Genomic DNA, 72,089 nt, shown 5'->3' on the forward strand with positions numbered 1-72,089 from the left:
TAAATGAAAAATGCCTACCAATCGAAAGCAAATTAAGCGGACCCTATATAAAACTCTACGTCAATGAAGAGGAAGAACATAGGAAATTAACGAAATTCTTAAAAAATAATAGTCTAGACTACTTTGTAATCACCCCAAGAGTAAACCGTCCTATCAAAGTAGTGATTAGGGGCCTACCCAACAATATGCCAACTGAAACTATCAAGGAAGCTCTTGAGACGGACTGTAATTTCAAAATAGAGAAAGTTGCTCAATTAACCAGATTCAGGACTAAAGATCCCCTCCCCCTATTTCAAGTAACTCTCCCCAACATAGAAGTTAACAAGCAAATATGGAACTTGACATCACTACTCTTCCTTAAAATTAAAGTCGAAAAATTCATCAGAAAAACCGGACCAATCCAGTGTTTTAATTGCAATTACTGGCACCACAGCGCTGCCTCCTGTCATATGAAACCGCGATGCTTAAAATGTGGCAAAGAACATAATAAGGCCCAGTGCGAGTCACCCCCTGAGATAACTACCTGCATAAATTGCGGCAAGGGTCACTCCGCATCATATAGAGGATGCGAAAAATTTCCAAAATCCCCTCGCAATAACATATCAAATAGATACAAAACTGTCAACCCCAACCTCACCTACGCAAGCATGGTAAATAAAGAACCTTATCAAGTGGAATTACCCCCCCCCCCGGAAAAAATGTCAACAGTGGATCTTGAAAATAACGTGCAAGCTGAAGTACACTTCCCCGTGCACAACATAACTGAACTGGAAGGAATTAAATACATCTTAAACGAATTCAGAAGGCTGTTTGGCGGACATGATATCATGAGACTCAGCACGCAACTCCAAAATGCACACAGCGATGTGGACAAGGTGGCCCTATTCTTCAACACGATGACCGTATTCAACAACACCCAGACACCCTAATGTATACTGCACCTGGCCTTTCTATCATTTTCTGGAACGCCAATGGGCTGAAAAGTAAAATGCTTGATCTTCGCACCTTCGCCGATGAGAGAAAACCAGACATCATCCTCCTTCAAGAAACCAAGCTGAAAAATGACCACTCGCCATATCTACCTGAGTACTTCTTCTACAGACAGGATGGCCCCCAAAATCCGTTATGCGGCGGAACAGGCATTTTTATCAAAAAGAATATCAAACACGAGGAAATATTTATACCTAACCTTAAAAATATCGAAAACACAATAATCAAAATCCAACTTAAAAATAGACCCCCAATAGTCATTGCGTCTATCTACATTCCCTGCAAACCCGACAAAAACTTCACGCTGGACCTGGAAAAAATTCTGAACCTGAACATTAGTGCTATTCTTTGCGGAGACATGAATGCTCACCACATTAATTGGAACTGCAGATCATCTAATAGTACGGGGAAAGCCCTTGCTGACTTAGCAAACAGTAAAAATCTTGAAATCTTAGCGCCTCAAACCCCAACTAGATTCGGTCCCAACTCTGCATCAACTATAGATTTAGCAATCACCAAAAATTTCTCCTACAAACACCAAATAACATCCATCCCCGATCTGCCCTCCGACCACAACCCAATAGAACTCAAATATGACTTCAATATCACCCCAATAATCATTAATAGACAAAAAGTCACTACTGACTGGGAGAACTATAAAAAATTCCTAAACACAAACGTAGAACTGAGAATTCCTGATATTCGTACCCATAAACAACTTGAAACTGAAATCCAAAAACTTATGTCCGACATTACTGACGCGTATAATAATAGTTCAAGACCCCTAAAGCTCCATGAGCAATTATATCTACCCCCCAACATCAGGGAACTTAAAAAACTACGAAATAGAGCTAAAAAGAACTGGCAAAATAATAGAGATCCAGCCTCTAAAAATAGATACAATAGGGCCCAAGAAAAATTTAGAACTGCCATAACCTTATACAATAATAATATCTACCTGAAACAAAACGAAACCCTAAACGCTCAGGACAATTCACTCTGGAGAGCAACGAAGAGGCTCAAACAAAAGCGGTCCCCAATCCCCCAGTTAATTGACCCAATCTCTAAACTTCCCGCACATACTGACATCCAGAAGGCCGAAATAATAGCAGACCATTTTGAAGATCAATTCAAACCAAACAACCTTCCCAACAAACAAATGGAGAATATGGTTCAAAATACAATATAAAACTATCTTAAACAGAAACCTAATTACAACTACGATCAAGTAAAACCATCTGAAATAGTCGAATACATCAAGAAAACTAAAATAAACAAAACTCCTGGAATTGATGCTATAACTAACAAAATGATTAAAAAACTCCCATTCAAAGTATTAATCAAAACTGCAAATCTCATGAACAAAATTTTCGAACACAGGCACTTCCCTGACTGCTGGAAAATAGCAAGAATCATACCCATCCTCAAACCAGGTAAAGATCCCTCCCTTCCTGTGAGCTACAGGCCCATATCCCTTCTCCCTACACTCAGCAAAATCTGTGAAAAATTAATCCTTAATAGATACCTCAACTACAGTAAAAGCACAGGCATTTCAATACCCCAACAATTTGGGTTTACCGAAAAATTATCAACAACCCACCAGCTGCTCAGAATGATTGAGTACATTCACGAGGGCAGAAAAGCTCAGAAACAAACGGTAGCAGTCTTCCTGGACATAGCTAAAGCCTTCGACAAGGTATGGATCCCTGGACTAATCTACAAACTAATAGCCTATAAATTCCCAAGAACAATAGTTGAACTTATAATATCATACCTATCCAATAGATACTTCACAGTCCTAGTCAAACAGCAAGACTCCTCCAAAAGACAACTAAAAGCTGGTGTCCCACAAGGCGGCATCCTCGCCCCAGTAATATTCCTTCTCTATTTAAATGATATCCCCCAACAAAAAGACATCATGATTAGCCTTTACGCGGATGGCACTGCCATTCTTTCACAAGGGAGGAAACCAGCCGAAGCAATAGTACCTCTACAGAACTATTTAAACAATCTAGAAAAATGGTTAATCAATTGGAAAATTAAATTAAACATTGAAAAAACTGAAGCAATAATCTTCTTCAAAAATACAATGAACTGGACCAAAATTAAACTCTACAACAAGGAAATAAACTGGATGAAGGAAGTAAAGTACTTAGGCATCACCCTTGACAGATTTTTAAACTATAGAACTCATATCGAAAAAACCAGGGAGAAATTTAATAAAGCCCTAAGAGCTCAATATCCCCTAATATGTAGAAACTCTGGCCTCACTCTTAATAGTAAAATACTAATTTATCTTGCTTACCTCAGACCTATCCTAACATATGCATGCCCGGTTTGGGCTGCCACCGCTAAAACAAACCTCAACAAAATCTTAGTACTCGAAAATAAAACCATCAGAATGATAACTGCAGCCAGATGGTTCCACAGAAATGCTGACATCTCTCACGCAATTGGAATTCCCCCAATCAAGGAATTTATAGTGAAACTCGCTAAAAAATTCTACGATAAAATTCCTGAAATTGAAAACCTGACCCTACAAGAACTCCCAATATACAACACAGAGGACAAACAAAACAAGAAAAGGCCCCGCTGCTCTCTTAAAATCCTACAATAGCTACTGCTACCTTAGCAAGTTCCTCATCCTGCTATTTTACTTTATTTTCTTTTAATTACTGTATTTCTCTTTTTTTTTTTCCCCACAAAACAATGATACATTTACAAATCCCCCAAAAATTAATTAAATGGTGCACACTTTAACATAACAAGTTAGTTCCATTTGCGCTAAGTCTTAACATTACCAGATTTGCAGATGGTGGGGCCTGCGGCCCCAATGAGCTGCAATACCCATACAACAATCCGAGCCTCTTTCAAGACCCTTCCTCACTCATGTTCAAACCATCTTTCGTCCTGCAGAAAGTATTTGTCGATCGGAGATAGCGCCCTACGGGCGCCGGCGCTCCAAATTTTTTCCTTGTGTCCTTGTGTAATACATTGTGAGTAAAATCTTTTTAAGTAAGAGTCATCGAAAATTCATATTAAGTTTAACTAGATTTATTTGTTTATAACTTATTAGAACAATCTACTTCAGATAGTTTTTCAAACTAAGTTGAGAGTTACTGATTGAAGAATCTACTAACCATATTTTGGTGATCTTTCAGAATATTTCCCAAAAGTAGTTTTTCTTTTTAGTTAACTATTGATATGAATAGTTACATAGAAAAATTTATGAGTTGTTAGATTTCGAAAACAAGTCTTCAGTGGTGATATCATAAAAAAAAGAAAGAAACCTGCATGGCCTTTGTCTTTTCTTGTTAAAATATCTGGGGGAGACGAAAATCGATGGTTCAGGGAAAGAAACGATTTTGACATTAGAAAATATTACTATAAGCAGGTTTATTTCCAATTTCTCCCCTATTGAATAAGGAAATGGGATATTATCATGATTTTTACTGTTGGTCATTTTCAAAAATGTTTTATTTCATTTTAACAAGTATTTTTATATATATAAATAGACGTTTGATTTCTCTTAACTGAATTCCTGTATGATATAACATTAAACGAGCAATTCTTGTATATATAAAAATTTATTTCTTGTATCTCGGAAAACGACTTGAACGATTTGGATCAAATTTTATATTTAGATAAGGTTTTACTTTTTAAGTTTATCTATATAGGTTTCCTATATAGTAAAAAAAATCTTGAAAATCTTTTTTAAAAAATGCGATTTTTCACACAATTTTTTTTATAACTGAATGTTAGAGCCTTTTTTTTTTAATGCTCTTATTCTGACAATGTCATATAGCGCCATCTCGTATATTTTTCTGGTACTTGCATACTTGCAATAGGCTGATAACCTGCTGGCACATCAAAATTTTGTGAGATGGCGCTGTATGACATTTTCCGAAAACAAAACATCCGATAGCAACAATGCAATTATTGTATTAACCAATTGGAATAACATGTCAAATTAAGTGCAATATTGATTTTCTTTATTGAAATGATTTGTTCATATGTAGATAAGATTAAAAAATATCCGTATGTACTCAGTATGTGATTTGTTCCTAAATATTTTCTCCGAAAAAAACATAAATTTACAAAAAAATAAATAAAAAAAAGGAAACACGTTCTTCCTTGTACATTTTTAATATGACGAGTGTCATTATTATTCTATCAAATTTTCTAAACCTGGCTGCTTATTTCCCTAACAGATAAATAATCTAATTTTTTCCTTTTCCTCCATTCCAATATTGTAATCAAGCACCACTTGTCGATCGATGTATCTATGTTCCTTCTTTTCTTTCTTGAAACCAAATAGCCCATTCCTTCCGTACACTGCATTCATGCGTCAGACGTTCTTCATAGAGAAAAAGGAAACAAGTAGTCGTAACAAATGCCATCACTTATCGGCAACCTGTCAGCGCCAGGAAATTCCGTCAGATAGAATGGCAATGTTGCACTGGATAAGAATCACTTCTTTGTAAACGGTGATGGTTGTACTTAATAAGGGTTTTGAGTATCAATAACCGTTGGTTGTTGGATAAAACTATAATGCATATTGACTTTATTGATCTACTGGAATGCGGGCAAGCTTTTTGAATGTAGATATTGGACAATAAATTAAGCTGCATAAGTTTCGGTTGAAAAATATTGAAGATTTCAAAGGATTTAGTCTCATGCTTCACAGAAAATTGATTTTAAATCGATTGAAGATATATGGTTAAATACAGGGTTAGCAAGAAATAAGTCACCCACTTTAGAGGGCTCTAAAATGCGTTCTATTGATACAAATGAACTACAGATCATTGAGATGACGCGCTTTACGTTTATTAAATAAAAAAGTACAAAAATTTACCACTAGGTGGCGTGGTAATACACATAAAACGTTTAAATATGGTTTATAATTGTTAAATAAAGCAAAATTAAAATTGCTCACTATGTCCTCTTTCATTTTCAACAATATGCTCTAATCAGAGAGCCATATTTTCTGTATATGACTTAAAGATGACCGGAATCTTAAGAATATGGCGCCGAATGTTGTCCTTCAGATCTGGTACAGATGATGGCCTCTGACGGTAGATATTGTCCTTCCCCCACAACCAAAAGTCGCAAGGAGTGGTGTCTGGTAAGCGAGGAAACCATGCTATTGGGAAATGATGGCTGATAACTCTTGGTTCTGCTGCATCAACAACCGCTTTACACGATGATCAACATGATATGGTGCACCATCTTGCAAGAAAGTGATATCTTGAAGACATCCACGCTGTAGAAGAGCTCGGATTAGAATATCCCTCAGCATATCATGGTACCGTTGTCCTGTAACGGAACAGATTTCGATTCCATTTGAAGTTATCTCTTCAAAGAAATACGGCCCAATCATAAAGGTAGCTGTAAAACCACATTATACTGTCACTTTTTCATGATGCAAGGGTTGTTCCTGGATATCGTGAGGGTTTTCCTGTACTAAGATTCGACAGTTATGGATGTTTATTTGCCCATTGAGGCAAAAGTGGGCCTCATCAATCCAGAGAATGTTGAGTTGGCCAAGTTGTGTCAACCACCATTCGAACAAGGAACTGAAGTGCAAAACATTTATGGATTCCCCCCCCCCCATTTACGGAGCTCTAAGTTACGGTCTGTGCCCCGTGCAACAGGGGTACAGATCTGAATTTGTATGGATAAAAATTCAAAATCTTTCGTACGATTTTTCATACAGTTGAAACCGGCATATCCAGAACATGGGAAACAACTGGCAAACTCATACTATTATGCGGCGACTGACTGCTGGCTTCAACGAGCACGGTCGCAACATTTTGGACGCTGGAAGACGGGATTTTTTTTCGTTCTCTACCTGGAAAAATGCCTAGTTGCCCAGTCTTTTCAAATTTCTGCATCATCTTTCGTAGGCACCTGGAGACATATGACCTCTTCGTATCTGCTTCATACGACGAAATTCCTTTAGAGCTGCTACGGAGTTTTGCTGGTTCTGGTAGAACAATTTCACCAGTAGTGCTTTTTCTTGCAACGTCGGCATGACGAGCAGAGAAAAAACTATTGTTCGTGCAGAATCCGCCTTCTTTTTATTCAAAGAAAAATGGTGATAGATATGCGCTGAAAAGTAAATTATGTTTCAAATTTTCAATATCTGCAAATAAATGCCATTTGTGTTGCAGTGCCATCTGTTGGTGAATTTTTATACTGCATTTTAGTAATTAATTAATGTAAAGCGCATCATTTGAATAATTTGTAGTTCAAATGTTATCTTATATGGACCAATGGAAGGCATTTTAGAGCCCTCTAAAGTAGGTAACACATTTCTTACTAACACTGTACATAGAAGATTTAGTATTCAGCAATTACTTGTGAAATAAATTGATTTTGTCAATATTTACAAACGGAATAAGGAGAAACTAAAACTGACATGTCTATATATCCATCCAAATATATTCAAACATGAACAGGGGAAAAAAAAAATCTAAATTCAACATTGTATATCACAATTTCTCGGCTAACATTCTATAGATTATTTACAATAAATTTTAACGTAAATATTTACCATTCACCACTATTTTAATTATTTAATTACTGTAAGGTATATATATACTGAATATATGCCAAGGTTTATTGGTTAGCTAGTGGCATGAAGATTCATTGACCACTTCAAAACGGCAATTCTTGACCGCGTATTGCGGCTACGTTAATCTATGATCTCGAGATAGAATTAATCGTAGCCCTCGAGGGTTGTTTAATGGTACCTATATCAAACCTCAACTGCCGCTAGCTGACCTTTTGCTTCCTACAAACGATTTAATGTTATGCAGTTGAATGATGATGCTCTTCGAAAAAAGATAGTTTCGTGTAATGATGGAAATAATTATTTGGGTGTTGCAAGGAAATTCACTCCTGCTTTTGCTGCACTTTTAAAAAATTAGTAATTAAAATTTCATTAGGTCACAGCGTTTACTTAATATGCAAAAATATGTTATGTATATATATAATGATATCTCTTAATCTAAATTAAAGCTTAATTAATTGCCTTATTTTGATCTTAATTTTGTACATGTTAACTTCATTCTAAAATAATCTCTTCTGATAATGTTCCACTTTTTTATTTGATTACTTCTAGAAGCATTTTATATAATTGTTGACTTCAATATTTTCTCACACTCCGAGGGATGCATACAACATTCTTTTAATAGGTCTTAAGTTTCTCTTTCCTAAGGCGCCATGTGTCGAAGAAATCCTTATCAAAATCTCATAATAAAATCAATGAAGGAAAAAATTTCGAACTCTTTTTCTTTTTTCTCTATGCACACTGACGTATATTTTATCATCCTTTTGGTTTCCGGGATGAAATAAATCAAAGTTCAAATTACATTGATATTCCGACCTCTTGGGTGGCTTTTGTTTTATTTTGTGAATAATTTATTCGCAAAAATCGCTATTCCAAATTAGTCCAGGGAAATCCTTGGGTGCTGTAAAACACGCATGCTAATGCCTCCTATTACTTTCTCGAAAATATTTTACCAACGAGATTTTGACAACAATATAATTTCAATAAGACGTTGCATATCATTAGAAAATCATTAAAAACTAATTAAACCTGCTTTGCGGTCTTATTCCTCTAAATAAATAATCTGGAATATTTGGACTTGCTATTTCACTAGCAGTGTTCGTGAAATATAATATTTACGATTTTTTTTCTTATGATTACTTTCATGTACTACTTGGTTTAAGATATTTTATAATATCTAAATTCGAAAGGTTTTCATATACCATTTTAGATTGTCAAATATTTCTTTCAACAGGATAAAGAAAAGAACGAAATCTGAAACATTTAATTGAAATTTAATTAATTTCTATAAAATATATATGATAAGATTAAAACATGGCAGTTCAATCTTATCATATATGAAGTGTGATAAGATTAAAGTTTGAACACAAAAGAATTTGGAAGAGGAATTAATCATTGAAATTTTTTCTAAAACTTAGAAAACAATTAATTATCTGATATAAATATTGTCTCAATTCTTATTCCTATATATCTTTTCTGAATGATTAAGTTTTTGAAATATGCAAATAAACTATCTGACGGTATATTTTCTTACTTCAATAACTCTAAAAAATATTCTAAAACTGAAACCAAATGAAATATATAAGACGAAAAAAAGATGCAATCATAAAGTGTAATTGAGAAAGTAATGTGCGAAGATTCTTATAGCCACTCGTCTCTTTTTAGTCGGTCATATTAGCATCAATATAATCTAAAATTCTTGATTTCTCTCACTTGAAACAATAAAGCCTCAAAAACCCACTTAATGTTTATTAACACTCGTGAGATACAGGTAATTATCAAAATAATGGAAAAGCCTGTGTATAAAAGTGACATTTTTGAATGCGCTTCGTAAGCTTTAAAATGTAATAATAGTACTGAGTTACTTTTCATAAAGAGCAATGCATATATTCTGGTAGTGTGTTTTAGCTTTATTGAAATTCTTCCATTATGCCCTTCCCACCACCTCTCCTGCTAGTACTATATAAGAAAATTTATGGACTTTCAAAGAAGATCATACCAACTATTGAAATCTAGGCCTCTTGCAAATTTTTCATCTATCGGAGATTAAACCCCCTACTGGAGCTAGGAGTTCCGTGAACCATGTAATTTTATTGAAGCTCTGTAATTCTTGGATTTTTTTCAAAATCATGAAATGCCGGATCTCTCAGATTTTCAAAGAGGCCAAATTGTAGGAACCCGTATAGCTGAAGCAAGTGTGATCGAAAGTCCCAACTTTTAGCGGTCACACTGGAGCTTTTAACAATTTCCTTTTTATTTAGCTTTCACAAACTTATATTGATGATTATGGTAATGGTTTCTGCATTATTATATTTTGGTAGAATAAATTTATATGGTTGCCTGAAAAAAAAACATGACATCATTTTTACAATGGATTGGAAACTTTGTCATTCTTAATCAGGATATTTTTGAAGTTTAAGAAAGTGGGTAAATTTCTAGATTGCTAGTCATTTTCCTCACAAGTTTGACGTTTCTTGAAGGTTGATGATTTTCTTATTCGAGCATAGGCATTAGTGCTTGAATCTTAAAATGTCGGTTTGTACTTCATGAACGGTAAAGCAACATAAATTTTCCAGCCTTCCTGTAAAGTTGAACATATTTCTATGTCTGACTGATATTTAATAAACATAACTATGTGAATAAGTTTGAAAACAGTGATCGGAATATAATCACTAGAATACTCAAAACAATCTATGGAAATGCGGAATAATCAGAAATGTATTGCATAACATTTTTATATCTGATAAATCCTGCTATTTTTAATTTGTACAGCAGGAATATTTTAATTGGTGATGCTTGAGAGATTTCTGTAATAAAGGGAGTTTTGAAGGGCATATAATTCTTAAGTTGTATGTATCCATGCTCCAAACAAAATGTCTATTAATCCGATACTATCTAACAATTAATTACGAAATAAATTGATTTTGTTAATATTGACAAACAGAATAATGGGAAACAATCTCGAATGTATATATTTCCTTCTAAACAAAAACGCGCTTAGGAAAAAATCTAGATTCGAGATTTTATATCACAACTTTTCAGCTAGCAGTGAATCTATAGTTTACTCACATCAAATTCAAAGAGAATAATTCATTTTTACCACTATTTAAATTATTTGATACTAAATCATATATAATCTTACACTGATAATATATTTGATTAGCTAGTGGCATGCAAGTTCATTGACCGCTTCAAAACGGCAATTCTTCTTGACCGCCTTCTGTGGCAACGTTACTGTACGATCTCGAGATAGAATTAATCGAGCTAATAAGTGTATAAATTATACCATAACAAACCTCAATTGCTGCTAGCTGACCTTTTGCTATCGACAAACGATTTAATGATATGCATTTGGATGATGGTGCTCTTCTAAAAAAGAGTTTTTTTGTAAGAAAGGCTATAAGAGATTTTATAAGAATATCTAAAATCGAAAAGTTTTCATATACCATCTTAATTTCTAGAATATTTCTTTCAACAGGATAAAGACGAGAGCGCAATCTGAAACATTTAATTGAAATTAAATAATTTCTATAAAATATATACAAGATTAAAAGATGGAAGTTTAATTTTATCATATATAAATTATGATAAGATTAATGTTTGAACACAAAAGAGTTTTTAAAAGGGAGTCCTTGAAATTGCAGGCAGTAGTCAAAAATTTTCTTAAACTTGGCAAACAATTATGCGATAAAAAAAAATTTCTCCGTAGTTTTAAATCGGAAAAATCTTTTCTGAATGAATACGTTTTTGCAATATGCAAACGAAATATCTGATGGTAAATTTTCCTATTACAATAGCAATAAAGAATTTTCTGAAACTGAAATCAGGTGATGTAAAAGATGAAGGAAGATGTCATCACGGAACGTAATTGAGAATATAATGTGACAAGATTCTTACAGCATCTCAAGTCCCTGTTGTTCCACAAACTCATCATTAAAAGGAATTGTTAATTAAGAAATATATTTAAACCAGATGAAGACTCCGATGCAATTAAGGGTAGCCGTAAAATTCTTGAATACTTGAAAAAAATTACTGGCAAAAGACACTTTAATATGTCATGATTGCTTGAAGATGTTAGGAAAAATAAAAGCAGATAATTAAAGTATCATTTTTATCGATTTTCTCTTTCCAAAAATAAATAAACAAATAAAATAAAAGTAAGAGAAGCCCTTGAGTAAGTGTCATTGACAATTTAGATTAAGTTTTGTTAGTTAGATTTATTTGTTAATCCGATACCTAGCGCTGTCACTTAAAACGCATTTTTCCTAGTTAATTCGCGTTTTGACTGATTTCGGATTTTCACTGTAACATATACATTTATTTCCTATATCTCGGAAAAACGACAAACAATTTGGATCAAATTTTATATTTAGATAAGGTTTTAGATAAGGACAATGTCATATAGTGATAAATATCACTATATGACATTAGTGTCATATAGTGCTATAGAATGATAAATTACTGGTATTATTTATAATTACTGGAATGATAAATTACTGGTATTATTTATAATTACTGGAATGATAAATTACTGGTATTATTTATAATTACTGGAATGATAAATTACTGGTATTATTTATAATTACTGGAATTATAAATAACTGGTATTAGCAAACTGGATATTATCATCATTTTTAATGTTTAACATTTAAAAAAAAATATTTCATCTTAACAAATATTTGTATATTTAAATGGACGTTTGATTTCTGTTAACTGAATTCTTGTGTCATGCAAATTTAAACGAGCAATACTTGTATGTACATAAATTCATTTCGTATATCTCGGAGACGGGTCAAACAATTTGGATCAAGTTTTATATTTAAATAAGGTTTTGCTTTTCAAGTTTAACTTTATAGACGTCTGCCGTGAAAAAATGCGATTTTAAACACAACAAACATATATTTTATAACTAACTATTAGAGGTTTCTTTTCCTATCTGTTATCATGCTGACAATGTCATATAGCGCCATCTCGTAAATTTTTGTTTTAATTGCATTCTTGCCGTTGGATGATAATCTAATGTTATCTCAAAACTTTGTGAGATGGCGCTGTTTGACATTTTCCGAAAACGGATACGTTCAGTTCACATTCAGTAGCTACAATGCAATTATTGTGTTAACCAATTCGAACAACATGTTAAACTAAGTACATTCATGGTTTATTTTATTTAAATGACCCTTTCATATAAGGGTATGATTATTCATAGGTACTCAGAAAGTGATTTGTATCTTAATATTTTCTCCGAATAAACACGATTCAAAAAAATAAAAATCGAATCTTGATCTTCCTGGTACTTTTTAAATATAATAACGCATCAATATTGCCATCAAATTTTCAAAATCTGACAGTTTATTTCCCTAGTCGGTAAATGATCTAATTTCATTGTAGTGTCTACCGTTCCAATACTATGACCAGGTACCACTTGTCGATCGATAAACCTATTCCCCCCCTTTTTTTTTCCTTTCTTGAAACCAAATATCCCATTCCTTCCTTTACGCTTCATTCATGCGCCACAAGTTGTGCATAAGAAAGAAGTGGACGTAACAGATGCCATCACTTATCGGTAACCTGTCAACGGCAGGAAATTCCATCAGATAGGATGGCAATGTTGCATTGAATAAGAACCCTTCTTTGGAAGCGGTTATGTTTGTACTTTTTGAGTATCAATAACCGTTGGTTGTTGGATAAAGCTATAATGCAGATAGACCATATTGATCTGCTAGAAATCGGACAAGCATTTTGAAGGCAGATATTGGACAGTAAATTAAGCTGCATAAGTTTTGGTCGAAAAGTATTGAAGATTCAACGAGTTTTATGCTCCACAGAAAATTGATTTTAAATCGATTGAAGATATGTGCTTAAATATAAGGTTGTTAGATAAATAAAAACCTTTTTAACTAAAAAATATTTAAATTAAAAGCAATAGCTTGTTTTCAATCATGTACAAGTTTTGAAGGAAATTCGTGGGATTTTTTCCCATAATTTAAGAAAAACGTCTTTTAGGTAGAATTGAGAAATACATCGAAAATCAGTAATCAATGTACAAAGTGAAAGAAAATAAATAGAAAAAGCAATAACATGGTTTCCATGGCAACGCAATAAATAATCCATTAAAACTTTAACTAATTTCCCCACCTAATTTCGGAAAAAATATCATAATTCAATCTGTTTATTTTTAGTTCTAACTAAGTTTATGTGGAGCGATTAACACAAGATATATTTAAAAAAAGAAAAAAGCAGGGAGGAAAGAAACAACGTGACTGACGATAACTTCTTTTCTAATTTGAAGAATAAACTTGTTTCTAAACATAAAATGCACGAGTTTTGTCTACTTCAATCCGGTGACTATTCAGTTAAAAAATTTACTTGATAGTGAATGTGTTTTGATTTCTAAAAAACTGCCGGCTTTAAATATACTATTTTTAATCTACACAAACACAGTTACTCTACTAAATTCTCAATCAATTACTACAACAGACAACCATAGAAAATTAAGTTAAAGAACATTATGGTGGAGGGATTCCACCGTTTCCAGCCGAAAGCATACGGCGTTAGCGCAAGGGTTGCGCACAGGGAAAAAGTCGATCTCAGGATGCAGGTCTGCCGTTCAATTGCCACCTAATTAGGTAATGCATGTAGTGGTTACAGCCAGCCGTATTACCGCCAATAGGATCTAAAGCTGTTTATTTCTCTTATTTAGAACAACAAGGCCTTAAACAGATTTCATTCACATACTGCCTATTAACACATGCGGAATTTAATACATTTCTATTTGTTACACATTTGTAAGTTCGATTTATTTTAAAATTCCGGACATCACTTTTTGACAATCCTCTAGATGTCAAAACTTTATTTCGCCAAAGATTTGAGTCTATATTTCATCTGGTATGATTCTTTGCATAAATGTTTGTATAAGAACAGGTCACTGAAACAATGTTCAGTGTGAACGAATTGCCAGTGGTAAGATGTATCAGAGGTTTATAAAAATAAATTTTGAGAAATAAGCGCAACTTTCTTTTAAAATTCTTAATAGAAAAAATGTTTTTAACAGTTCATATTTTTAATTTTACATACATTTATTACACAATTGGATAACTTCAAATGAAGTATAAATGGTTATCTTTCTTAAGTACCACTTTATTATATACAAATAATTTTTGAGTTATAAATTACATAAGAGAGCATTCGAGGTCAAAAGTCTCATGATCGTGACCGTATAATCATAAGTCATTCCTAAATTTCAATTTTAATAAACATATACATTACTCTCTTCGTTAGCAAAAGGAATTCTCTGATATTTCCCATCGAAATCTGAAATGTACAACATGAAGTAAATGATACGACAGAGAAAACTACTTTTTATCCCTGCATATATTTGCTTTACATGAATTTGTGATGGTAGTGAGTGTTAAAGTACATAGGAAAAAAGGTCTGTGTTTCGCAATAATTATAAGTATTCGGGACACATAGAAATAAATATGATAGGTTTAATATGTTTCAAAGTCTTAATCAAATATGATTGAACTGAATGAAGAATGTTTAACATTTAAAAAAGTTATATTCATTTTATAAACAAAGCAATAAACTTTTCTTTTTATGCGTGTCAAAATTATAACATTGTAAATATTTGTATTTAATTATCAAATCATTAAAATATTGCTTTTCAACACAATAAGAATTTATTACTCCTTACAAATTTTTGTGGTTCAGTATTTTAATATTGGTATTTGCTAATTATATGACTAGGTATTTAAAATATTTTGAACGATATACTAGTAGTTATCAAAATAATGTGAACACCTGTGAATTAAAGTGACATTTTTGAATGCGCTTCGTAAGCATTAAAATATAATAATAGCCACTAGTTTTTTTTTAATAAATAGCAATTTATATATTCGGGTAGTATGTATTTAAACTTCTATATTGCCTGGAATTTTTCGAAAGCATAAAATGTTGGACCTCTCAGATTTTCAAGGAGGCCAAATTATAGTAGCCCGTCTGGCTGGAGTAAGCGTGACCGAAACATTCCAACTTTTAGGCGTTTCTAGAAGTACGGTGTCTAAAGTCAAAACAGCGTACACATAGCGCGGCAAAACAATCTCGGCAAAGCAAAATAGTGGGATGAAAGAGAAGCTCAATGAAAGAGACCGAAGGGTATTAAAACGGATTATAATGTCAAAAAGCCACACTACAGCAAAAATGACCGCAGAGCTCAGTATCCATCTGGATCCTCTAGTGTTAGTGATTACAGTCACCTTCAGACACCTTCATAAACAGAACATTTATTGTAGAGCAGCAATTCCCAAGCCACTTCTCACAGATGTTAAGGGTAAACATGTAAATGGTACAGACACAAAACCTGGTCGATTGATAAGTAGAAGAAAGTAATATGGTTTGAAGAATCGTGTTTCACACTTTTCCCTACAACAGACGGGTGCACGTTTGGAGGATACCTGCACAAGCATATGACCATGATTGTATCCTTCCAACTGTCGAGCATGGAGATGGGTCTGCCATGATCTGGGCAGCCATGTCATGGGTTTCTGCTGGACCAATCGTAACCCTGAAAGGAAGGATCATTGGAGAGAAGTATAGAGAAATTTTAGCTGCCCAGGTCCATCCTATGATGCAAACTTTGTTTCCTGCAAGAGATAGAATTTTCCAGGATGATGATGATGCACCTATTCATGCAGCGAGGCATGTCCAATCATCTGCCTAGGCCTTCACAGTCACCCGACATCAATATAATTGAACCGTTATGATATATTTTATAGCGTTCAATACGGAAGTGATATCCTCCACTAGCATCTCTCCAAAGAATGTTCACAATATTTCCAGGAATGGCACAATATTTCTCTAAACACTATTCAAAACTTATATGAATCGATTCCTAGGCGAATGCAAGCTGTATTACATGCCAAAGGCGGTCTTGCACTATACTAATAAAGGATTCTTTATAAATCTTAAGGTGTTTCTATTATTTTGATAACCACCTGTATATATATTTGTAAATGCCAAACTTTATTTTTATCATAACATGTTGTCAACTATTATCAAATTGAGATTTACAAAAGAAATACCTTTAAAATTATAAGTAATTCACGAAATTATAATAATTTTTCAAAGGAGCAGCAAAAGGCATGATTTTACTCTAATTTTTTTTAACATAAATGATATAAATTTTTTTACATGCATCTTTGTATATTTATATAAGTTTACGAAATATCTGAAGTTGACGAAAATAATAAAAAAATCCTTTCTTATCCATTCGACATTGTCAGAAATCTTTTTAAAAGTCCAGATGCCGATCAATTTAAAATCGAAAATAAGAATTCACCATGGATTGAAATGTATTTAAAGAAATTATGTAATTCAACCTTTTTTCTTTCTTTTTAATTGGGATTATCTCAGCAAGACAGGCTCTTATAATTAGCAGTTCAGAAGGATTATTGATCTTTCCCCTCGAAAATGTTAGTGTAATGATGTGATGAATGATGGACTTGGACGCCACATTTCCAGATAAAATAATGTTTATACTAGGTTCCTTTAAACGGGATTCTGATCCATTTTAGGGAGCTTTGAACCTTGCTGGTCTTCTTAACTAAAATAAGATGAGAAATGTTTGATGATTCATTTCATTTATACACTGTATCATGCAAAACATTTTGAAGTTTGTATCTACAAGAGCCATCTTCCTCTGCCTAAGATGATTCATAACCAGACAAGATAGATGCAAAATTAAGTATAGCAACAATGGTTAAAACATTGTTGATGCTGAAAATATCCTCAGGAATCCTGATTGGAACTGTATAGAACAAAAAACTTTCATCCAAAGAAATGTGCGGAAATTTATTGATCCAAAGTCATGTATAGTAACAATGGTATAAACTTTGTTAATACTGAGAATCTCCACAGGAATCTTGATTTGAGCATAATCCAACAAGAAATTTTGCAATGATTTTGCAATTTTTCAAACCATTTGCAATGATTTATGTTTCATACACAATACATTTTCATGTATTTATTTTTACAAATTGGAAACAGTTTTGGTATAAATTAATAAACCAGAATTATAATAATGATTTTAATTAAAATTATTGAGGGTAGTCGCGGCTCCACCGCGCTGATTACCTCCAATCTTTTTGTTTTTATAATAAAATTCCTTTTTATAAAATAAACGTTTTAGTTAGTTTAATTGCCTAAATTCCTCTGACGTCTCTTTTTCCGCCTTATAAAAATATGTTTAATCTTTAAATTTAATAGTTGTTATATGGTATTTGATATTAAGAAAAAAATCCCTTTTGTAATAGTTATTAGAAATCGCAAATAAAATTAATATTTCTGATTAGTGATTTAACTAAAATTGCTTTGTATGTAATTGAAAAAAAAATTCAATGTAACGTATTTGCCTTACTTCAAAATATTATCATTTATTTAACACGTTTCTGTCTATAAAACCTGCTTTGTTCGATTTTATTTCAAATTTCGTACATCATTTTCTGATAGTTCTCCAGAAGTCAAAACATTATATCACCAAAGCTTTGATCCTAAATATCATCATCTGATATACGATTGTTTGCATCTGTGTTTCTACGAAAAGCAACCTTTGCAACAATGGACTATATGAAAGAATTGCCAGTTGTAAATTGTATCAGAGGTTTATAAAAAATAACGTGGAAAAATGGATATAAGTTTTCCTAAAAATTATTAATAGCACAAAGTTTTTGACTTGCATCAGTGACTCGTTTAGCAGTTCATATTTTGAATTTCACATCCGTTTACTACACAATTGGATTGCCCCAAATAAAATATCAATGGTTGTTTTTTTATATAACACTATACAAGTAATTTTAGGATTACATAAGAGAGCATTTACAACGCAAGATCATAAGTTATTCCTATTCAGGAAATTTCAAACTTTAGTTATGCCAAACAATTGCAATTCTCTCTTCATTCGTCAAAGTAATTGAACATTGAGTACAAAAAGTGGTAGAACTGTTAAAGCACCTGTGAGATTTATGAATACTTCAATAAATGGAACTGTTTTATCCTGTTTCTGTAAATTGCTGGAAATCTCAAATGCACTTTAAATTAAACCTTTTTTTACATCGATGTTTACTTTAAATATTGTTTTATCGTTATGTATGATGGAAGGTGGAAGTGTGTGTTAAACCAAATTGTAGTAAGGTCATAAGGACATTAGCGGTCATACTGGAGCTTTTAACAATTTCTGTTTCATTTAGCTTTCAGAAATTTATCTTGACGTTTATAGCAATGGGTTCTGAAATGTTGTATTTTTGTAGAATAAATCTATACAATTGCGTGAAACAAAAAACCAAAGCTCATCATTTTTTTAATTATTGATTTGAAATGCTTAAGTTTAATAATTGTTCTCTGTTTGTCCTTCAGGAATGGCGAAGAAACATAAATCTTCTAACTTTCTTGGTAAGTTGAATGTATTTCTACGTCTGATTGTGATTTAACAGACATAACCATTTTCATAAGTTTGAAAATAGTAATCTGAATGAAATCATTAGAATCCTTTTAAAACAATCATTGAAAATGCGGAATACTCAAAAAACATATTATATAACATTTTTATATTTGATAAATACTGATATTTTTGAAGTTTTACTGCAAAGAAACTCTTAAATAGTATTCTTTATGAGATTTCAGCAGTAAACGTATTTTTCAAGAGCACGAAATTAAAGAAAATTAAAAATTTGGAAGCATCTCTGCTCCAAATTATTAACCAACCAGAAGATATCACCAAAAATCCATTTTTGAACTTTTAATCCTTTATAAGCTTTTTGAAATAAGCGTTTCAAATTGTTTTTATCACAAAAGTTCATGTCTAATTAAATGTTCACGACTTTTACAATCAAACAATGAGTAAGGTAAATTCGATTCATAAATTGGGACATAAAATGCCTCCAATAACTGCTATTCCCTCTAAAATGCACTTGACTAATTTGTGCGGAAAAAATCTTATGCCATTTTTGTAAGTGAATTTTGCTAGTAATTACTTTTAAGAACGAAGTAAAAGCTTTTAAGTAGCCTTTCATAAATTCTCTGCATTCTATTATTTTAATTCATCACTAAATGTGATCATATTGAAATTCAGCCAGATCTGCTATCGCAAGTATAAGGAAAAAGAACCTTTAATATTATACTAAGTAACTAGGACTAAAGGGCTAAGAAAATAAAAGGAATTGCTTTTAGATTAATTTCCTATTGTGGTTGAAAGTAAATAAAAGGATTAAAACTGATTTTACGAAATACACTGGATGATAATAAAAGACAACTTAGTAACACTTGAAATGTAAAAGATTAAGAAATTCATGCATTGTACGTTTAAACTTTAATGGTAATAAAATGCATTCCAAACAATCATTATCATATGAACTACTCGAGTAAGAAATTTATTTTTGAAGTGTTGCTATATGTATTGAGTTTATATAAATATTAACACATAATTGAGATTAGGAATTGTTTGTGGGTAAAAATATTTTGGTTTTCAAATAAAAATGAGTCACGACTTGCTTGCATGGTGTTGATAAACATTTTGATCTGCATTCAAATCTATGATTTATCATTCTTTTTCTTTCAATAATTCTTGTGCCTCTTAAGATTTTAACAACTAGTGTTGGGTTTAACCTGGTAGGGTTTCATCCCCGGGTCTTCAAACTGGATTAAAGGGCTTCAGTTTCAAGACCAGATTCCACCTAAGAGCCGTCGTGTAAGCGGAAATGATGCACATTAAATTCATTAGCAATGTAAGAGAACGAAGAAAGCTAAATAAATAAAATTTGGTACACATATTTAACGCCAATAGAATAGACAAACAGACCTGTCAAGTTTCGAATTAAATCCAATGAAGTGTTCGGCTGTTCTGATCTTTTAGAAACATGTAAAGGCAATAAATCAAAAACGCAGTGACTCAAATACATTAAATTTGATATGGGATTTTCTGATTATAAATGTAGTTTTGTGTCACATTTTTTTATTTCAATCGATTAGGGAAAAGATGTCTAAAACTCAAAATTGATTTCCGAATGCCGCATTCCAGGGATTAATCGTCAAAACACTCACCACAGATGACACGATGGATTGGGTAAAAAAGGCTAAATTCACACGGAAGGTTAATATTTCGTAACTACTATAACCTAATTCAATGCAAGAGTAAGTGAGAAAACGTTTTTGGAGACTCCTTCCACTAGTTGCCCTTTAATTTACAGAAAATTATGTCCAACTCTCACAAAGAATATTTATTTTATTTATCCAAATGCCTTTGGGTGGTTTCGAGTGCCATTTCTTGGTTATATTTACATTTATATCAGAGAAAAGGGTAGTACAGTTTGAATAGACATGAAATAATATTCTTTAATTGATTAAAATATCTCCAAAATGGAAATTCGGACCCTCCAAAGTATATATAAAATGTTTGGTCGCTGTAGGTCAAAGGTTCTGGCATATGGAGAGCTATCACAGAATTCCTTCACATTTAGTAATAATAGAGATTAGTAGTAATAGGTGACTACTGATTATATTTGATTTCCGATATATCCGAATGTACACAATTCCTTCAAATTATCTGGTAATAACATCGTTTTATTTTGTCTTACTTAAGTTATGCTTATTGTGTACATGAACCTTTCTGATAGAGAACAGTTCCATGATATCAAAACGCTATTAACAATATAAATTCATCTATTCTATAAATTTTGCGGTGTAATATAAACTTCACTTTCTTATCCGTCTCGTAAACTACAGAGATATTAAACAAAATTTTTCTTTAATTTTCAACAATGTGGAAAAATCACACGATCAGATAGCTGATGAAATAATGAAAGCGGTTTGGACATCGGGGTGACAATGTAATTTGTTACTGAAAATTGGCCAACATGTAGCAAAATTTCTCACGATTATTTTGTAATATTATTAAAAATACATCTTTTTAAATTTTGAAACAGTGCAATAATTGTGTTTTTATTTTATATATTTAATATTAAAACTAATATATTTAATATTTAATTAATATTTAATAATAATAAAATTTAATATTTAATATTAAAATATTTTTGGAAGTTATCTCGGAAAAATGGCAGGATTCAGATTAATTTTTAATTAAAATTCTAATTAAAAATTCCAAAAAAAAAATCGCTACGAAATGAACATTTCCGATTTTCCGGATACGCATGAGCAAAATTTCGTAGTCCAGGGCCAAACAGTCATGCTTACATAGCGCAAATTAATTTACATATTTTCACCATATGACCTGTCAAGCAATAACACACACACACACACACGAGCGCGCACGCACACGTTACGCTTTTATTACTTTTAGAGGTCGTTCCGTTGAAATACCCATCACGTCATCACGATAATAGATTTTGTATAAATATATAAAGTAAAATATTATAAAAATGTTAGGAATTTACTTAATTTCCAGGTGTAAGAGAAATATTAATATATTTTAAATCAAAGCTTAATAGAAGTTGTTACAGCTTCACGCCGATAGATGGCGTATCTGTCGAGTACAAAGTTCTTGTTAATTCTTTTTGTATCAGAACGTAGTGTGTGTAAGAACGATTCTGAGAGAGAGATGAGGCATCCAACTGTGAGAGGTGTCCTAATCTGTAACAGTCTACATGAAGTGCCACAAAAAATGTGTCCGAAAATAAAATGGTGTTCACCAGAAAGAAATGAGTAATTATTTGTAGAGAATTACATTAAGTGGTCCGTCGACTACGCAGTATTGAGCCATCGCGAGTTTTGTGAAGTCGGCAAGTGTTTCTGTTTTGCCGCGTGTGTTTATTTGATATTGTTCTCAGTGAATTCTGAATCCTTAGAGTGATCTTCAATGGATATAAAGTGTAAATTCCTATGATTGGACTATCCGATGATTGGATTATTATGTCCGTTTTGGTTTCAGGGTAACTGTGAGTATACTTTTGTTTTCCAAATTTGTGTATTAGTTTCGTTTTTATGAGTTGCATATATTCAGAGTTCTCTTTTCAAAACTTAAAAAGAGTGAATTAATTGAAGTTGCCGAGGAGCTAGAAATTGATATTCCTTCGGGTGCCAAAGTAGTTACTATTAAAGATTTAATTGAAAAGAGCGAGATCTATATAGATAATTATGAATTCGTAAAAACTGTAGTTGAGTCAATAATTGATAGGAAAAAAGATTACGAGAAAAATGAAGCACAGAAACTAGAATTGGAAAAAATTAAACTCTACGAGAAAAATGAAGCACAGAAACTAGAATTGGAAAAACTTAAACTCTACGAGAAAAATGAAGCACAGAAAGTAGAATTGGAAAAACTTAAACTCGCGCAATTAGAAAAACAACTTGAGCTTGCGAATTTACAAAAAGATGTAACACAAAAGGTTAATGTAACAAATAGCGATTCTGATTCTAATTTTAGCTTAGAAAGTTTGATAAAAAGTGTCAAAACTTTAACTATTCCTGTTCCTACACGAGCAGAGTCGTATAATTTATTTTTCCAATCGCTTGAAAGAGCTTTCAAAACCAAACATGTCCCAGAACAATTCAAATCAGAGATCCTATTAAATATTTTAGGCGAAAAAGTTACCAATTTAATGATATATTTAAATGAAGATGAATTGTGTATGTATGACAAATTAAAAGAATTAGTGTTAAAAGAATTTCAGTCCACCCCACAAGAAGTTTTAAATAATTTCCGTAAAGCGAAAAAACGTCCAAACGAAAGCTATATCCAGTTTGCATCGCGACTTAGTGCAGCTTTTGATTATTATTGTCAATTAAGAAAGGTAAATGATTTTAAGGGAGTTTGTGAACTCATGGTTTCCGAAAAAATATTTGATTCATTAGATCGTGAACTACAAATTCATATTGGCGTGAAACAAGGAGAATCTTGGTATGTGCCATCAGATTTGGCCAGGCATTGCGATATTTATGTATCGTCAAAATTCAAAAATGATAGTAATGTGTTTTCACGACCGCAAATTGTAAACCATTCTCAAAAATATCGTAAAGAATACAGTCCACAAAAAGCATTTGTATCGGAAGTTAAAACTCCGAAATGTGTAATTTGTAAATCTAATGAAAATCATTCCCTGAATGTATGTCCTGTGTTCAAAAATGCTTGTTAATGAGAGAATAGAAGTCGTTAAAAATAAGCAATTATGTTTTAATTGTTTAAATCACCATAAAATTGCTAACTGTTATTCAAAATCCAGTTGCTCCATTTGCAAAAAACGACATAACACTCTTTTGCACTTGGGAAATACTCAAAGCGAAACTGAAACTCGCTCGCAAAATGCTAACGCGGGATTAAATCCAAGGTCAAATGTATTCGTTCCCCGAATTGAAAATCCCAGTCATAACTCTTCGCAACTGTTGAATGAGTCACCTTCGAACACTACGCATTCATTCACTGCTACCAACTTAAATCTAAACAAAATGGTTTTATTAAGTACTGCAAATGTAATGATTCAAAATAATGTAGGAATGTTTATGAGTGCACGTGCGTTACTGGATGTTGGTAGTATGAGTCATTTCATTTCAAAACGTTTAGCCGATAAACTGAATTTGAAAAAAGAAAGACGAAACATTGTGGTTTCTGGACTAAATCCATCTTCTGTTATTAACTGGATCGTAAAAACAAAAATTTCGAACGTTAGCGGAAGCTTTGAAAAGGGAATTGAGTTATTGGTAGTGCCGCATATAACAGATTGTATCCCCTCGAAACAATTTGACATTGATACGCTAGAATTAGATAGTTTTAATTTAGCGGATGTGAGTTTCAATGAACCTGGAGAGGTGGATATTTTATTAGGTGCCCAAATATTCTATGAACTTTTAAGATCGGGTCAAATTAGGTTTCCGGGAACAGACATTGTTTTTCAAAATACTGTGTTTGGGTTTGTTGCTACCGGAAGTGTTCCAATAGAAAACGAAACTACTGTTCATTGTGGGTTGGTAATAGAAGATTTGGATGCAAATTTAAGGAAATTTTGGGAAATTGAAGATGTTGAGGGGGATAAATTACAAAATGATGAGAGTTTAATATGTGAAGATCATTTCATGAAAACACATTTCAGAAATGACGATGGAAGCTATGTTGTTAAAATGCCGTTTAAAATAGACCCCCCATGTTTAGGCGAATCAAAACACATTGCTACTAAAAGATTTAATTCACTTTGGCAACGTTTGAAGAGAGAACCAGAGTATAGGCAACTATACAGCGAATTTTTAACTGAGTATGAGAATTTGGGGCATATGCAGGCAACTTGCGAAACTACAAGGTACATTATGCCTCATCATGGCGTTTTTAGGCCAGAAAGTAGTACTACAAAATTACGCGTTGTTTTTAACGCATCAGAGGCAACGTCATCTGGACAATCGCTTAATGATAATTTGTATTCAGGATCCGTTGTCCAAGATGATTTGTTCGCTATTTTGTTGAGATTTCGAAAACATTCTATAGTTTTCACCGCTGATATCGTCAAATTTGGATACATCCAGATCAGTGTGATTTACAATGTATTTTATGGAAGGATTTAGAGGATGAGAAATTACGTGTATTTAAGTTGCTCACTGTTACCTACGGAACCAAATGCGCTCCTTACTTGGCGACCAGAGTACTAAAACAAATATGCTGTGATGAGCAGAACAACTATCCTTTAGCCGCTGCTGCTGGCAAAGATTTTTACGTCGACGATATACTCAGTGGTACCGAGGATTTATCTTCTGCCATTGAACTACAAAACCAGTTAATACAATTGTTAAAATCAGCTGGTATGGAGCTTCACAAATGGAGCTCAAATAATCCTGTTTTGTTACAAAATGTCCCAACGTCGGACCGAGAATACAATTTCGATAACCCCAACTCAGCTACTTTAAAAACTTTGGGATTACAATTGAATCCTGAAAAGGATACATTTAGTTTTAGTGTTCAAAAAATTGTGAGACCTGCAACAAAAAGAACAATGCTATCGGACATATCCAGATTGTTTGATCCTTTAGGCCTCTTAGGACCTTTGATAATCACAGCGAAAATGTTCTTGCAGAAGTTGTGGATTTTAAGAATTGATTGGGACGATGAAGTTCCCTTACACTTAAATAGAGAGTGGGAAAAATTTAGTTCTGAATTGAGTCAATTGAAAAATGTAAACATAGATCGTCATGTGTTATGTTCTAAAGTTCTGAAAGTAGACCTGATAGGCTTCGGAGATGCTTCGAAAAATGCATATGGTTGTGCTATCTACACCAGGTCTTTGTCAAGGTCTGGTGAGATAAAGGTGTCACTCTTATGCAGCAAATCTCGAGTGGCTCCCATCAAAGAAATTAGTATCCCACGTTTGGAGCTGTGTGCAGCGGATTTGCTTTCCACGCTTACCGTTAAGGTTCTGTCATCCTTGCAACTAGACATTGATGGAGTACATTTGTACTCGGACTCCACTGTGGTGCTTGCTTGGATCAAAACTCCACCTACATCGTTGAAAACTTTTGTGGCTAATCGAGTCGCTAGGATTCAAGAGTATACTAAGAACTTCCAATGGCATTATGTAAATACTGCTGAGAATCCTGCGGACTTGATATCACGAAGAGTTTTCCCTTCAAAGATCCAACAGTTGGACATTTGGTGGCATGGACCGTCTTTTCTTTCATCTAGTAGCTGTCCAAACTTCAATGACGATCCTGGTGTCTCAGATGATGAATATCTTTTTGAGGTGAAAAGAACTGCAAAGAACTCTGAACTGAATAATGATCCTATGATTAATCTTTCCATTTGTAATATTCCTAGTTTTTTACAGTGCATATTAGATATAAGTAATAATTATAGTAAAATTGTTCGTATTTTAAGTTATGTTTTCAGGTTTGTCAAGAATCTAAAAGAAGCAGTGAAGACAACCGGTCCACTGAATGCTGAGGAATTGAACTATGCAGAGACATTTTTAATTAAAAATATCCAAATCCAAGAGTTTGCCAAAGACGTCAGTAGTCTCCAAAAACACCACTGTGTGCCTCCTGGTAGTAAATTAAAAACTTTGAATCCTTTCTTGGATTCTAAAGGATTGTTAAGAGTCGGAGGACGGTTGGGTAATAGTAATTTTAATTTTAATAAAAAGCATCAAATAATTTTGCCAAAAAGCCATAGATTAACTTTAATTATAATAGAACATTTTCACAATAAATATTTACATGTTGGTGCTTCTTCCTTGCTATATCTGGTTAGAGAGAAATTTTGGCCTCTAAATGGACGTAATAGCTGCAGAAAAATCGTTCATCAATGTATCATTTGTTTCAAAGCCCAACCAATTGCACCTTCTCAAATCATGGGCAATTTGCCCAAGGAAAGAGTGTCTCCAGATTTTGCTTTTAATTGTGCTGGTGCCGATTTCTGTGGGCCGTTTTATATTAAGAATAAAGCTCAGCGTAAAGGTGCTTTACAAAAAATTTATATTTGTGTTTTTGTATGTTTTTGTTTTAAAGCTGTTCATATAGAAATTGTTTCAGATTTGACTTCTGATTCCTTTATAGCGACTTTAAAACGATTCATGGCTCGAAGAGGTAAATGTGCGAAACTATTTTCAGATAATGCTAAGAATTTTGTAGGAGCTAATAGAGAAATTAAAAAACTTCATGAAATGGTTAGCAAACCAGATGAAAAGCTGGCAGGCTATTTAGCTGCAGAAGGCATTGAGTGGAAATTTATTCCACCTAGATCCCCACACTTTGGCGGTCTTTGGGAGGCAGCTATAAAGTCATTTAAATACCATTTAAAAAGAGTTGTTAAGGGAATAAACTTAACTTATGAAGAGTTCTTAACGGTAATTGTGCAAATTGAGGGAATTTTGAATTCTCGACCACTTTGCCCCTTGTCAGCTAACGAGAACGATTTTGAGGTTCTTACTCCTGCACATTTTTTAATAAATAGGTCTTTAACCTCTTTGAATGAGCCTGATTTGACAAATTTAAAAGAAAGTCATCTCAAGAAATGGCAAAAGGTAACTAGACTTGTACAATATATGTGGAAATTTTGGCATCGTAATTATTTAAGTCAATTACGGCATCGTAATTATTTAAGTCAATTACAACAGAGATCTAAATGGATGTTTGACAAAAATAATGTAAAATTAGGAGATTTAGTGTTATTAATTGAAGATAATTTGCCTTGTTATAAATGGGCTATGGGTAGGATAATTAAAATTTATTATGGTGATGATAAGAAAATTCGTGTTGTTAAGATTAAAACACAGTCTAGTATTTGTAAAAGAGCCATTTCTAAAATCTGTGTATTGCCTATGGAACATAATTAATTTGTAATATTTAATGTTGAAATTTGTAAGTTTTGATTGTTATTTCTTAAAGATGTTGATTATTATGTATATTGTGTGTTTTTTACTAGCTTTGTGTAAAAGTTGTAATATTGTTTATGTTATTGAACATTGTAATCTCTTGAAACCTTGGGGTTTCAAGGTGGGGAGTATGTTACAGCTTCACGCCGATAGATGGCGTATCTGTCGAGTACAAAGTTCTTGTTAATTCTTTTTGTATCAGAACGTAGTGTGTGTAAGAACGATTCTGAGAGAGAGATGAGGCATCCAACTGTGAGAGGTGTCCTAATCTGTAACAGTCTACATGAAGTGCCACAAAAAATGTGTCCGAAAATAAAATGGTGTTCACCAGAAAGAAATGAGTAATTATTTGTAGAGAATTACAGAAGTGTTCATTTAATTTTTGGCATGCATTTTAAGATGTTTTTCATTTATATGCATACTAGAAAATGAAGAAAAAATTAAATTACTATATTTTTGGATTCTAAATAGCCTTGGACAATTTTAAGGACACATTTCCTATTTCTCTTTGCCTGTCAGCTATGAATTCTATTTAACTCGTCATACATATTAATGTCTTTTAAATGGACACGTCTTTTAAATGGATGTAGAAACAAAACACAAAATCGACATTCTATGCTATTTCTTACATGTATCGATTTCAATTATTTTGAGGAAAACCGTATGCTTTTATTTAACATATATTAAGATAAGTGATCCGATTTTATAAAAGAAAAGATGCTTTTTCATACTATTTGATTAGAACGTTAAAACGCAAATGTATTTAATACCGTCATATCATAATGCATAATTAATACGGTTATCTTTATTAAAAACGACTAGCGACATCTAGTGAGGAAAAACAACTTTAACACATCAGATGTTAAAGCGAAGTGGCAAACTCTACTATTTAAGAAATACGACTTCGATTTATATATATCAGCTAAATTTAAAAAGTGATAATGTTGTTTAAAAAAATAGAAGGAAAGGTAAAATGTGTAAATAATGCTCAATAAAGAAGCATATATTGTGCATCAAGTAATTCGATAAGTAATCTGCATGTTGGAGATACTATCAAACTATATATTGTGAAATAAGTTGATTTTATTATAGCCAAACAGAATAAGGCGTAACTGAACCTGGCTTGTCTGTATTTCCTACGAAATATGCTCAAACATGCTTAGGGAAAAAACAAACAAACTAGATTTCTGAAAACTTCTCAGCAAGGAATCAATCTATAGTTTATATACAACAATTTTAAGGATAATAAATTTTTACCACTAATTAAATTATTTAATTAATATTTGGTATATAAATTGAAATTCTGGTAAAATCTTCGGTTAGCTAGTGGCATAGAGGTTCACTGACCGCTTATAAACGGCAATACTGCTTGACCGCGTAAGGCGGCAACTTTACTGTATGATCGTGAGAATAGCCCTCGAGTGCTTTCATGACGTCTCAATCACACCTCAAATGCCGTTAGCTGACCTTTTGCATTCGACAAATGATATAATGTTATGATATTGGATGATGATGCTCTTCGAAAAAAAAAGACAGTTTCCTGTGAAGATGGAAATAATTGTTTAGAATGTTGCAAGGAAATTCACTCCTACTTTTGTTTCATTTTTACGAAATTAGTAATTAAAATTTCATCAGAACAAAGCCTTATCCTTAATATGCAAAAAATTATATATATAAGAAATGATATCTCTTAATCTAATTTAAATTAGAGTTAATTTCCTTATTTTTATCTTAATTTAGCGCATGTTAAATTCATTCTAAAATGGTCTCTTATATCCTGATCCTGTACCACTTTTTTCTTATTTAATCCTTTAAGGACTCATATAATTGACTTCTAATTATTAACATATTTCAAATTTCTCTCTCGGACACTCTGTCTTACAATTTCATTTACAGGTTTTGTGAAACGTAATTACGATTATTTTCCTAGAATATATTGTCTAGCTATTAACGTGTAAGTTTTGTAGAATTTAATTAATATTACGATTATTTTCCTTGCATATGTTGTCTTGGTGCCTCACTTGCAGTTTTTGTAGAATGTAATTAACATGTCGGATTATTTTTCTTGCGATTACTTTCAAGTACTGCTTGGTACAAAAGTTTCTAAAAGAATGGATCTGTAATCTTGAAAGTTTTTCATGTTCTACCATAGATTGTCAAAATTTTCTTTTAACAGAATAAAGTAGAGAAAGAGATCTATGACATTTACTTGAAATTAAGCAAATTCTCTGAAATAAGTATGATAAATTTAAAATAGGACAATTGTGCACAAAAGATTTGAAAAAGGAATGACTCATCGAAATGCAGACAGTAGTCAAAAGTTTTCTTAAACTAAATAAACAAGGAATTATCTGAGAAACCTAAAAATCAAACAAAAAGAGTCGCAGTAGTTTCAAATCAAAAATGAATTTCCGATTGAATAAAGTTTTAAATATGCAAACGAGCTCTCTGGCGGAATATTTTCCTACTTCAATAACAAAGCAATTTCTGAAAATAAATCAAATGAGATATATAAGACGAAACTAGATGCAATCATAAAGTGTATTTGAGAAAGCAATGTGATAACTCTTACAGCATCGTAAGTCCCTTTCTTTCCCAAAAACTCATCATTAAAAGGAATGATTAATTTAGAAATACATTTAAACTATAAGACGATTCCGATATAATTAAGGGTAGTCATAAATTTTCTTAATACTCGAAAATTTTACTGTCAAAGACACTTTAATTTGTTATGATTGCTTTAAAATGGGAGGAAAAGGAAAACAAACGATAAAAATAACTATCATTTTTCTCAATTTCCTTTTTCACAAAAAAGAAAAGAAAAGCGTTTGAGTAAGAGTCACCGACAATTTAGATTTAGTTTCATTAGTTTGATTTATTAGTTAATAACTTATTAGATTTATCAACTTGAGAAGAGTTTTTTTGCTAACTAAGAGAATTACTGATTGAAGAATTTATGCACTACATTTTAAACTTCCAAACTTCCAGTATAGTTTCAAAAAATCGCTTTATATATCTCTATAACGTTTTAGTCATTTTAAATTAAATGTTCAATGTAAGAATAATTATGTAGTAAAAGAGAGATTTCGGAAACAAGTCACCAGAGCTGAAAATTATACAAAAAAAAAAAAAAAAAAAAAAAAAAAGGAAAGGAAGAAAAGAAAACGGTATGGTATTAGTGTTTTCTTGTTTGTCACAATATGTCTGGTAATAATAATATAAGAACTCTACGACCGTTTGGAAATTCCAAAAATTAAATACGGTATATAGTTCAGAATTACTTACAAAGGAATTCCCTTATATATGTCCCCAAAATGCCCATTCAATCCCATTTGGATCAGTATCTAGGGTACTGATTAAGAAAAGAAGTAATGTCTAAAGAAAAGCAGTTAATTTATTTAGAGTAAACAAAATTAACAGGACATTAACAATTAAGACAGGAAAGGTTAATTACATTAAAGTTAGAAGTTAAAATACTTAGATGTCACCAAAGGACGAAGCCTAACAGCATGTCTGCGCATAGCAAAACTAACTGCCGCCGTAGAGTAAGATTATTAAACACTCATCGCTACCGGAGACGAAGAATCCACTCTCTTTTTTTACGAGCGAATGCCAACAGCTCGCTTTTTACACAAACTTATGGTCATGTGACTTAGCACTTTGGATTAGTAGAACCCATTGTGCCATCTATTACAATACAATAAAACTAAATTGAAATCTGGAAGCGTTTGGTATAACAGTGGAATGGTAATGGCCACAAATAAAATTTCTTTAAACATCTATTTCATTTTCAACAGAAAAATCGAATTAGGCAGGTTTTCATTCAGTTTTCAAACTGAATAAGGAATCGAAATGTTATTGGCATTTTTTTTTTATCTTATCTGTTTTATTTTTAAAATATTTTAATTCATTATATATCACGTATTAGTGTGTATATATAAAGAGGAAATTGGTTTGATTTTTCTTTGTATATTTAAGAAATATTGGAATTCAGCAATGTTTAGTTATTACTATCAAATTTTCTAAATCTGAGAGCTGATTTCCCCTATGGCACAATGATCTAATTTTTTTCACAGTGTTATCAGTTCCAGTATAGTGACAAAGTACTATTTTTTGATCGATACTCTTATTCTTGAAATCTAATACCCCATTCCTTTCATATCGGGCATTCCTGCGTCAGAAGTTCAACAGAGAAACAAGAGGGGAGGGGACGGAACTACGTAACAAATACCATCACTTATCGGTAACATGTCAGAGTCAAAAAATTCCATCAGATAGAATGGTAATGTTGGATTAGAAAGAAAAATCACTTATTTGGAAGCGGTTACGTTGCTATTTACGGAAGGGCTTTGAGTATGAATAGCCATTCGTTGCATAAGGATATGATGCAAATAGGCTTTATTGATCTACATTTCGGGAAGGAATTTGAATGTAGATATCGAACAAGAAATGAAGCTGCATAAGTTTTTGATTGAAGTGGATTGTTGAAAATTCGATGTGAATCTAGTTCCTTGCTTCACAGAAAAATTATTTTAATTCGATCGGAGATATGTGCTTTAATATAAGGTTATCAGATAAATAAAAAATATCTTAATCAAAAGCACTTCAGATTTTAATCAAATATTGTTTCAGATTTTAATCAAATATTGGTTTTTTGTCTTGGGGTTCCCCCCATAATTTGAGGAAAGCCGTGTTTGCATAGAAATCAGGGATACATCAAAGATCAGAAATAATTAAAAAAAATATCCCAGCAGAGTCAATAACATGTTTGCCTTGGTAACACAGTAAATAAGACAATAAAGTTTGACTACTTTTCAAAAGAAATATATTTTAGAAATATTCCGAGAAAAATATCATATTTCAAACTATTTATTCTCAATTTCAAGTAAGGCTATGCGCGAATTAATTGGTTCAAGAGTTTTTGGAAATAAAGGGAAGGAAAGAAGTTGATAATACATTTCAGCTTATCTAGTTTTAATTAAAAATGTATAAAAAATTTCATCTGTTTTAGTCAGTAACTTTTTATTTAAAATCTTTGTAGTTCTATGAAAATAATAAATTTTGTTAATTTTTAAAATTTCAAAACAAATCAATTCTTTTTCGACATTTTAGATTGCCATTATTTCATGCAACATTTTTCAACATAATGCATAGTTACGTTAAGTAAACAGTACACATTATACACAGATTCAAAATCCGAATACGACCTAAAAATTAAATAATGATCTCAGATTCGTTCCAGGAAATTTCAGTTACATTTTTTTTCTCTCTTTGTGAATGTTTGTATATGCGGAATGGCTTTGATTATAATTCTTAAAATGTGATCATACTGAGGGAGAATTTATATTGGGTGTGTCCTGCTTTTAATAACTGATATTTCTAATTTATTCTATGATGCATGCAATATGCAATATTAGGAACACGCGAAATACAAATTTAAAATGTGACCTCGTTAAATAAAATGCCTGTTGAAACGGATTCGAATGAAACAGATCTGTGATGATGAGCTTCAATGTTCTGAAGACATTTTGTAAATGGTATATGTGAAAGGGAATAAACTTATCGTGTAATATAGTTAATTGATTTTATTCATATATCAGTGCTCTATGTATTACAATCACATTTGTTGTAGCAATTGCATGTATAGCTTTCAGGAGTTTGTAATTCGACAGTTGAATCTGGAACGTAATTGTTTCACTCCAGTATTCGAAAGCGATTGCAGTGCCCTCTTAATTTTGCAAAGCAAAAAAATCATTAATGTTTCCTATTTCTTTCGAATGAAATTGAAATGGACAGTTGTAGGAGAAACAAGTAAGACACACAAATAAATTTTTATATCCCTATTTTTTTTTTATTTTAATCGATTTGTGATAGTATAAAATGTTCAAGTGCATAGGAAAAATGAATTAAGCTTTACAATAATGCTGAGGTTGTCAAATGGAATGATGTATGGCTAGTTTAATACTATGTTTCGAAACCTTCATGGAAATATGAATTAAATGGAAAATGTGTAACATTTTAAAAAGATATTCTCAGTTTGTACATAAAGCAATAAACTTTCGATTTTATGTATGTCAACGTTTATACCAATGTAAATATTTTATTTATTAAAGATAAAACATTGCTGTCAGGCACAATACGAATTTACTAATGTTTAATGCTATAGGTGTTTAATATTTTCATGTTATGTGATTCGGGAATAGAAATAAAGTGATAGAAATAAAATAGCTCAATCTATAATTTTCTGTTAAGTATTAAATATTTTAAATATTTAGTGGAAAATGTTATATTTTAGAAAAAGTTTAGTGATTTTTTTTTTGATGTTTTATATCTAAATCCTTTTTCAAAATATTTGTACAGAGTGAACATTGGAAACGAAAATATGGCCACTGAGCTTTTTACACATTATTCTGAATTTATTTTTACTGAATCAGTTTTTAGATGGTGCAAATAGATTTACCAAACAATTTTAATTGCTTAGAATCCAGTTATAAAAAAAACACGATTTTATTAAAAATATTTTGAACAGCACATGATAATTTTATTAACGCAAACGATTTAATAATTTTCAACATATCACTTGTCGTGTGCTAACGCATACGCGCACACAGGCGCGCGCTATGCATTTATTACTTTTAGAGGTCGTTGGCATAGCTTCGAAAAAAAATATTTCAAGTTGTAAGATTTTGTGCAAAAGTTTCTAGTGAAATTTCATGAAATTAATAGGAATTTACTAGAATTATTGGGCACGTGTAAGAGAAATATTATTAATATTTTTAAATCAAAGCTTAATAGAAGCTTCGTTTAATTTTGATTGTCCTGCATTTTAAGACTTCTTTAAAACATAAATGTTGGAGAAAGTAATAAAAAAAAAATCAATTATTACTGAATTTTTTGATTTTAAATAGCCTTGGACATTTTTAAGGAGGTATTTTATATTTTTCCTCGCTTGTCAGCCATAAGTTAAATATAACTCACCATAAATGTTAAAGTTTTTGATGCAGAAACGCAATATTCAATTATTTTGAAGAAAACATTGTTTTTATTTATTGTTTACTAAGATAAGTAATTGAATATTAAAATTATAAAAGAAAAAAAAGATTTTTTAAACTTATTTTTTTCATAAGAATGTTAAAGGAAAAGTTTATTTCATACAGTCCTACTATAATTAATGAGATAACCTTCACCAGATATGGTTAGCGACATCTAGTGAGGGAAGACAAATTTAGCACGTTTTAATGTTAAAGCGAAGTTGGCAAACTGTACCATTAAACAAATGCCTCTTCGATTTATATATATATATATATATATATATATAAACTAACTTAAAAAAGTAATAATTGTGTTAAAAAAAATAGAAGAAAAGATAAAAAGTTTAAACAATGTTCAATCAATTTAGAAAGATGCCTATACTAAGCATCAAGTAATTCGATAATTGATCTAAATGGACATTACTATTGACAAACATAATAAGAGGAAAGAAACCTCGCATGTCTCTATTTCCTTCCAAATATACTCAAACATGCATTGGAAAAAAAAATCTAGATTTGAAATTCTACATCACAACCATACAACTGGCAATCAATCTATAGTTTATACACAGTAAATTCAAAGGGAGTAATAAAGCTTCTACCACTACTAAAATTAATCAGTTAATGTATGGTATATAAAATGAACGTCTGGTTAACTTGGTGGTTAGCTAGTGGCATGTAGGTTCATTGACCGCTTGAAAACGGCAATTCTTCTTGCCCGCGTACGCCGGCAATATTACTGGGCGATCCGTAAACGTGACTGAAACTACTCTTAGTACTGTTATGATATCAATATTAAACCTGAACTGCCGCTAGCTGACCTTTTGCAAACGTTTTAATATTATGCATTTACCTGATGATGCTCTACGAAATGTAGTTTCCTGTTATGATGGGAATAATAATTTAGAATGTTTCAAGGAAATTCGGTCCTACTATTATTTCATTTTTTACAAAATTAGTAATTAAAATTTCACCAGAACACAACTTTTATCAAGGCTTTTTCTTAATATGCCAAAATATGTAATATAAATAACTTTTGTATTTAATTATTTCTAAAACACTATAAAATTACTGACTACAATATTTTCTCACCCTCCGAGAGATAAAAGTCAAAAATGCTTATAACATTAAGATACCTAAGATTCCCTTTCCAAAATCGACACGTGTCAAAGAAATTCCTATCAAAATCTCACAGTAAAATCACTAAATAGGAAAAATATCGGTCTCTTTTGATCGTATCTCTCGATTTAGACTGACTCATTTTGTATCATCGTTTGTTTCTTGAATAAATCAGGCCTCCAGATATGAAATAAATTGAAGTTAAAATTTCTTCTATAAGGCCTTGAATTGCTAAATTATGTTTACGTACAATACCTATAGATAAAATATTTATTGGCTATTTTATATATTGATTATTATTTATAGATAAAATATTTGTTATTAATATTTAGCTGATTATATACTTTACTTGTACTTTTCACTAACATCTGGAAAATTTGCAAAGATGTTTAACAAATTCACCAAATTCATTGAATTAAATTTTTATTTAAATATAATTAGGAAAAATAATTTTTTGGGTATTAAAAATATTCTTTAAACGTGACTTTTTCAAATTTGTATATGTTGAAGTGTTTTGATTCCATGGCTAGCTGAAAAATATATTTTGATAAATGAATTTGACTAATTCCATTGTTATACCATTCAGAATAAAAGTGCACAAGGTATTTGTGGTTTACATTCCATGAGGACACATTTAAATTTTGAATTGCGATATGTTATCACAGATCTGCAATGGAAAGTTCCATGTACAGAATGAAAAGGTCGTATGAAAGACAATCTAAATGGCACGACTTTAATATCTGACAATTTTGTTGGATACGCGAGAATGAAGTTATATGCAAACGATTTAAATGAAATTAAGTATAATAAATAATCCTGAACCAACTAGATGCTGATGGCGAGTAGTTCTTTATAGATACTATATAATTGTACATTCAGATGTATTTAGATGTACATAAAGATATATGAATATTCCATTCATTTTTGTATATATATATATATAAACGGTGGAAATTTGTTTGATTTTTGTTTGCATATTTAAAATATATAGAAATACAACTATGTATAGTTATTATGATTAGATGTTCTAAATTTTAAAGCTGATTTCCCCTAATTGATCTAATTTTTTTCTAACTTCCAATGTTCTCAGTTCCAGTACAGCCAAATAGTACAAAATGCTATTTGTTGATCGATACTCTTATTCTTGAAACCGAATACCCCATTTCTTTCATATCGTGCATTCATGCGTCAGAAACCCTTCACAGAAAGAAGAAGAAAAACCGAAATCACATAACAAATGCCATATTTTATCGGTAATATGTCAGAGCCAGGAAATTCCATCAGATATATTGGTAATGTTGCATTGGAAGGAAAATCACTTTTTTGCAAGCAGTTTACGTTGCTACTTACTGAAGGGCTTTGAGTATCAACAACCATTCGTGCTGTATAAGGATATAATGCAAATAGGCTTTATTGATCTACTAGAATTACGAAAGGACCTTGAATGTAGATATTGGACACTAGACTCAGCTGCATAAACTTTTGGTTGAAGTGTATTGTTGAAAATTCGATGTGGATCTAGTTCGTTGCTTCATAGAAAACTGATTGTAAGTCGATCTAAGGTAGTAATTTAAGATAAAGTTATCACATAAAGAAAAATTTTAAATGAGGAATTTCTTAAATATCTTATCTTTCGTTTTCACTTATCAGTCAAGTACAAATTTTAGCGCTATGCATTGGGATTTCCCTCATCATTTGAGGAAAAACGTTTTAGCACAAAACTCAGAGATACATCAAAGATAAGTAATTACTTATAAAAAAAAAAGAAGAAATAAACCTTGGAAAGTCAGTAACATGATTCTCTTGGTAACATAGTAAATGGGCCATTAAAGCTTTAATTAATTTTCCCAAGAAATATGTTTTAGAAGTATTCCGAGAAAAATATAACATTTCAGACTTTTTATGCTCAATTACAATAATTGGAACAGTTGGTTTAAAAGTTTTTGAAAAAAAAAGTAGGGAAGGAACTTGATAAAATATGTTTCAACTCTTCTAGATTTAATTTTAAATATACAGTAGACTCCCGATTATCCGCGCCTGCCGCACAAAGGTTTTTTTTTTTTTGACTGATTTCTTCAAAAAGGTGCAATTTTACAGTTATGCCTTTGTAATTACATAATACATTACAGTATTAAAACAGTACATATGTATTAATTTTTCTGTATATCCTTGACGCCTCTCGTAAGTAGACAGCACTTTTCTGTTTTCATTAATAAAATGCATTTTAGGTTAGTTTTGAGTGATATACTAAAATATTAAGCGTTAGTTAAACATTTCCTACTGTTTATTTTACGTTTTATTGTACATAAAATGATTTCTCAAAGTTGGAATGACTGTTTTCTCTTTTGCTATACCCGTTTTTAGCTTTTTTCGGATTATCCGCGATTTTTGTTATCCGCGGCGGCCGCGCCACCCAATTCCGCGGATAATCGGGAGTGTACTGTATTTCTAAGCGTAGAAGCATTTTGAGAATCTTTAAAATTTCAAATGGACAAACCATTTCTTTTTCGTCTTTTTAGGTTGTCATTGTTTCATCCAACATTTTATAACATAGTGTATAGTTTAGTTTACCAAGTAAGTATTCATTGCACCCAAATTCAAAATCAGTCTAATGTCAAAATTCAAACTATGTCCATAAAAATTAAATAATGGCCTTATGATTTGTTCCAGGGAATTTCAGTTCTGTATTTTTTTTGTCTTTTTGTAAGTATGCGTATATGGGCTTAATTATAATTCCTAAAATGAGAGATATTGAGAGAAAATTTGCATGAAGTGTATCTTGCTATTGTATCTTATATTTCTGTTTTATTTCATTATGCATACAATAATTAGGATGTGAAATACAACTTTAAAATATGACGTTTTAAATAATACTGCTATTGAAATGTATTCTAATGAAATAGATCCGTGATGGTGATTTCCATTGTTCTGAAGACTGTTTCGGCAAAGCTGTTAGTAGTAACTATGTTTCATTGAAAAATCTTAAGAAATTAGTAAAATTTGGCAAATGGTAATTTAAAAAGGAATTAACTTATCATTTAATATGTTTATTAATTTTATTATATGCATCTAATTTTATGTTTATTAAAGGCATCTGTATGTTTATTGTTTGTATTTAATTAATTTGTAATTTAATGGTTTAGTGCTCTATGTAATCCCATATTACTTAAGTAATTACGTGTACACCTTTTAGGAAATTGCGAATAGAAAGCTGAATCCGAAATGTATTTGTTTCACTCCGTTTTTCAAAAACGATAGCAGTGTTTTCTTCCTCCTGCAAAATAAAGCTGTAATGCTTCCTGCCTCTTTCGAATCGAACTGATATGTACAGTACAAGGAGAAATAAGTAAGACTATAGAAACAAATATTTTTATGCCTGTTTTATTTTCAATCGAATTGTCTAGTACATAAGAAAAAGTGGACTAAGCTTTACAATATTTTGAAATTTCAGATGGAAATAAGTTTAATATGTTTCAAAGCTTTAATGAAATATGACTTAATGAAAAGTGTTTAACGCCTTAAAAAGATGTTATAATTTTGTATATAAAGGAATAAACTTTCCATCTTACGTGTGTAAAAGTTTATAACATTGTAAATATTTTATTTATCAAAGGAAATAATACTGCAATCCAACAAAACATGAACTTATTATTCCGAAAATTTTCAGATTATGTGTTGTTTAATAAAAAATATTTTGGTGGAAACAAAGATAGGGACAGCTATAATTTTTCGATATGTATTAAATTTTACTATATAATAAATCTTTTAGGAAGTTAAATATCGAGCAAAAAAGAAGTTATTTTTAGTAAAAGTTTAAAATATAAAAAATTAAAAAATTACTAATCGTTTTTTTTTTAAATATTTGTACATAGTGAAATTTAGAAACAAAAATAGAGCCAATAATTTTTAACATTATTCTGAATTTATTTTAATTCTGAATCAGTTACTAGAAGTTACAAATAGATTTTCCAAACGATTTTAGTTTATTAGAATTCAATTACAAAAGCAAACGATTTCATTAAAAAATTTTGAATTGCGAATGTTAATTTTACTATCGCAAACTATATTGTTTACTTTAACTATATGTTTTTCGTTATTATATAGTGTAATTTTATTTCTCTTATTTTCATAACGCATAGTATTTATTAGCGTTGTTTTTGTTTGTTTCCGAGTTCTGTTGGTGAAATCATAATATTTATTATGTTTGAGAAGAGGAAAAATGTTGTGTGAAATAAAGTAAGATTCTTATTTTAAAAAAATGTGGCTTCTGTTCTAGAAAAATTGCAAAAAATTAAGATGCTCAAAAAGTGTTGTAATTTCTTGAAAGATTTTGACCGCTATGCTGTATATAAATGATCTGGTAGAAAATCGTCTCTATCTAAACGATCAAAGAGAGTCCTTTCTCAGCACCAATTTTCTACTCAAATTAAAGAAAGAATTACAATTGTTTTGTTTGAGTAGACTTTGATGAACTTTTAAAATCTTCCCATGTAAAAATATATCAAAATGAGAAAAAAAAGCATCTACTAAAAAAAAAATTAATCGTGTAGAATGGGCAATGCAGCATACTGTCCTTGGGAATAAATGGAGACAAAATTTTCTCAGATGGAAAAAAAAAATCGACGAATCTGACGACATCTGATATTATTAGCTTAATTTACGTCGTGAACGAACAGTGTTTTGTAAATACTAATTTGGCGACGGAAGTGTTATGGTTTGGGGAGGATAATTGGTAATAGAATAACTCCGATGGCCTTTTTGAAACCAAACACTCTGAAGGATATCAAGACATGCTTGCTGAAAAATTATTATAGAAACGCCTCTCATTACGTATGGGCATAATATTTTTCAACAAGATAATGTCTTTATCCAAGTATCATCATCTACAGAGTCGTGGCTAAAAGCAAATGAAGTAGAATTACTGGACTAGCGTCGAAAAGCCCTGATTATGGGAAAATTTGTTGGGCGTAATGACTCGTGATATTTATGCAAACGGACGTTGTTTTGCCAATAAATATAAGTTACAGTACGCGATCGAAATAAAGTGCGAAAAAATATCGAAACAACTTTTAGAAAAGACTTGTGTACTTTATGATATCTCGTTTTGTAAATATACAAAAGAAGAGCAAATTTTTGAATAATTAACTTTTTTCTGAGTCTAATTTGTTACTTGCCCTATTTTATTTTCTATTTTCCTTTCATAATTTTAATGTAAAAATTAAAAATGTGTAAAATTGTAATAAATTGAAATATTATTCGAAATAATTTCAAATATTGCAATTATTTATTGTTTTAAAAATTATAATGCATCAAATAGTTTAAAATTTACATTTTTTTTTTTTGCTGGTTTTATTATTTTTTTCCACTACTGTTGTCGAAACGATATACTAACTGCTATAAATGTCACATTTTAATTTTTATTGTTACTTATTGTCAACCATTATCAGATTGAGATTCTGTGTTATAGTAGAAGTACTGTCCACTTTGCTAATTATTAACAATTCATATCTTTTGATGCAAAATCAAATTTTTCGTAGTATCAGAAAAGTCATGATTCTTTTCTCTCGTTTCATTTTTCATAAACGGTATGTAACTTATTTGATAGACAAAATTGTCAATTCATTAGTAGACTCAAAATTTAGATGAAAAAATATCTATGACTATGATTCAGAAAAGAATAAATGAAAGTTTCAAGTTAAATATTATTGTTATATCAATGTTTTCTATTGATTGCGATTTTTTATGCATATAGTGTATTTAAATTTTTTCTCATTGTCCTGTCTCAGTTTACAGGCAATAATACATTAGTACTGCCTGTAAAAAAAAGTACAAACTGTCTTGATTAAAATTCTTTATAAACATAGTAATATTTTCTACATATCTACTTTAGCTTCTATACATAGAATTTAGATAATTAATTGCATTCTCTAGTTGGGTTTTTTCTCACTTTATTTTTATTACGATGCAACAATAGATAATTTAAATGATATTTTAAAAATGAAAAACATTGCAATAATAGGCCAAATTACTAATGAATGACTGCTATATAAATTTCCCTAGAAATATTCTAACAATTAATTCAACTTTTTTGTAAAGTTCATTTTTTTAATCATGGTAAAATAAAATATGTATCTGAACTTAGAAAATATCAGTTGATTTATAAAAATTGGAAGATTAACTTCTTGGCATCTCATTGGAATTGCTGAATGTATATTTAATTTGTGGTCCATAACAAATTTCTGCTATTTTATTACGAATCTTTGTTATGTATTTGTGTATTTCTGACGCATATTCAGTGTGTAACGAGTCAGTCTGGTCTTAAAATATGAAAAGTTGTAATTTAGTGGTTTTTCATTAATGAAATCATATGACGTTACTTTGTATCCAAAATGTATCATAATCACATCGTATCGCATCGCATCTTCTTATAACTTTTTAAAAAATTATTACAATTGAATAAAGTTAGGTAAACAGATAATTGATTCTGCTCTTTAGATCAAAATCAAATCAATCTAGAATCTTTTTAACTTAAAAATTAATTGAATCGATATAATTTGGACGTTATCGATATATCGATAATGTAAATTATTAATTCATTTTTGAGTTTTTAAAACATTCTAAAGAGAAAGTGTAATTAGAATCTTACTAAAAAAATACTTTTCTGTGGAATAAAAGAAGGAATAATAGAATTTGGCAGAATTCTACATAAAAAAATTAATGTAATGAAGAAATTTAATAAATAATTTAAAACATGCATTGGGTTATTTAAAATTACTGACGCATTAGAAATAGGTGATTGATTTTTTTTTTGTATTTTAATGTCTTTAATTGAATGTTACCGTTTAGAAAAAAATAATTTAGAGAAGTGGTGCTTTTATAAATTATTTGGTTTGGGCAGTGTAATTCGTCGGTTATTTTGGAAGATTTTCTATTTTCAATTGAATATAATATTTAAAAAAAATATCTAGAAAATGGGCTGAATTTCTGTTTAATCTTTTTGATATTGTTACCTGGCAATAGGGATTACAGACTCGTAAATGTGATATTATATGCAGACTCAGCATTATGACTTGTCAGTTCAGATTATATCAATGTAATTGAGAAATGTATTGCAAATCCATTTGCTATTATTATCTCTGAAAGTAAAATTTCCATATCTTTTTCTCTGAAAAAAATCACTATGCACTAAATAAAGAACAGTTATTAAAAATCAATTACTTTTATTTAAAAAAAATTCAAAATATTTGATGCAGAAATTGGACTTTTATAGAGAATTCCAATTAATATCTCTTTACTTTCAATAATTGATAATTTATATCAGATTTCATTCAATTATAAAAGTTTTTTAAATGAAGAAAAAGTATTAAAAAGTATCCTTTAGTGTAATACTAGTTATTCTAACGTAGAGCTTCTAACTTTAATAACTTTAAAATAAATCATATTAATACAGACTTTAAAGAAAATATTGCAGGAAATATCTGAAGAGGAATTGGTAATTAAATTATCGAATTTTAAAAAGGCAACTTAACTTTTCTTAAAATGTAAAAATTCACAACCATTTGATTAATATCTGTATTATGTAATGCAGTTAAAAAGGGTTAGTAAACCCTTGCAAAACTTTCGTAGCTACAAGGGAAAAAAATATCTTTTGTTGTCAAATTCAAATTAAATACTCACTAAAATGAATATGCAAAATATCAAAGACAATTTATAGACAGAAAAATAGTATATCTTTATCTAAATAAGGGCACATATATGCATTTCTACTCAGATTGAGTATTAAAACAAATAGGAGTTTTAAAGCATCGCAGGAATTACCATTAAGCTAACACAGACGAATTCGTTTTAATGGTGAGGTTGTAGAAAGTACTTCGATTCATTTATGTATTTCATTTAAGCTGCTTCATTGGTAAAGAACATTTGATACTTGAGTATCGATGTGTATATTTGCCATTTTTATCTATTTTACCATCTATGAGAGGGGTTGTCTATGCTCCATTAGAAATTTAAAGAATTGGCTATGTGTTATCTTGATGTGTCTTTCAATTTCATTAATTATCCATGAATAACATCGTTTCTTACTTGAGTTTATTTTAGCTTCATCATCTTAGTTAACATTGTTAGCTTATCTTAGTTAATATCGTTTTTTTAGTGTCAAGTTGCATTGACTAGAATCCAATATATTGTTACGAAATTTCCGGGTTCGTTTGGATAGTGGGAGTTATATGGTGTGGAGAACGCTCAATCAGCAGTAGAAAATAAAATACAACGACTTTTATTTACACGAAGACACACAGGAAAGCACAAAGACGACAACTATATACAGCACAAAAGACGATTATCTTCAGCCGAGACGTGCAGCATACAACCAGACTCTAATGCAGACAGTAGCGCACAGCTTAGTTCAGCACAAGCGGAGCAGCGACGGAGTGAAGCTAATCTCTGGAAGGCCAGTTCTTTATCGTCGATTCTGACTACTCTCCCCGATCTGGTTCACGACCACTCTTCTCTGTCGCTTCCGACTACTCAATTCACCACCACTCCCCGGCAGCTGCGGCTGCTTCCTTTTATATGTCTCAGGAGGCGGGGCTAGAAGCCTCTCAACCAATCAGGAACGTTCGAGGCGTAACTCGGTTCCTACTGGACGGCCCGGGAAAGTTCTTGATGTTTCGGGTATAATCTATTTTGGCGCCAAAGTCGACAAATTCGTCGCCAAGTCGCCAAATGGTCGCCAAGCTCTGGGACCTCCTATGGAACCAACTATGCTGGGAAGCCGCATCACAGATTCGTAATAATATTTTATTTTGCATGATCTGAATTTTCTTTTTATGAGTTTTTGCAATGATGCCACAAATCTGTGTTTCATATATTAAGATGGAACTCAGCACCTATTTAAAGAGCATTAGTTTGAGGATTGTGTTCCTATAAATAAAAAAATAATAATAAACATTTTATTTTAATACTATTCATTGTTATATTCAGCATTTTGCCAAAATGCAAGTTTATAATCAATACGAAGTTATTTGAAGTTTATTAGTCCTTCAGCTAGCTCTGCGTAGAAAAAAAGTAGGAGGTTTTAGATTCTTATTGGAATATATTTTGCAAAAGAGATGTGTATTAGCTTTTATTGGTGTGTTTATTGTTAGTTTTCCTTGTATACTCGTATTTGAACATTTATTAATTGAGTTTGCAGTGTATGGATGATAAGTGTCATTTTGATGAATTTGGTGAAAAGAATGACAGAATTATTGGTGAATTATCTTCTTGTGGTATGAAACCTTTTATGTTTCTAGAATTGAAGAGGACTAGGTTTACTCTGTCTTCGAATGATTTGTTTTTGCAGAATTTAAAGATAACATAAATAAGTACTGAAGAACGTAATTACTTTGATGACAAAACCGTAATGTCTCATTTTGTCAAATGTCTTCTGCACATAAGAAAAAAAACATTTTACTGCACATTTTAAAAAACGAAAACTATTCTTGCTGTCATTAAAACTGCCAAATATGCTACAAAAATTTTAATTTAAAACCATTGGGAATCTTTATAAAACATACTTGCACTCTTACATTTGTCATGTTACTTTGATGTTTCTGAAATTGTTTTTTTTTGTCAGCTTCATCAAAAGCATGTTAGTCACTAGACAAAAAGTCAAATTAAGATTCAAATTACCCAATTTCAACCTTTTAGAGTATTGTGACGGTTTGAATTGAACGGGGATAGAACCTGGGACCTTGTGGTTCGCAGCCCAGTAACATGACTACAATACAAAAGCAATTGCTTGTGCAGTGTAACTGTTAACTAGCTTATAAGCTTTCACCACAGTATAATAAACTTAAATGATCAATAAAATCTAATTATGTTTTAGGAAGACGTAGCATATTAAAATCAAACACTTTATCAAATATTTTTTTCTGTTAATACTCTATTTCTCATATTTCATTTAAGACACCAATGCCTTATTCTTTATTATCATCCTTACATGTTTAATCCGTTAAGAAATTTAAAACCTCTTTATTTTGATACAGTTCAGATCAAAAGGAAATTATTCTAAGCCAAGAGTATTAGATTTTATTTTCTCTCTTCTAGAATCTCTAATAACCCTTAAGCTTTTGTTAGCGAACATAATTCCCCCTTCCAGTGTTTTCCGCTTGTGGAAGCAGCACCGTTTTCTGCTGTGCTGAATCTTTGAGGTGAATTAGTATGGCAGAAAGCGAAGAATTGAAGAATTATTTGATCCTTGAAGGAAAGACCGAGTCTTCTTTGTTCCGTGAAGTAATCGGAAAATAAAATTCGCTCGAAAAAACTCGATAACAAGCTGTTCTGGCGTGGATGATCAAGGCTAGTGATCCTAGCTCAGTTGAAGCTATTCGAAAGACATTATTTAATGATTTTGTGAAATACGGTTGAAGAATTGAAAAAACTTCAGGTTATTTGAAGCTTTAAATCTTAATTTTTATTCCGATAATATTTAACAAAACAAAAAAAAAAAAAAAACATTAGAAAAAATATTGATGTGATTGCAGTAAATAGCCCAAAGTATAATACATTCAGACTATTACTATAGTTTTAATTAATACATAAATTCACAATATGCATTTGTTATCTCATGTGGAAGATGTACAAATACCTTTGTTTTACAACTTAAGTATCTTAAACTTTGAAGAGTGAGCAAAAATAATATATCAATTTATTTAATTTGTCGATTTGTGTGATATTTAGCAGAATGAATGAATTCAAAACTCTTCACCTCTGGGCATAACAATATTGAAATTAAAAAATTCCAAGCAGATGCGGTTACATAAAAATATTGATTGCAGAAAAATTGCGTAACAGAAAAAGAAAGAATTTCAAAGAATGATGACCATTACTGTGTTTTTTCTTTCTTTAGACTGCTATATAATTCGTAGCTAATACGACATATGATAAAATTGTCAATTATAATTTTATTTACATTACTTAATTCTGTAATGTCTTGATCTATACTGATCAAATATCGAAGCAGAATTTCCAAACAATTCTTTATTTTACAGCCCTATATATACAAAAGAACAACTTGTTCTAATCTTGGTTAAATAAATAGTTATTTACACCTGTAGTAGGAGATGCAACAGTCAAAGTCGAAGGTTTTCTTGAAACTCAGTTGGTTCTCGGACTCCGAACTCCTGGGCGTAGTCCAACAGTCTGCCTGCAATTCGTTTCTTCTTTCTCCTAAAAAAAATCTCCGCACTTTATTTTGGAGACAATCTCCACCTCTTAATTTACATTGGTCATTTGAGTTCTCTTTCGGCCAATAGGAGTTCAGCCATATGCTCTCTCAGCGGCGCCAGTGGGTCGTGGGAAGGTCCATTCACAATGAGAAAAATTTAGCATCCAGATATTTAGACACCCCTTTCTCTTTGAAGGTGCTATCAATACCTCTTGGACGAGGAATTCCACATGTGGTCTTTGACTGTAGTCGCTAATGAACAGATACGACACCACCCAGGTGAAAAGATCCACCATCTGGCTATCTCGAGGAGTTTAGTAATTAACAGCGACGACACAGCTGGCTGTAAATGTCTTATCAGTACTGGGAAACGGGGAATGTTACAATTCCTATCCTAGATTGATGAAATCTAAAAATGGAAATTTGTAATGTCCACTTTGATTAAATAATTTTTTATAATTTGTACCAGGACATACCTAAGAATTAGATTGTACTTAGATAGCATTTGGCAATTAACCCTTTGCACTCGAATAGTGCATCATTTTGGCGTTTTATTTATTTTTCAACTTTAATTCTTAAAAGCGACTACAGAAATGGTAAAAAGATGTAGATTAATTTTTAAGGGGAATTCAATTTAAAACAATTATATATTTATTTATTTTTCGGAACAATAAACAAGTATTTGTATTAGGGGAATAATTGTGTATCGAATTACTTTTCCGAGAGCAAAGGGTTAAATTGGGAACGAAAGAATTGTAATTGCTTAGAAATACCAGTTTCAAAAAATTTCAAATAATCGAAACATAACCATTTTGATAAATATATAAACTCTTTCGCCAATAATATAATATAGGTCCATAAAAATGTTCCTATGACATTTATTTGTCTTCAGTCACTAAAGTGAGAGCGCTGTAACTTTCAAGACGAAACTGTAAGCTAATGCTAATATGTCAGGGACGATTGCTGCTGTTCTTAACTTTCTAGTATATTTAAATTATATGGCGCGTTTTGAGTTTAACATCATCTTATAGTACAGGGTGATGAACATGCACTTTTGGTAAATAAACGAAAATTTTACATAGATCTAAAATTTTGTTGTGTACTGATTGTGTACTCATGCTGAAATGAATTTCTCTATTTTTTTTCATTTCAGATTGTCATACTAACATATTCATGATGAGACTGATCGAAAGACAATCGTTATCTTGACGGATGCAGTTTAAAATTTGATGCAGATATTCTATTCTGGTGATATAATTTACATCAATATTCTATTATATGAGCTCTATATTTTTGAATTATAATGTTCATGTGCTATATATCGAACTATCATACTTGTCTTTGACAAATTTCATGGTTATCAACAATCTAAATGGAATTATTACACATTAAATTTCATTAATTCAGTGCCTTTCATTTCTGAGCCATCATGCCAGTAGATACAGATTTTCTTAAACAGATATTTCGGATTTGAGAACATTTAAAATTTATTCATCAAAATGTCATGCTCAATTTTTTTTTTCGCGATTAGAATTTTTTTCTTATATTTCAGGAAGAATTTACAGTGCATGATATTTCTAATTCGAATTTCAGCAGCAAATGCAAATATTATCAAATTTTAAAACATTTTTTCGAATGGTATTTGTCCTATATCTGATATCATTACAAAGGTTCTTAAGAATTTGGAATGGGCATGTGTGAGAGAGGTTCCAATCCTTCCTCCAAGGCGCCAAGTCTCCTCATATTTGCCGTGTGTTTCGATTAGACACGAAAACAGCATCATTGTATACTGCACACTTGATAAAGCATTACGATTAATCCTAACTATTGTCTCTCGTAACAAATTAGCAATATCATTCACAACAACTTAATGCTTTGTTCCGTAGAAACATTGTTACCACTTAATCGACCAGTTAGTTACAAATGGAACGCTATTCAGATTGTGAGGTTTACGATGTAGATGCAAGACAGTTCCAAGGCAATGCAAAGATAGGCTTAGAAAGACACTAAAATATATTTTCCTAATTTCCCATTTCACTCATATTCTTTCTTGAATTTTTAAAAGTATAAATGAAAGAATAATAGACCTCACAAATAAGTTGAAGAGCATTTTTTGAGGTTTACGATGTAGATGCAAGACAGTTCCAAGGCAATGCAAAGATAGGCTTAGAAAGGCACTGAAATATATTTTCCTAATTTCCCATTTCACTCATATTCTTTCTTGAATTTTTAAAAGTATAAATGAAAGAATAATAGACCTCACAAATAAGTTGAGAAGCATTTTTTGAGGTTTACGATGTAGATGCAAGACAGTTCCAAGGCAATGCAAAGATAGGCTTAGAAAGACACTAAAATATATTTTCCTAATTTCCCATTTCACTCATATTCTTTCTTGAATTTTTAAAAGTATAAATGAAAGAATAATAGACCTCACAAATAAGTTGAGAAGCATTTTTTGAGGTTTACGATGTAGATGCAAGACAGTTCCAAGGCAATGCAAAGATAGGCTTAGAAAGACACTAAAATATATTTTCCTAATTTCCCATTTCACTCATATTCTTTCTTGAATTTTTAAAAGTATAAATGAAAGAATAATAGACCTCACAAATAAGTTGAGAAGCATTTTTTGAGGTTTACGATGTAGATGCAAGACAGTTCCAAGGCAATGCAAAGATAGGCTTAGAAAGACACTAAAATATATTTTCCTAATTTCCCATTTAACTCATATTCTTTCTTGAATTTTTAAAAGTATAAATGAAAGAATAATAGACCTCACAAATAAGTTGAGGAGCATTTATATAATAGACCTCAAATGAATATGTAGGACTTTAAACTGTAGATTTATTAAATTTAAAATTTTATATTGTTCTACATTAGCGTTTTGTATTATTACTTAAAAAAAAAAAACTCTTTAGGAAAGTTTTAAAATCCATCTTCCTGAAACGAAACGACATGTTACAAGAAAATGGAAGTTGAAAAAATATTACATGCTGTCATAAGATTTAATATAACATGAAATAGTCTAAGATCTTAAAAGTTCCTTATAATTAATAGGATCAATAATGTTTGGGGAAATAATCATTAAAACTATGTTATTTTATAACAGAAAAAGAAATTTGGAATAAAATCCAAATATTCCAATTAATATTTTAAAGATTGAAGTCTGTGTTCCCAGGTTGTTGTTCACATTCAAAATCGATTGAAACAATTTTACAAAAAATATGATATAATTTACGACAAGAGGTTAACTGAAGAAGATTTATTAACATTTTTATATTTTATAATTAGTGATAATGTGAGTAAGTTAAATCAAATAATTTTATTAAAAAATATTTTTCTTAAAAAAGAATGTGTGATTTAACTTATTCTTTCCCTCCTGCAGAATGGAAAAGGTTATGAGCAAGTCAGATAAAAGAAAGAAAGAAAAGGAGAATGAGGTAAAATAAAAAAACAATGTTTTGTGATAAAAATTTTTGAATTTGTTATTTGAAAAAAACCCGTTGTTCTATTTTCTAAGAATATTTTTTTTTAATTTATGAATGCTTGGGATTAAAAAGGTTTTCCCTATTTGTTTTAATCTGAAGGGAAATACTATGTTTATTTTGATATTAGATGACAATCTTTGTCACGAAATTTAATTATAATAAATATAGCCAAATATATAATTAAAAAAATTGTTTATAAGCAATCCAAACTGTTCTTTTAGCATGCAATCATGCACTGCTTTTTGTTTTGTTACAATGCTGTTAAGACCTTGAAACACTCTTTTATTGATAATATAACTTTTTTAAATGTTCAGTTCTTTTAATACTTCTTGAAATTCGTTAGATCCTTTAGGAGAGTTTTTTACAGTTTCTGAGTAAGTCTTTAATTAGATTTGCAATCTTAGTTCGAGTCAGAATTTGTTCTTTGTGCATATTTTCTCCTCCTTCAGTCTAAGACAGCACTAAATTTTCCCTTTTCAAGAAATCCAATACATTTTTACTGTATCTTGATAAATTTAAAAATATTTCCTGCAATGGGATCTTCTTTTTTCTGGATCAGTTTTGTTTCTTGCATTTTTACAGCTTCCTTCTTGTCCTGTTGATGGTGCTGAGTTAGTAAAAACTTCTGAAGAACATGTAAGTACTAACTGACCTTTCTCTCTCTCCAGCAAATCCTTTTTTCAAAGAATCCCTTGTTTTCGGGAATCCAAATCTGATATATGATTTAAAAGGTCGGTATTTTCTTCAGGAATTATGATAATTTTTAGCGTATATTGGTAAGTGAAGTTATTACAGATTGCAATTGGCATTAAAAAACCTCTAAAAATGGGTCATCCCTTTACATGAGTAATTGTCTCTTCTTATATAGGAATAGCCTTTTATCAAAGTTTTCTCAAGCTGTTTTTGTAAAAAGGGAGCAGCCCTTTAGTTAAAGGCACGTTTTCACTAGGAACAAGTAATGCACATTCACATAAGATTTTATAATATTTGGACATGCTCTCAACGTAGAAGTTTTTAATACATTTTTTCAAATAGCTTTCAGATATTCTAACTACTGTTGTGTATACGCTACCATGCTGATGACAATTAATATAAAAAAATTGCTCTACAAGAAGATTTTTTTTGTATCCTCCAAGCATTTTACAAATGCATTAACTTTGTACAAAGCACAATGAGAAAAACTGTTTCCATGCATGAAAGGACATAAAGCATGGAAAAAAGGTAAGTCCTTTACCTTAAGATATTCTAAATCATTGAGGTTTAACAGTCTGTATGATCTAGATACTTCGTTATCCAAGAGCAACTGTTTTTGTTTTACTTTCCAAACTTTTAAAAGAACGAAGAGGTTTAAATAGACATTTGCCACAAAGAGTATCATCATTCCCTGCAACCAGTGCCATGCTCTTTGACGTTGAAACGTCCTGGGGAAATTTCAAATCCCTCAAAGTCTGCACTTGTCATGATGACTGATTATGAAATGAATAATGAGGTTGATATAAGTAGTATTTATCGCCTGGAAAGACAAATGGATGAGATATAGTGAGTAATCTGGTGGCATTTTCGTATACTTCTCGAAAAAATTTAACCTTGTTTGAATAAAGTTATCTGCCTAAATGCATGACTTGAGAATGAGCTCGTGGACTTTTAAATAAAAACATATCGGGCATTCAGTGAAATATCTCTAATTTTTTTTAACTTTTATGAAATATATTTTATAATATAAAAATAATTAATTTACAATGGCGACTTTCTTTAGTAACTGCTTAACTTACTGACATGAGTTTATTTAAGGGAACATCTATTTGACTGGAAAAAGAATGGGGAAACAAATTGACTGGACGTATCTTAGTTTCTGTTAACATGGGAGAAGCATCTGTTATGAAAATTTTTGCTTTTACGTAAAATTAAGTTTGACTCAAGTCATTCTTCTGTACTTTCGGAAACATGAAATTTAACACTGAAAATATTTGACAAAGGAAGCAATTTTACCCATTCACTATTTTCTATAGCGGTATGAGTTGCTGGTAAATGAAAATGTTCTAATTCTCATTTAGCACACTGGGGGGGGGGGACTTTCAAAATGTAGGCCAGTAGGAATAAAAATTGTCTCCTCTTTTTTCTATATCTTTGATGAAATGATTCTTTTCAAGGGCTTCCGCTTCATTTTATAGTTTCCTCGTCCTATCATCGATTGCATATGATCAACAACTCCCTGAGTTAAATCCTTGCCTGCATTTTTGCTTCTTCTCTTGATAGAGGTATAAAATTTTTCACTTGATAGTACAAAATCATCAACTATCCAATGAAAGAACATCATTTCCTATCGCTTTTCCACATTTCACTAAATCCTAAGGCCTCACGGAACATTCTACGAAATATTCCATTTAATCCGCACCCTTTTTTGGAATGATATTTCTTCGTAATATAAAATACCAGAACCAATGTGGTTCAGAAAATTTTCTTCAAACATTTTTGAACATCACACGTAAAGTAATGTGAATCCTTTTTCGACAAAGATGGAAATAATTGTAGATATAAAAATTACATCTATTTATATAATTTTTCTATTCGAAAATTCAAAACAATTCCCTTTTCTTTTCCCAATAGGTTCAAACCATCTGCATAAGACGGAATTCAATAGTGTGGACTGACGTATGGTGGATACATAATGAGGTCTGTCATAAACGGCATTTAAATCTCCTTTCTTTCCTGAAATTCTTACAATTCTTAAAAAGATTCTTCTGTACGGCCAACAAAGATAATTTATGAATATAGTTATATTGCACAAGCTATTGGAAAAGCTATTTAAGCTCATTCGTAACTGACTCTCCTCTCAATTCCATCAATAACATGAGGGTGAAATCCTAAGTGATCACAAAAACCTTCTTAAAGAACAATTTTTGGATTCTTTTCTCTGTTAAAATTAAATTCAATTTTACCTTCATGAGAAGTTAAAAAAACGATTGGACTTAGTTTTAAAAGAACGGCACCTAAGGGTATCTTTCTGTTAGTAAGTTACCATCCCCCAAATCAAGTTCAAATATATTATTTTCTTTTACATCACACAATGAATGGAGATGAATAATTTCGGCTCATCCGCACTTGGGGGGGGGGAACTGCAGACCCTCGTTTCCGGATAGGTGTAAGACAGGTAAAAGGTTTCCCCCTGGACTCTTACTACTATTCATATTTCGATGTTTATAATGTTTTCGATAACACTGGTAAGCCACTAATCAATATGAGGTATTACGAACACCATTGTAAAAATCTATTGAATCAAATTGCTGTAGCAAACTACTTTGACGTGAAACTTGGATGTAAGTAAAAACAAACCTTTGGTTTTCAATTATTTATAGTAAACTAAGTTTGCACAATATCAATAGAAAAAAGTTTGAAAGAATTACAGAAATTATAATTTCGAATACGAATTACATTTTGCCATTGTTCATATTCGTGAATCAACACGTTTCTTATAAACATAATAATAATATTTGCATAATCAATTGCGGTTGGTGTCACGATTATTTGAAATGCACAAACTGGCACCATTATGCTCACTCACTTGCTCCATGAATGCATAGAGTTATGAAACAAGACATAAATGTAGATATACCAACTATGTATCATATTCAAAGAAGATGAATTTCTCTTAGACTTTGTGTGCTGAGCAAGCTCTAGAGTAATATTTCACAGATGAATGGATGAGTATACCTTTGCAAGTGGTTGTTGTGTTATTTCATTTCAACTTTTGGCAAGGCTTACAAGGGATTCCCTGAAAAGTGTGATATACAAAGGGAACTTTGATAATCCAGTGCTCTTAAAGATTATCTTACAATTCAAGTACAACAGATGAAAGTTTTGCAGTAAATCTAAGCAATGCAACTTTTTGAAAAATTGGAGGTGTCAATCAATTTAACTTCTCGTGTCAATAATGTCAAATTTCATTGTTTAAGAAGCGAAACTATATATTTCAGTTTTATAACTGGAATAAAAGAACTCAGTGAATATTTTTGATTCTTTTTATTTTCAGATTTGGAATGAGTATGCGGACTCATATTAAATAAAATACCTAAAATGATATCCTTGACATAGAAAATATTAGCAAATTTATACATTAGACTACCAGTATATTTTCTGCTAAAACTAACTATGGTATAATTAGTTGAATATTAAACATCTTAAAAATAATTATATTCCTCTTCAAATTGAGATTAAAATTGTGAGCATATTGATTGTAAAATGCAATCTTATCCATCCAGAATGGCTACGATCATTTACCATACACAAATTAGAAATATCCATTGTTCATTCAACATAACGCGAAATGAACATATTTAATTTTTAAATATAAATTCAACTTTTTTCGCAGGTTTTACCACTGGTGTTGGAAAGATAGGAGAATAGGGGATTTGCGCAACGAAGCTCTGACTTCCCCCAGTTAGATTGGAAACTTTTATGGAGTTTGACGATCTTGATTTTGATGGAAGGAAGTCACTGATGTTGCTCAAGAAAATCTTGCCTTGCGAAACAAAGATATATCTTAGTTATAGTACTGCTGAAAATCTGGACGATCCAACTGACCTAACTTTGAAGAATGTTTTGATAATAAAATAGTGATAATTTCAATATTAAAAAAATTAAAAAAAGAATTAGTTATGTGCTCATTGCATCTGTTTAAAATAATATTTATGCTATATATTCCGCATAAAACAACTGCTAATGAGTGACGAGTAATTATCTTGTCTAAAATTTGTTTAATTAAAGCTTATTTTTATTATTGATAAATTAAGTTAATAATTACAGTAATATCTTTTAAAGCTATAAACACTTCACTTAAGAATCTTTTAAAATCGACGGAAACACAAATACTAAGCTCTTTTGCAGACCCAATATTTAATTGTATAATAACCTTACTTTCATGCTCCTGACCTACTGCCTTACGATCTTAAATTTTGTTACACTGAAAGATTCTAAGTTATAAGACTTGATAAAAATGCGATCTTAAACAAATTAGACTATTGCGCATTTGATGATTGGAATATTTCTTTCATTTGTTTTATGAATGGAAATAGATAACCAGTTGATTTACATATGAAGTTTCAATTATCAAGCAAGAACTGTTAGAGAGATATAGGTGGGTGTTTTACTTACCTGCAGCATTCCAAGAATTAGCTTGCTTTGTTCACATTTCGGTTTTATTGAGTTCTTCTGCTACAAAATTCTACATCAAATTTGGCTTTTGTGGATAACTTCTCCTTCGCGAAAGCTGTAGAGCAACTCTCTTGTATTGTAATATTCAGTGATTACTTATTCCAAAAGATGACGAATCAATTTTCACACTATAAAAATGAAAGCATATAAAAAATATTTAATGGAAAGTTAATATTATTGGTTGTTATTACGTCGATATTGATGAGAAAAAAAGATTCGCAGTAAATTGAATCTTGAAACATATTGTTTATAATATCTATATTTTCAGACGGGCCGGGATAGCCTGGTTGGTAGCGCGTTGGATTCGCTTCCCTAGGGTTCTAAACCCACCGACCGAATACTCCTCGTGTGTGTGGTGGCTGGCGCACTTACAAATCTGTCGTGGTCACTACTACTGGTGGGCACTGGATCAGGGGTGATCGTTCTCTGATTCAGGCCTAAATTACGATCTGTTGATGACTGAATGAATTCCACCCCGTAAAAAGGGTTGTGACGTGTGTGTGGCTAAGTCGTATTCTTGGCCCTAGATGGCGCTACTGAAAAAACAAGAGACGCACCCTTGGCTTAAAATCAAAGACTTCTAAAGTCAGTGAGCTTGTCTATGACAAGTTCCATTAGAAACTGCATTTTCAGGAAGTCAATCATTTTTGGCACTCAGAAGAACTCTTTGTTCGTGTTGGAATCCGACATCGAAAATAATACTCCGCTATTGAGATGACTGGTATAATTGTTTGGAAGAAACGCAAATTAGTAACCAGACAAATGAACTCGCTGAGTTTTCAAAAAAAACAATCATTGATGGAAAGGAAATAAATATTTTAATTTTCTCTTGCCAAATTCAATTTTAAAAGAAAAATCGAAGAAATTTAGAATAATATTGGAATAATGACAATAAAGAGGGGAAACAAATTAATGAATTTGCTGAGCTATGTAAAAAGAATTTCAATTCAAAAGTTTTTACGTTTTTTTTTTGACTACACGCGAATCATTTTATAGTTATTATAAGCATTTTAAAAATCTGACTAACAACTCTATATCTGTAGTAAAATAATGCATGTAAATCAATGTTTTAGACTACATCAACAAATTTCAAAGACATATTTTTAATGGGTCAACAGAATCAAATGTTCTTAAAGCTGACAGATAGAAGTAATTATATATAGAAATTTTACTTGTTACCTGATCCAGTAATACTGTGAAAGAAAATATGGAATGGAGACTTGTAAATCTTAGGCAAGCAAGCAACAGGTTCACAGAGGAAAGCAGTAATGGCTACTCATTGTGCCTATTGGAAAAATATACATCTTAATACATCCACATATAATTTTGTCAGATACTAGTTCATATAATTACACTTTAATAGAATTACAATTTTTTTAAACTTGGAGAAATATTTAAATTATATTGTTACTTTATGAATCAATCTCAATGATTTATTTTCTAAACTTTTTATGTAACTGGTGTGATTCACAGGTTTTTACATTCTCGTGTACGTAGTAGAGAGTTAAAAAAAAATTCAAACTCGAAATTTTGACGAATTTCCACATTTTATACCTCCCTGAGTTCGAAAAACATATTTCTGAAAAGTATCCGACTGTCTGTCTGTCTGTGACAAAGTTAACTCAAAAACACTTTGCGTTAAATGGATGAAATTTGGTATACGGTCTTGACACCAAATTAGCAGATTTCTATCATATTTTGAGTAAAATCTATTCATAAGAATTTCTTTCCGGCTGTTCGAATATAAGTTAACACGACAGCTTCAAAACGAAAAGAGCTAGATAGATGAGATTCGGTACACATATTTAGCATTTATAGTATACGCACCTGTCAAAGTTTGAGACAAAACCAACAAAGGGTTGACTGTCTGTAGATCAGTGCTTTCAGAAACATGTAAACGCGATAATTTAATAACGCAATGACTTAAATATGTCAAATTAGGGATGGGATTTTGTGATTACGAGTTCAGTTTTGTGTCCAGTTTTTGCTGCATTCGATCGGAAAAACGTGTCTAAAACACTAATTCGATTATCGGATTATCTATCAGGGATTAAGCGCCAAAAACACTCGTCAAGACACGATAGATTCAATAAAAATGCTAAATTAAACCCAAAAGTAATAATGCGCCTGAAGTTAATATTTCGTAACTATTGTTCACCAATTGAAAACGAAACGAAGTAGTTTCGGAATCGCAACTAAAAATTATTTCTTATTCAAACTAAAACCAAAAAGGGAACAGAAAAAACATCATAGTATTTAAAGAGCGCAAATGCAGCTACTTCTAAAACACAGATGAATTCAGACAAAAGTAATAAAATTCAAGTTAATAAAAAAATCAAATTAAATCAAATAAAACAAGAATCCGGCAGAAGACTTTTTCAAGGGTCACCCTCAGGCAGGGATTTAAAAAAAAAAAGATTTTTTTCTGTGAAGGAATGCAGACTAGACAGTATAATAATGATTCTTTCTCGACCTGAAAATCCCCGGAATTTAGGCCCAAGAGATATACCATTTTAACAGAAAGGAAAATACAAAACAATATATTAAAAGAATACATCCACTAATAAGCAAAAATAAAATAACAATAATAACATAAATATCATATAATAACAATCAAATCAGCAATGGAAAACAAAAATAAAAAAAACATACTAGTAGCAGACAAAGAAATTTTAAGCTATCGATTGTGATTTCCGCTTTTTAAAACCCCGAAGTTAAAGCATTTAAGGTAAAAAAACAATTGTAGGGTCCCAGCGCCATCTATTGAGTGATCAAATATGCAAGAAAAGTTCTATTTTTATTTTAGGTAAAAGATGAATTCCAAATCATACCTTGTTTAATCAAAAAGTTGACATTACAGTAGTTTCTGGGAAATTCATTATTAATTAAATTTTTAATGAGGTTATTTGATGCTTCAATATAGGAATTTTTATTATTACAAACCCTTCTGATCCTGTAAAATTGTGAGAAAATAAGATTTTTGAAAATTTTAGAGTTTAGATTGGAATGATAATTACAAAGTTTTGTTATTTTAAAGTTGAATTCATTCCTTTTATCGTAGATACCAACTATTGTTTCATTATTAGCAATTTCGATTTTTAAATCCAGAAAGGTAGCCTCAAGTTGATTTTTATTTGTTTCTGTTAGAATTAAATCTTTTGGATAGAAATTAGTAAAAATATTAGTATCGTCTAAGTTTATTAAAAGTATGTCATCAATACAACATCATGTTCTCATATGATAAAGACAGAAGAGGGATTAGATAATAACGACAAAAGATATTCTTTTTCTATATCTCCACCCCTATAATTTAAATTTCTTTTATAAGTCATGATCTGTTTAATTATTTATACAAGAAAGTACACAAGGTTCTTTCATATTATTTGCAAATGCTTATTTGCAATAAAATTTTACAAAGGAAAGTGGAAATGAAGATCTTGGTTAATTCATTTTCAAAACAATGCCGAAGAACCCATGAGACTGAATTTTATGTTTACTCCAACAATTTATCCATACTGAATCGATTACTAAAACGAGAGGATAATCGTAAAAATAGTTTTTATTATCATTTGAAGCGAAACACACACACTCAGTGGTCACTGTGAACAGATAAAAAAAATCTCGAAGAACAACCAAAGCTTTTATAAACACAAATATATGTAAAAAAGATATTTCTATTTATTTCTTTACTGAATTTCAATTTTCAAACCCTGTGTCTTAAAGTTTTTAAAATATTTAAATTTAAATTGCCATACACTAACTTTTTTATGTAAATGCTTCTCTTTTTTTTGAAAATAACTTCTAGAAATTTTCATAGTATTGGAGTTAAATCTCTTTCCGATATTAATTTTTAAGAATTCTTGTATTTAATTAGTAACAATAGCACATTTTCCCCAGAATATTCTGCATTCTTTCAGTTTTAAGATTTTTTTATAGCTAAATCGTGCACAAATTAATTGGAAACTCAAAAATCACGAACCAAATTTACATTAGATTAAAATAAACTAGAGTCAAGATTAAGAAAAACACATAAACTGTTTTCATAATAAAACTTAAAGATATATTACAAAAAGTAATTTTGAACTTAAAAGTACATATCAAAAGAACTTCAAATATCTTTTAAATTACCAAATAAATTATAAATCATATATTAAACCATTATTTAAAGCACTAACAAAATATTTCTCAACGTAATTTAATAGCTTTTCAAATTTGAACTTCGGTAGTTCATTGTATATTTATTACCTCAGCTTAAATGAACTCCATTAAAATTGAAGCTTACTGAAAGATCGGAAACGTTCCATTTAGAAAACTCAAAAGTTGTCTGAAAAGTTCCAAAATCATTTCAAAGTAAGTTGAGAAGTCATTGCTTAAGAGAAGATTGAGAATTCATTCAGATTCGTCTGGCTTTCTTCTTTCACTTATATTTCACTGTCGATTGGTGAAAATTCTAACCTTTGGGGAGGATGAGTCAGTCTGAGGAGAAAATAATATTAATAATAAATGAAGCGTTAATTCGCCAATTAAAATGGCAGGCATTTTTTCGTACATAGTCATATAATATTTGAAAGTTAGAGATGAGAAAATTAAAGAACAGACTGCAAAAATTTTACAGGGCTTGTAGTCTAAAAATAAGCTACTGAGTTTTAACATGTTAAAGAGTGCAATTTAAAAAACAATAACTAGTGGCTGAGATTTTCCCAAAACTTTATCGTATGCACTCTAATAAAAGTGTAATCCTAGAGAACACCTTGTATAACATTGACGTACAAAATTTACGAAATATTAACCTTTGGCATGAATTTGTACTGAATCTTGGCGTTCTTGGCGAGTTATTTTGGCTATTAGTCCTTGGCATAGGTTAATAGCATTCGCAAATCGAATGTTTGATTTAGACGTATTTTTCCTCATCGACAGAAACTAAAATTTGAGACACAAACTACATTGTCAAAAACTCCCATGCCACATTTGACATGCTTAAGTCTTTGTTAATGTTTATTTACATTTTTACGAAGGTAGAGACCACAAACTACCCCCCATCCCCGAAGGTGGATATGGCTCGAAATTTGATATATATCTAGACTATAGATTTTAATTCTGTGTATCGAATTTTATCTGTTTAGATCTGTACGTTTTTTAGTTGTCGTGTTAAATTACATTCAAACAGCCAGACAAACAAATTTCCTATTCAAAATTTTATAGGAGTCCAAGAATTTTGTATAAAAATCTCATACCAAATTTCATCCGTCTAGCTCAAAGCCTTTTTGAGTTATCTTTGTCACATATGGACATTTTCCAACAGCTTTTTGTTATTATTGTTTGAGTAAAAAAATGAATTGTTAAGAAATTTGCAACATCCAAACTTTCAAATAAATTATCGGTACTATTAGTCGTGTATTTAGTAAAATAATTTCAACAAATTAACAGTTTGACAAAAAAATAAAACTCTTCTGCGTCCAAACATGACTGAGTTTGTAAGTTTTGAACATCAAGATTGAAATCCATTTAGATAATGAAGTAAAATCATTCCTTACTTCATTAAAAGCACGTTTCTAAATGAAAGTATATTCCTGTCTCTAAAGGCTCAATCATTTACACTCGGTAAAATATTCCGATGTATAATTATTGACCTAACACAAGAGCTTGTTTATTGTTCCAAATAATATTACACACAGACGCATATATTATATATATAGTTTAAAGTTGAATTTCTGTGAAAAATTAATCTATATCTTTTTACCATTCTGCAGGTCTTTTTAACAATCAAAATTGAAAAATAAATAAACAAAATATCAAAATAATGCATCGTCTTGAATGGTGAGTGAGGAGCACCATCCGAATACAAAGGGTTAGAAAATCATCAATGCCAAACAATTGGATTAAATAAATAACTTATAATGAATACATTCTATACCAGGAACTGCATTGCCAAGCGGTGTTGCATCAGAAATTCATCAGATCACAAAAAGGAAAGTTCATGCCAACCAACAACAGTCATGGATTAAATTCTCCCAATTCACCACCACTACAGGAGATAGCTTCTAATTGGAAGCTGGAGCTCCTTTAACTTCAAAGAACGTGGACTGTTTTCGTTCTTTTATATTTTTTGGCAAGCAAATAAAATAAGTACAAATCAGATGCAATGGCAAATTTAACACACACACATAAATAAAAAGGATAACTAATATTTCCATTTTAATTTTAAAATTTGGGAGTATATTTTGTTTACTTAATGATCCGTAAACCGATTTGCTACCATTGTTGCACAACCTCATTTTCTGGATTAAATATAATAAGGGAGAGAGTGAAGAAAAAAGGAGAGTATTTTCTGAATCAAGATAACTGACTGATAATGACATTCAACCAATATCAAGGTCAAATGAAGAAAATAAAAGACAAAATAATCATGAAAGAGAGAAAAGCAAGACATAGATTTCACTTTTATTTCCTAGCCAAAATGCTTGTCTTTTCTCTTCACTGTTGTATTCTTTTCTTTTCTCCTGTGGAAGGATTTCTTTCATATCTGTCTCGTTATGATTATCCAACCTTTGTATGGGGTTTTGATAGCACTCCTTCTATCGGAAAATGTGGTTTGTCTTTTTTATCCTGTATTCGAAACACTAACATGACAAGATATCTCATTCCTTTGTATAGTTACAAAGAACTTCGATATTAATCTTTGCTCTAAAAATAGAAGTGACAGCTCGCTTAACCAAATTTTAAGTCTTTCCAATTACAAACGAATTATTGTTCGGTAAATATCATAATCTAAATCTGTTAATAGACATTTAGCAGAGGATTCCTTTTCAGACATTTTATAACTGCTACTATCTTTATTTTGTTAAAATATTATTAAAAAGTAAAAGCAAACGATTTTTTCTTTGATAAACATATTTTGTTAATATTATTTCATTTATTTGTTGTATAATAGCTGATGATCAATTGTAAACCTTCTGGAATCTGGCAATGTTTGTAAGATACGTTGTTATGTTGAAAGAATAAACAAGCCGATGGAATTATAAATTGCTTGGAGAATTATTTTAGTTTTAAGAATTTAAGATGCTCTTCAAGCTATAGTTTGAAGCTTAAGAAAACGGGTAGTTTTCTAGAAAGCATGTAAAAATTATTTATCTTTAAACGTTTGTTAACTTATAAGATTTGTATGTTTAAACATATAAATCACTTCATGGAAAATGTTTATTTTATGTTCTCTTATAAATTCCATCTTTTTTAAAGGGAAAAAGAGAATGACTATTTATCTCATATTTCTATAAAATTTTGCAAATATTTATCTAAAAGCGAGAGAAACATTTCGGAGTTGACAAATGTTTTTTTTAACACAAATATATTAAAACTAGACATTAAAAAAATTCCTTAACTTGAAATTGCAAGCAAGTATTTATATTCATAAACTTATGAGAACGAATACAAGGACATTATTTTATTATCTTGATTTACTGAAACCCTTTGACAGAAGGAGGCAGATCTTTCACAGTTTATAGTCTAGCAAATTTTATACGGATAAGAAACAATTTTTTATAATGACATATTTATTTTATGACTACTGAAATGATCGTATCGAACTCTGCAACAATTATTGTTTAAGACTGATTAATTAGATTTCAAATATGTAGTTAATACATCAGAAGAAAATTTTAAATTTACTATTTTTTCCCCAAAAAAATAATAAAATATACAAAATTTTCTTTTTAAAAAATTCTATAACTGTTTGTTCTATTTGGGCCAAAATATTAATACGACAACTAAGCAAGGATAATAAACCAAATATTTAAAAGAAAGAAAGAAATGAACGATGTAAATGATATAATCACAATAAAATATTTAAAGCTTAATTTTTATGAAATTAATATTTTCAAAATTATAAAATACGTTACATTTTGAGGAAATCATTTTAAAAACTCAAAGTTTTTTAAGTAGAATATTTGTTAGACGAATACAATTTGATTATTTATCAAGGGAGGAAAAAATATCGTTTAACTAGAGAAAAAAGATCTACTATATGCTGATCCAGAATTTGAATAAAAAGAGACAAATGAAATTCTCCTTTATCTCATTAAAAATCTTATTACTAATTTCCCCACGAATAATATTTCTATTATTTATGATGTTTTCCAACAGATGGCTCTTTTACAGTTTCAAAGTCACACATAAAATTAAATGAGTTTATTCCAAGTGAAAAGAATGTCAAAATTAAAAGAAACCATATAAGAAAAAGAGTAAAACAAAATATTTTCTGAAAACATTATTTCAAAATATCAGTTCCCTTCTTGTATGAAAAACTATTAAAGCAGCAACATGCAAATATTTTTGATATCAGAAAGAGATTTGAATAAAATGACAGTCAACAGCGCCCTCTACAGCATTCAACTGCATCTTTACTTTGACCTTAATATACCGTAGTTGATGGTTTGATGTCTTTATTTGACATTTGAGATGTCTTTTATGGCTTCACTTTATTTGATATAACTCCCGGAGAAATAAATGGCTGGTGATTTTTCAATAGGATACTTTGAGATGTATGTATTTTCGTATGTTGACATAGTATTTTTGACATATACGTATATATTCATTCAGAATATGACAAGATGGAGATATAGATTTCATAAGATAAAGATTCCGGAAGAAAGGTACTTTTGTAACGTTGATATCTTGAAAATATAGGGAATATATTTGTTCACATTATTTGTAGGTCGTATGAAGCTCCCTTAAACCTTTTTTGAAACTTTATGACAGATTGAAGTTGTAAACTTCACTATAAAAAGATTTTGAAAAGAAATTTTTAAATCTTTAATCTAAACATTCCAAAGGATTGTATCCACAATCTTCAATTCTTCCCCATGCTCTGAGATTTTATTTATTCTTTCGATAACAAAGTGAACAAAGAACCCGCACTATTAATGTCAAAAAAATGCTACTGTCATCAAAATTTTGAAACTCCAGATTTGAAAGCATCCCTAAGTTTTATAAGCCCCTCGAAATCAAAATAATACTTTTCTAAACAGTTCATTGAACAAAAAATTCCAGGAACATAATGAATGTGCAGAATGAAATTTGACATGCGGCTCCTTCTTGTATTCCTTAAGTGGAAACCTTCGGCCGGTCCAAGAGGATATTAATACCATTATTATTCAAAAATATGGGAATATTCATTAGTTTCATTTCTTACAAGATCTTCACCTCATAATTGCAGTTTCTAACTTTACACTGAATCCATACGGAGATAAATAATCTCTCTATTTATTAATTGGCTAAATAATTTGGAAGAAAATTATATAATAAGCATGTTGAAATGTTTTTTCAGTATCGCGAAACATAACCGAAAACGCGCCCTTTTGAGAAAGTATATCGGAAAGTCGAGTGAAGAGCCATTTCCACTCTTTCAGAAATCGATTAGTGCTAGAAAAAATTCGAACAGTGAATTCTAACATTTTTCCGATATCATATTGACAATTGAAAATGCAAAATGTCATTTTAAAAGATGAATTCAAGAGACATATGTGGGGAAATGATAACATAAGGAAAAATTATATTCATTGTAATAGATATAAACTGTTTCTGTGAATGCATTCTAATGTCTGGAAAGATAACAAAATAGAATACTATATACGGAATAGTACATTGACATTAACCTTTTTTTCTTAGAAACGGAAGAAAAAAATTTATTTTAAGGTTCTTTAGATAGCAATGATTAACGGAGTACCCGCCCGAGATGGCTACCTCCAACCTAGCAAGATAAGAAGACCTGGCTTCAGATAGATTAACATGGACTGTAAACATCTCCTGAGATGGTTGAAGAAGAAATGAGGCAAAGTCCTCAATTTTAAGGTTCTCCCTTTTTTCTACCTTATATATGTGAGTGCCCACCCTCTTATATGGTATATTCTTAAGCGTAGCTTTTATTAAAAAAGAAGAAAAATATGACCAGCAAATGTTCTTTTCATAATAATTAGGACACATTTTGTACCTTTCCTAAAACTCTATTGTGACTTATTGAGATACTTTATGCAGATATTATTAAGTACTACAGGTTCTGAGATACATTATGCAGGTAGTATTTAATCATATCCAATTACTTTTTAATGTCAAGAATTGGTTAAAATTAAATATTGAAACAGAAGCATTTTTTGTTCTAATCTATGCATATGTTTTCTGTTGATAATAATTGATATAATTGATGCAAGGAATCTTTGCTGGTATATTCTTATGTTTTTAAAATGGCATTATCTAAAATGATTTATTCCAGCTATTTTCAATAGCAAAAATACTAGATTCCATAAAATATAATTAGCAATATTCGCTTGGCAGTTGTATTTTTGCGCCCGATCTCTCTGCTATATAATTAAGAACTAATCTGAAAGCTTAGGAAGATCAAATCAAGTCTAAAACATTGTTATGTTATAATATTACGGAAAGGAAATTCGATACTCTTTTAAATTGTTTTTCTAAAAATCCTCAATTGAAACTATATATAAGCTAACCCCTCCCCCTTCTACTACTGAGACAATGTGCAGCATTAAAAAATAAAAGTGAATTTAAACAGTTATTTTTAATTTATAAAAAAATCTTTAAGTTGTAAGTACGTCCTTTTATCTTGCTTTTATTCATTTCTTTTTTTAAGAATCTTTATAATTGGATATCATGATTCAGGATATTTTTCCTGAAAAAGATAGAGGGAATGTAGTGATAAAGAAATAATTTCTACCTCTTTTGAAATCTTTTGAAAATCCCTTGCCATACTGGAAATTTTCAATATTGTCATAAACAGCAGAAAAGCCTTTAAAGACATAAATTTGATAAACGATTTTTTCGTTAAAATTTAAAATATGCCTTAACGGAAGACTAACATATCAGAAATATTCAGAAAATTACAGCTTGAACATTTCCTGTATAAAAATACATTAGGAATAATTAAAAAGCATTTTATTTTAATCTGTAATTACGCATTTTTTAAAAATATTGTTATGTATCCATCATTGTAAAATTCTATTTTTTTATGTCATATATATAGTGATCATAAAGATGAAATAAGTGCATTTGATGATCATATATGAAGTATTACAATAAATTTTATGTAATTAGTCAATCATATTAAACAGAAATTATTAATTTTGTCAATTTCATTCCATAATATTAAGCATTTAAATTCAAAAATATAATTAACATTTTCTGAAGTTACAGACAAAAATCAATCATAAAAATGCTTCTGAATCAATGATATAAAAGAATACAAATATGATTTATACCTTAAGGAAAAGTTAATATTTTGTTGCATATTGAAAACAAATCTAATAATACGTCGTTTAGAAATAGTCCTTTGAACTGTTATCTGGAGATTTTTCTATACCATTAAAAATTCGACAAGGGACCAACTCATCTTCAAACAAAATATTTCTGCATTTAATTCCTCATATATAATTACCTGTTTATACATTATTCCTTTTGTATCGTAATGTAATATAATTCTTCGTTCAAAATTGAATTGTGGAATCCTCCGGGAACAAAGTCTCATAAATTCTGTTTTAATGGGAAAGGTTTTGTAATAATTTAATTTTTAGGTATCCTTTAGATTCGATTTTAGTTGATGCAAGTGTAATTCGTTTTATAGTTACACATATTCTCCAATTAATCTCTTGCAAATTGCGCTTTTCGCAAACAATTGCTCCTATAATGACAGTTAAATATTTTGCAAAGGTAAATTTTTACTTGAATTTCTATAGCGTTAGAAACAGGCATCAATGCAACATATTTTGAATTTGTTTATTTATGAATTTACTTATGGCTTTATTTTATTTTATTATATTATATTTATGTATTTATTTTTGTTTATTTATTTATAGCAGAAATGATGAGATCGCGTAGAAAAATTTCCCATGCCTTGAGTGTTATTTACTATATTTCTGACATTACTAAACCTTGATCAGGATATAAAATTCTAACTATGATCAGCTTCAGCACTTAATGTGATTATTCGCGACTGCATTCAGAATAGGGAAGTGGAAGTTTATCTCGTCAATTAGTAATTTAGGAAGTTATTTTCAATTAAATCCCTTTGTTGATAGTGATCTCATTGCGCTTTTATTTAAAAGTACTGTTTTAACAAAATAATTTGGACTAAAGTTATAAGTCTTTAACTGTTAGTATTCATCTGAATAAATCAGTGGTAATAGTCTTCCTAAAACTTTCTCGCGTCTCTCTAATAACGGTTTTAACCCAGAAACGGCTTGCAGGGATTTGGCGAGCAACAGATACGAAAAATTAACCTATTGGCTTGAATTTAGCACTTTTACTGCATCTATTGTCTGCGAGTTTTGTGTCTGAATCTATTATTGCAAGTGTTTTGACGACTGATTCCTAGCATCCCATAATAGTATCCGAAAATCAAATCGAATTTGTATTTTAGACACGTTTTTATAGGGTAAGATTGTGGTAAAATATATGTTATAATAATAGTTAAAAAAGTTGAAGAAAAGTTAAAACCATGGAAAATGTCATTCTATCAAAACCAAGTGCTTTATGGAATTTTAAATTTATCAAAATAAGTAACAAACAAAATTATTCATAGGTAAAAAAGAAAATTAAACTACTCAAAATGTTTCGCATTTTCAGTCGTTTGACAAAATTTTGAAAGTACGATAGTTTTAAATATTATGACACTAATTTATACAGTTTGAGAAAACTGAATAACCAATTAGCTAATATTTAAATTTGATGCCGGCAAGTGTTCAGAAATAAATCGCCTAATGATTGGTATTTGGTCGCTCATTGCTAAAATACATGGGGAAAAGATTGGTATTGGGTCCCCCATTGATAAAACACGTCGCGAAATGCTTCGTATAAAGCCGCCCGTGATATTTACACGTCGGTAAAAGATCGGCAAAATCGTCGAACGGTGTCTCACCCGGGGACATGAACAAGGTCGGGGCGATATCGCCTTCGATCACGCCTCAACCTCGCGCGTTCTGTGGGGCGATGTTTGGCCAATGACTGGTCGACGATCTTTTGCTGCTTGTGTCGATAACTTGACGAATCTCTACGTTTTAGATCACTCTGAGTTCGAAAAACACATTTTTGGAAGTTGTCTATCTGTGTGTCACGGACAAAAACGCTTTGAGCTAGATGGTTGAAATTCGGTATACAGTCTTTCCACCAAAATCGTAGATTTCTATCTGTTTTTTAGTAAAATTTGTTCAGAGGAAAATCGCCTGTCCGACTGTTTGAATACAAGTTAACACGATAACTACAAAACGAAGAGAGATAGATATATAAGTTTCGGTACACAGATTTTACATCCATAGTGCAGGAAAATTATAGTGAAAGCTGAAAATTTTACCTTTTAGTGGCATATCTACAAGGCAGATGCTTTTTGCTGATGATTAGTTGAAATCAATACGACTGACTCATTAGTAGATGCCGCTTAGGCGCTGTTTTTGACACAGTACGACTTGAATAGGCTTTCCCTAAAAATATTTTAAAAATTATTTTTATTTCTGTCATCAATAGTTTAAATAATTAAAATGGAGTCTTACAAAAATTCTATCAGAAACTGCATTATTTCAGAATTTTTAGCGGTTTAAAGTTGATTTAAAAATTGATAATTAAGAGTTGGAACATTTAAATTGTCATATTGCTGCCAGGAAGATAGAGTTATACTGAAATAAAAAATCTGAATTATCCTACGTAAAGAAGCTAAGAAAATCGTTTGCAAAATCTACAGTTTTACACACTGAAGTCCACTACATTCCATCAAAAAAGTATCCGGGTATTGTTTTTCATTTCGAAACTAATTATCTCTCAATAAAACTGTAAATTCCTGTAGCTTGAAATAATTTTTCATGGAAGGGGTAGTTCTCCATATGTAGATTTAATCAAACTCTTTGCATTAAAACAACATCCGATTCAGAACACATATCTAGATTCTCTAGATTAAAATAGCTCAAATACATACAAGAGCTTATGATTTTTTTTGACAGACAGTTATACATCAGTAAAAAGTTAGTGAATTATAAGCAATTGTAAATTTGACTTCCTAATATTACAGTTCACGTTTGCTTGTTTTTTGATATATTTCAAAATATAAGAAAATTTTAACAATAATTTTTGATTTACATTAAAAAAACTCAATAATCAAGAATAAAGCTATAAATTTTTAAAAATATAAAAACATATTTTACATTTTTAATACACGAGTTAAATATTTTTGAAGAAAAACACATGAAAATTTTAATGCATATCGCAAGATTTGAAACATTATTATTCCAAATTTAATCCATTTCCGTAAAGTAATTTTAAGGTATGTAATAAAAACTAAAAACGTCTAGAAAAGCATGGTTTTCCCATTTTTGGATGCATCTCAATTTCGCTCAAGTACTGGATAGCAATAATGAAAAATTTTTAAATTGAACGGAAAATAAAGCATATCTTTATAGCTTTCTTTAGATAAAGATATTGCTATTTCTTTTCAAACTAAGACGAAGGAAAATATCGATGCATGTAACAAATTTTACTCCTGTTACATTTGAAGCAAAATTTCATTTGGGACTAATGGCAGCTGATTACAGTTGAAGATATTATTTGTAAGAGCATAAATGATAAAAAGCACAGAAACAAAATTCTGCACTAAGTACAAATTTGTTATAGCCTGAAATATGCGAACAAGACATTATTAAATAAAATACTAAAGCAACTGCTACTACGTAAACAATGCAGTGTCACTAGCTATTTACAAAATACCATTTTTTAATGAAATAATAGTTTATAAACATTTCGGTAATTATTATATTTTTATTTTATTCACTTTATGATACAAAGAAATTAAATATAAAAAATGCTTTTAAATATCGTTTGGCGGAAACATGAGAATCATCATCATAATATTTCTTGTATTTCAATTGCAAAAATATTTTTCAGAAAATAAATATCTTTTTTTCATTCTTCAGTTGATCCAAACGATTTTAATTTAAGTCAGTTTTTTCATTATAATTGAGAAAATAATCAAAAATTTATTATTTTAAAAAGTATGTATTAAAAATACTGTTTATTAATTATTTATTTGCAATTAAATATATAAATAAAAGCACGGATTTTGAATTCTTATTAAGTCTTGTTTTATTACTAAAAACGGTATAAATAAAAAAAATATGTTAATTTTTTTAGAGAAGAATTATTATACGAATGACGGTAAAGAAAACATGAATAAAAAAGAGTAACAAGAGTAGCTTATTTACTACGTTTGCATACATTGAAGCAACATTTGAATATTTATTCTCTTATATCTCCGGTTATTTTCTAGCGAATTTTGAAAAAGATTATATCTGGGAATAAAAGTTAAAGAATAAGGATTGCAATTAAAAATATCAACATGAAACAAAAATAAATCTGCATATTACCCCGTTTATATGGAAACAATTTCCTTATTTTTAATGAGAACATTCTTCAAGAGAGAATGGCATTTTTATCTTGATTTAAACTTTTATAGATTACAAGCGATAACAAGTATCCAGATTTTTTTTGACGGACTGCATAGTAAAATTAAGTGTCAAAATTGAACGATATCAAAATTAGGATGTCAGAAATCCCATACTTCCTCGTTTAAAAACTTTAAAATTATTACATTCATAATCTCTCTTTGTCTCATATTGATCTGTCATAAGTAATTAAAATAAAACGTTAAAAAAGGACATCTTTTGAAAACATAACGAGAACGATAATTAAATGTCACCAAAGAATTCTTCCAATTAATAAATCGATTATAATCTAGATATTTTTTCCTCAGTTGCTTGAGATAAAGTATAATTAGCATTTATTCATATGAATAAAATTTTATTCAGAAATTTTAATGACATTTTCCCTACGTGATTTACTTTGAATGTGAAAAGAAAATGGTGAAAATGGTATCTATTCTTCCAACTCCCATATGTACTTTTTTTCTCCTGTTTTAAAAGCAAGTACTAAAGAATATCGCTTATTTTGAAAGATGGTTCTCTCCGGAGTATGTTTTGGATATTTGCTATTATTTATGTTTTAACTTTATCTCAATCTCCTAATTAAAATCTCAATTTAAAGATAATTTTGTGGAATTTCATCAAACCAACAAGCTTT

General features: G+C 30.6%; 2 protein-coding genes across 2 annotated transcripts; both read left to right on the forward strand.

Annotated features, from left to right (window-relative positions):
- Positions 1-928: 928 nt before the first annotated feature.
- Positions 929-2,179, forward strand: LOC129956515 (uncharacterized). The gene has a single exon (XM_056068436.1). The coding sequence runs from the start codon at positions 929-931 to the stop codon at positions 2,177-2,179; it is 1,251 nt and encodes a 416-aa protein (XP_055924411.1).
- A 13,915-nt stretch (positions 2,180-16,094) lies between these two features.
- On the forward strand, positions 16,095-26,486 carry LOC129956516 (uncharacterized). The gene is made up of 3 exons (XM_056068437.1): positions 16,095-16,121; positions 25,111-26,286; positions 26,433-26,486. Exons 1-3 carry the CDS (start codon positions 16,095-16,097, stop codon positions 26,484-26,486), a joined length of 1,257 nt encoding a protein of 418 aa, XP_055924412.1.
- Positions 26,487-72,089: the final 45,603 nt, after the last annotated feature.

This window comes from Argiope bruennichi, chromosome 11 (assembly GCF_947563725.1).
Source record: "Argiope bruennichi chromosome 11, qqArgBrue1.1, whole genome shotgun sequence".
Classification (NCBI taxonomy): domain Eukaryota; kingdom Metazoa; phylum Arthropoda; class Arachnida; order Araneae; family Araneidae; genus Argiope; species Argiope bruennichi.

Bases quoted from the DNA above. Each gene is read 5' to 3' on its own strand.
- LOC129956515 (XM_056068436.1), top strand. From the start codon at position 929: ATGTATACTGCACCTGGCCTTTCTATCATTTTCTGGAACGCCAATGGG.
- LOC129956516 (XM_056068437.1), top strand. From the start codon at position 16,095: ATGTCATGGGTTTCTGCTGGACCAATC. The intron at 16,122-25,110 runs GTAACCCTGAAA...ATTTTATGGAAG, and splicing joins GGGTTTCTGCTGGACCAATC to GATTTAGAGGATGAGAAATT. The intron at 26,287-26,432 runs GTGAAAAGAACT...TTATGTTTTCAG, and splicing joins ATGATGAATATCTTTTTGAG to GTTTGTCAAGAATCTAAAAG.